The sequence below is a fragment of the Mya arenaria genome, chromosome 7, assembly GCF_026914265.1.
Source record: "Mya arenaria isolate MELC-2E11 chromosome 7, ASM2691426v1".
NCBI classification, from domain to species: domain Eukaryota; kingdom Metazoa; phylum Mollusca; class Bivalvia; order Myida; family Myidae; genus Mya; species Mya arenaria.
In genome coordinates, this window is record NC_069128.1 from 1,681,778 (window position 1) to 1,753,866 (window position 72,089).

A 72,089-nucleotide genomic window follows, 5' to 3' on the forward strand; every position below is an offset into this window, starting at 1 on the left:
CGATGATTTGAATTTAATAAGAAAACCATTCACTATTCTGATTATATATTTATGGTGTTTATTTAGAACACTATTGTTTTTTGTAGCGTTGCATATAGAATCCTTTATTCTGAAAAATGTCAGAATTGATTTATTGCACATAATGATCATTTTAGTAATTGATTTAATTTGTATTTTTATCACTTTTTGGGATTGTGTTTATAACTTTGATTGTTAAGGCATTTTAATTACAATTGCCGTCTTCCATTCGATGAAGATATAATCAAGGCGAATTTTAAACTAGGTCATACACACTTTGCGAGACAATCATTTCACTGTGGCAACATACATGAATAACTTGTTTATTTGCATTTATTGGGATAAAGACATTTGATTTTCTAAGGAGGCAAATAACATGTTTTTCGATAAATATAAATTATTCAGTTGTTGAATGGGGCTAAGGATATCCGAAGTTATCATTGTTATTAACAAGGTCGGTAACCATGGTATATTCCGTAACACGTATATAGCGTGGGACTAATGAGTGTCAAAATTAATAAAAATATATACATGAATATGACACAGGGTAGGCAACTCGTCGGCCGATGAATTATAAGGTAACACTAATTTTCCCTTCAATATCTGAACATTGTCAGGTGTCATGGGCCAGTGGTCTCCGCTCCTGAAAATATTTGATAGGGAATTGGTGGACCGACTGAAAACCCAGTTTTCGCCAAGCAAACATAAGTATGTGTATCTGGGCACATTTTGGCACTGGTACCTTGCAGAACCAATGAAAATGTCTCTTGAATTAGTATTGATTACGAGTTTTCGACGACAAATGACCCACGGTACATATGCTTATGAAACATGGTAGTAGAGAGTCGCGGATATCCGACGATTGGTTATTTTATAAGAGTTAAATTTGGAGTTTCGATACCATGTGTTGGTTTCCCTTTTAAATATAAACCTCACCTTTAACTATCGCTTTAGTTTAAAGAAGGATATCCTTGTTTTAAAGATCCCTATTTTTATACACAAATATTGCTTCTAAGCATTTCTAACTGAAAGGTAAAAAAACTATCTCCGGAGAACAGACGAAAGATAGCTGGTGTTATCGGTAGTGTATCTTCACACGGTAAGCACATATTTGGCTAAACGAAGCACATAAATCAATCTAAAATATTTAAAAACACTCATTTGCACTTGCCATTGTTAATTTTATCTATAATTCCGAATGGTCTACATAAAGGCAGTATATAATTGAAAAAAACAAAACAGGTCTAAAAAAATCATGTACAATTCCATTCATGTATAATGTTGATTCCGAATAGTATTCCATCTTTAATTCAATGAGCATATGGTGCAAAATCATTCAACTTCTCGCTCATGTTTAGAAGATCACTTTCTCTGAACAAATATGACAATATCAGACACCTAAAAATATCAAACTTTTCTTCCAACGAATACACCCAGAATTAAGGTAACAACACTTTAAACCTTACTAAGTCATACAGTCATTTCGAACACTCTACGCAGTCTTTTCACAGATGGTGTAGACAGACGTGGAGCTGCATTCCGTATCGTCAAATAGATAAGAATTTTCAAACCAAATCCACAAGCATTGGGACACTGAAGGATTGTTAGGCCGTCCTGGGAGCCAAAATGTATGCTCGTCCATTGGTATTTGCCAACCGTCTGAGGTCTTCCAGGCATCTGTGAATAAATAACGAATTCGATAAGTAACTAAGCAAACCTAGATAATGAAAAAAATGTTGTTGAGCTCAAGTTCGGTACCTTAGCTCTTCCTTCATTGAGAAATAAATACTGTATTTACGTGTTCCAAATACTCAACTGTAGCAAAATTTGAAATAAGCTTACATGCATGTGTATCGTGAATATTCCCGCTGTATTTATCATTTAGTGAAAGTAGTGCGGAGTATCTTCTAGTTTAAGTCTGTATTGCGCATTTAAGAGAAGCCTTATTATAGCTGATTACCCGTCAATTTCTTTCTTGGAAAATGGAATTACTAATATCCTGTTTGATAGTCGACGAGGATATACGAACGCACAACTTACGAGCTATTAGTAGAACGGGTCCCTTTTACTCACGACTTTGACAATTAGGTCTTTTATTAGAGACAAAATAAATGCACAATATTTTTAAGATCGATAATATCCTAAACATTTACAGTGTATCGTTGTGGAAACAAATGTATTGGGAAGAAGGGGGTTTCTATAGCGCTTACGACAAAGTCATATAAACAAGTTCTGCAACTGATCACTAATTATGTGTCAGTTAATAAAATAAAAACTAACAGCTTGAATTTAACACCTCAACTTCCATTCCTTAAATGAACTGCCTTTCGGCAACTGCGTTCATCAATCGATGAACGTAACATCTTCGGATATGTTCAGATCGCAATTCATTGCATAACAATATAGATGAACGTTATTGATCTTGTTATTGTTTGTTTTGTGTCAGGTCCAGTAAAATATAAATCAACATTTTAGAGAGTGCTTAGTTATTATATTTTAAACGTTTTGTTGCCAAAAGTGTTTCAATATTACGTTTAAAAGTGATTTCAAGTGATTTTGCCGCGTTATTGTGACGTCATTTGAAAAAAAAATGTTTCGGTAACAGTCGGGTCGTCCTATTTACAGAATTGGTAAAAATGATTACTGAAAGGTAATCCGAAATGAAATGAAGTATTTTTTAACGTTTCTTGAATAAAATAATGAACTATTGGTGTAAATATAAGGAATGAATCGCGGGGTTGATGTCATTATCGGGGATATGAACTCCATTGGGCTGGTAAAAGTACGCGTGGATTCCTTCGGACTCCACACACTTAGACCAGCCAAAAATACATCCCAACGTCCGAATTACAGGGATACGGTGTGCCACGATGGAATCACCGTATCCCTGTATATCTAGGAAAAGTTATAAAAATCTTTTAAGTCCGCGTACTGAATACGTAACACTTTAGATATATAACGCTTCGAAGAATACGCTGAATACCACGTATCAATTGGGGAATGAACCAGTCGTAGTTTACAAGATACAATAGTCTTTATTTAAAATCGGGTATACACTAACAAGAAACATTAGCTCAATGAGCTTATTCGGATGTTTGGATGTATTTTATGTAGCATCAACATTTTCGTTTTTCGACAATTTATTGACTCGACATGTAATTTGATTATATCCAGTGTCTTTGTTTTAAATTTGTTTGTAGAATAAGAATTGCCATCTAAATTTATATAATTTAAGTTTAATGGAAAGTTTGTTTCATTAGGTATCCCAAATCCAACAGGAAATGTCCCAAATTAAAGTTAAAAGTAACGCCTTAAACGATGAAGCAGTTGTTCAAACGTTGGTAGGCTGCAAAATTTGTTTTCAATTGTTTTCTTGTCGACCTGATTGTGCTCCTAATATCGTTCCCTTTGATATCGATGTAGCAACAAATGTCCATCATTTCAAAACCATATGCGGCCATTCAATTTAGGAAATGTGTAAGAATACTTTTAAAACACTTTATATAAATGCGGAAACATGTTTTAAGAGGAAAAAACGTTACGAATGTGCACCTGACCCCAATTTCTCGAAACTTCTTCAGTTTAAAAGGCTTAAGTCGCTTATAGTAATTAGTCAAAATACATACTAACAATGGACTTTAATAAAAGCAAAATGGATTATTCTATTAAGCATTCAATTCTTTATTATATAAAAGAAGGAAATATTGCGCATATTATAGAAAACCAAAAATAGTGAGTTTAGCTTAACCCGGTAATAAGGGACTTAAGACGTTTCGAGAAATTTTGGGGCCTGGGCAGGAAACTATACTTTTGACTGTATACGTTGATGTTATACAGTACGAAGATAGGAGGCTATTATTAAGATAAACATGGTTTGTGTTTTACTATAGCAGATTTGTACTACAGTGTATATGTTTTCACCACCGACCCAACGACTGGTGAGCATGACACAAACTATATTTTAGTGATCTTCTACGAACACCTTGTTTATCAGTTATAAATTAACTTGATAATACTGATGATGTATGGATATTACCCGCGGTTTTTTTTTCATTTCCTTTCAGATACCTGTATCCAGGTATAGAGATGATCAGGGTTGATTGAGAAATGCTGGCGGGAGCGGACTATTTATTTCAAAATAACAACTGGGTATATATTACTTTGAGGCCTCGACAACTCAACTGAAGTTTACAGAACATTGGTCAGTAAAGCGCTAGTTGTTTGGATCTTCTCCAGTCAAATCCAGTTGCAAAAACTCTCGTCAAACGTTATTTGGTGAATTGATATATGATAGAGGGTATCTTAAAAGAGCTTTAGAAATATATAATGGATGTGGTGTCATGGTTTATTGCATAAGTGACTCGTTCAAGGTTTATAAGGTCGTATATCAAAAACCTCTTATCTTTGGCCGTAACTGAAACTAATATTCACAATATACGTAGTAACAAAGTATCGTTAACAATGCACAAGTAACGCGCGGCATATATTTCCATTAAAGATCAGGTTTTTCTTCCGATCGAATGAAGAAGGACATGCGACCAGTGTTGACATTCGCATGCTGTTCCTTTTTGCGTTCATATCACAAATACAAAAGGTAATCCAAATAATAATTAAGCGTTGCTAATTCTCCTCAAACACAGCTGTCCATCCGTCGGCATCCGCCACATTGGACCGGAAGATGCAAGCAGCGAGTTTAGAGAGCTCATCTTTCAAACCGGAAATAAACCCTTGCGATTCAACAAAATCCGCGATAACCAACCGGAAGGTTTGTGTTGGGAACAAGTAAGATCCGTGATCAGAGTTGAATATTTAAATTAGAAGTTTGGGCGATCCAAAAACGTTTTTAAACCAGCAGAGCCCTTCGATACCAGACAGCTATATTTGCGTCATGCTTAAGCAGTACCAGCAATATGTGGTTTCATGTGACCCGCACTACCAGACAACACATTTGAATATCCTTAAAAGTATCAAGCAGAAATCGCGTTGCAAGACCGGATGCTTACGCAGCTGCGCAGTAATATGGTGAAACTGGGCTAGATCCACACCCAGAATATTCATGCAATGTAAATATACAAAAACAAATATAATTATGTTCAAACGATGTTTTCTTTCTTTGATAACAAGTAAGAAACCAATATTCTTAAAATAGATCAAGGCTTGGAATAATGACCTGCGGCAAAGGGATCCAAAGCATTTGTGCAGCTACCATCTACCCAAAAACTTTTCCCGTTTACACCTGAAATAAACAAACACATAGTTCCAAACACTTTACCAGTAAAGTAATCGGGTTTCATGAACTCAGAAACATTCAATATTAATTCATAAAATATGTATAGAAAATTCATCGAATACACAAAAACGACTGTCTATTCATACTATACTAAGTTCTGTGCTCTGTTACTTAGGATAAATGTGTGTATATATCATATTCATAAACGAACTTATTCATAAATAAACTTTGACTGATGGTAATGCTCGAGCCATACTTGTCGTGAGTGTCTGTGTTTCATCAATAAGACATGACATGTTAGGAAACATGGTTCATTTGTACACGGTGGAACCCTGCATCGAACGGAATATCATTAAATAAGAGTTCAATACATAGCTAAATGTCTAACACGGCGTATTTAACACACGCGGTAGAAACTGCAGCTGAGTTTATAAAAAACGTTTCGGAAATTTATCTTCAAACTTTTAACCTGTGTACTCTCTGTTAACGAATAAATCAGTGTTCCCGTGCTAGCTTGCATGCAATTATAAGCTAGCATAATGTTAACTTTAAACACAACCTACATTGTGAATATAACCTTCATTTACAGCAAATGAAACTGCAGCAAGGCAATCATTAAGAATTAGACTTCATCATTAAGAATTTTAAACTTTTACAGGTACTTAAAGGTCTACCCACTGCTTTTTATTCCGATACGCTTCGCTCAAACAACCAATTCTTAAGCATAAAGATTGAAATTCATGTCAAATAACTATTACTTTCAGCCAATGAAATAGCAGAAAGGCAATCATTTATTACAAGGCATAATATTAAAGCATGCCCAATGTCACTCATCTGAAACACAATCCCTGTGTCAGACTTTGCATTTACAATGTGTTAGCCAATCAAGCTGTATGCAAAGTCAGTAAGCTAACCTATATTACCATCTTAATAATTAAGGTTTTGAGACTTATTTCAACCAAGAAACCCATAAGTGATGCATTACATCTTACATTAGTTGTTTTATATAAAAGTAAATTTCTATTTCGTTCACGAGCATCCAGCGATGTATAATGGGCTATGTTTACTAAATAAATAATATTATGTTATAGTATATATTTCCGGACATATGTAATTTCTGTATATTTTATTACTTATGACCAGCTGTGTGTCTTTCACAAGTTTGGATTTTTTGTTCTTGCCGACGACATAATTACTCGTATCCATAGTTAGACTTCCCGAAATCTATGGTCACGACTGATTAAGCCTGTGGTCACAACTTTTGTGGCTACGGCTGAATACTGTCTTACCCTCAGCTTTCAGAGTCGTGGGAACAAGCGAAAAAGAAGTGGTCAGAACTTATATCCTTGTTCCTAAATTGAGTCTTGAGATAATAAGTCATGACCACGACATTATAAAGTCTTGGCCACCAGATAAGTAAGTTATTTAATTCGTGGTCATATCTTACTGTCTTAGCATTTTTTGGCTGATGGATAACTAATTCATGTCCAATTGATAACTTTGTCATGGCCACGACTAAGCTCAGTCGTGGTCACCTTTTATTAAGGACAAGACCACTAGATGAGAACCAGACAGTAGATCGTGGCTACGACATACCCAGTCGTTGGAACGAGTAAGAAAGTGGTGATCTACAGATAAAATTAATTATACACCTGTCAGCACTATACAACCGAAGATATGTGTTTGTTTCCTTACTACCTTAGTAATACTCATCATCGATTGTTGTTTTAAATACATGAAATTTATCAGTTACCTTGGCATTGAAAGATGACTGTTTGGAAGTAGACCATCTTTTCTTCTTGACGAATATTTGGCAGCGTCCCTCCGATTGCAACACAAAGAGTTGTAGCGTCATGCTGAGGTATTGTCGCGTTTGTGTTTATCCTGTAAAATATTTATATTTCTTAAAGTATATATGCAAATTAAGATAAATTGTATACAAAATATATCTTGTCCTTTCACAATCAGTATGTTGATCAATTGTAACCACGCCCCCGCCCCCTCCCCCTCCCCAGGTCCGGGGGTATACCGGGGATAGCCGGGGAAATGGGCCATGTTTTTACCTTTAAGGTGTCCCCGCAGTGCCGGATGAATGCGGTGGTTTTGTCTTAGCGCAAAATATAGTGGGGAATGGGCCTTACCTAGGGTTCCAGGGGTGCGTGGGCATTTGGCGGGGATTTTACCATCAGTTCGTCCCCGCAAGGCGGTGATTTTACCCGGTGTTTGCTGGACCGAAAGTCAAAGCCCCTGCTATTCCCCAGAACTGGGGGGGGGCGTGGTTACAATTGACTGGTGCATAATTAGACATTAAAACTCTATAAGCGTTTCACGCATTAGTGAACTGGTTTTAAAGTGGTTATTTAAACATAGATTAGTAGCGATAGTTCGAAATTTTACATAACCGTCATTAATTTTTCGCTATAATAAAAACGTAATGAAAAGTAGGAGCAAACCAAGTTGTTAGCATTTCACGTATAAATCATAGTAAGGTTCCAAAAGTGTACATTGCACAATCGAGTTTTGAACCCAGCTGCAACATTAAGATGCACATGTAGCTTCACGTCTACCTCGTGTTTCATGATATATCTAAGGATTGTATCGGTTAAAACATTTTGGGGCTACCACATTGGAACGATTTGAACAATTTTACAATCAAAGCAATTTCCGTATTCTACTCACCTCTGTCCGACAGTCGTGCAAATTATTGCTTTTTAAAACGAACGACCAAAGTTTATTCAATGAAAGACCTCTAGCCCATCATACATGTTACAATGCAGATCAAATATAACAAAATTCATATATGTAACTAAATAAGAGTTGTGTCTCTTGGTTAACAAAGTTAAGTGTTATCTATAGCTAACATGAGTTTATAAACGTACAGAGCAATGGATTTAATATGGGTAGCATTTTCCGATGCCATCATATGATAGAAATGAACAATGTCAGTATCACAGTGCAGGTCAAAATTCAACATCAATCAAATAAATAATTAAAAGGCAAGTGTTATTCAGTGCTATACACTACCTAATGTATTGTACCATTCAATATTTGCATATATATGTATTTGCATACATCATGTTGGATATTGACAGTATCAAATAGTACATACTTGAAATTAAACTTCAGCTATGATAACACGTTCTATATGTGTAGCTGTATATGAAACCACTTGGTTAATGTCATTGCGATATGTTATCGCTGGGCGTTGTGTGACCAACATTCATGTCATCTTGCCCGATAACGCCTCACCTTAACATCAGATACACGATATCAGCTGGAGTACGAGAAAGCCTGGCACGAGCTGTATAAAACTTTCTATAAATGTGTAAGGTATTTTATTTGTGTACACCAAAATCAATGTTTAAAGAGTAGTATGTTATCGTTTTGTACAAATGTTTGTATTAGTCGTATTTTTGTTGAATGTGATGCCTCATGGGACAATGACCTCCTTGACCGATATTTATAAAACATCTTAAGTCATTTCCTTACATATGTCATTTTCTTAGGTTCAGTATCTCACTTATCATATTATGTAAAACAGATCTTTAACACTTTAGTTTCATTGTGTGATTAAAAACGCATACGTTTATGTCATAAACTTATTTTGTCTTTTATTTTGACTACGGAAATGGTAGGAAATTGACTTAAGTTAAAAAGTAACTTTAGATGTTTTATGCATACGGCACCTGGTAACAAATATTTTTTATCTCCTATTATACAAAAAAATAGCTAACAAATACATTAGAAGTTTGTATGATCACTGCTGGAGGTTACCGCGCAAAAACTTATATTCACAAAAGTTGAAACAGTGGAGTTTGCCTGAAAAATCAGGCATAATCTTTATTATACATCAACGATTGGTTCACTAACTCACGCATACCACACATTCTGCATGATTTTTGGATAACAGTACACATGAACTTTCATAAACGATCTCATTCTTGTATGACACATTATATAAATTTTACATGTGTCCTTAACAAGTGCAATTACTATCTGAATGACTAATAACAAAGATCGCATGTACAACTTGTAACAATACGAGTAGCGATCTATCATTGGTGTTCAGATCATATTGATAAGATTAGTACCTGTCAAGCTTGAAGTTCAGCAGCTATTTCGTAATAACACTATGCCTTTGACCCATTTCTTTTAATACCTGATCATCCCTAAACAAGATGAAACTGACAGTGGTTACCGCAACTCGAATGAAATGATGGAAACTTGAAACACTTACCATACATAGAAACCGCGTCCATCTGACAGCGTTGCTAATGTCCATCCCGTGAAAATATTATCACAGTCAAAGATACTAGAGGATGTTACTGTTGACGTGGTTGTAGTTGAAATTGTTGTTGTTGTTGTAGAAGGCATTGCTGTTGGCGTTGTTGACGACACTGACGTTGACGATGAAGTTGTTGACGGCCTTACTGTTGACGCTGTCGTTGTTGGTGTTTCAGTTGTTGATGAAAGTGTTGAGGACGATGTTGTTGATGGTGCTGTCACAAAACAAAAGTCATGTGTACAAAAGATTAACCAGCATTAACAAAAATGTTTTAAATAGTAACTTATAAATGGAACACATAACATATTATGAAAATACATTACTTTTTCTACGATGCATACACATGTTATACCATTTGAAAGCAACTGGAATATAATCATATCTATAAACATTTTATTACCGTTCACAATGGTAGCATAATATCGTGTTCCTTGCATTTTTTCTAAACTCCCCGTGACGTTTGCATACTGTAAAATATCAGCATGTAGCTGGCAGGAACATACACTCTTTGTGTAAAAGAACGAAGCGCAATCTGCTCTGTTGGCACATCTCTTGGCACATGACAATGGGGTAGCTGCCTCAAATCTGAAAGATATTTCGCGCATACATCATAGAAACAGAACTTTTCTAAGGATATGTTTGACCTCAAGTGTTTAATAACGAATGCTTTGCGAGACTGTATTTTATGTCAAAGATTAAACACATTGAAGCATGGGATAAATGAAAACATAACATTGCAAACTAATTTCCTAGTTATTTCTTTTGTTCGTATTCGTCCGATATCCTTTGATATCGTTTGCATGAAATGTTTATATCCGGGGTGTAACGTTCAATGAACTACTTTCAGTGTTGAACGTCTTGGCCTAACCATCTTATGTCATTTCGAATAAACGCGTGATATAAATAAAATTTTACTGTTCAAGGTTATATTATAACGCACCAATCAATTGTAACCACGGGCCCCAAGGTCCGGGGAATAGCGGGGACTTTGACTTTCGGTCAAGCCAAACACGGGTAAAATCTCCTCCCTGCGGGGACGAACTGTTGGTCAAATCCCCACCAAATGTCCCCGCAAACCAAGGGACCCTAGGTAAGGCCAAATGTCCTGCTATATTCGGCGCATGGACAAAACCACCGCATTCATCCGGGATGCGGGGCAACCGGGAAGATAAAAACAAGGCCCATTTCCCCGGCTATCCCCGGTATACATCCGGACCTGGGGGGGGGGGGGGAGCGTGGTTACCATAGACTGGTGCATAATATAATAAAACAATAGTCGACCCATATATGTTATAAGAGGACAATCAATTAGACCTTGGAATACTTATGCAACTCGTAATGTCGCTGTGCGTTATCACCTTATGTCCGGTCGCTTTTGTTTTGAATGATTAACGTAATTTGCAAAAATGTCTGAGAATTAGTTTGTGATTTCAACAATCGAACTTAATCAATAACCCCGTTCTTTTAAGGTAGTGTCTACAATTCGCTTTGTTAAGTATGTCATAGAGTTTGGTTATAGCAGTTGTTTTTTTTACTCCCATCTACTATGTTACTCTTGGACAATGGAGAATAAACGTTGTCGTAATTACCCATCAATAAACATAAAACACAATTAATGATTAATCTTACCTTCCTAAATATCCGTCAGCTGCTCTTTCCATTGTAAACCCAAATTGCAACCCGAACATGCGACCCTCTGCAACACTTTGTCCCATTACTCCTACATAAATAATCATCACATTATTTTACATTTTCAAAATAAGTTTGATAGCATATAAATGACTTCGTGATGCGGCTGTAAAGGATGTACCGTACTGTGTTCTCGGTGTAGTTATTTATTGTCATGCATGGTAGGCAAAAGGGAACATATTTTGCAACCAACAAAGGTTAGGGTACAACACCCACCTTTTACTCAGAAGTATCAAACCTTATCGTATGGACAAGGGAGATGTATTGCCTCAATATTTCCCATAGTCGCAGTATTCCAGAGATCGCAGGTATGGCGATTCTCAGCCAAACGCAATACATTGGCCTTAAACTTGAGATTAGCTTACTTATTACAAAACAGACTCTCGTCTCCGGACATATTTCGTCAGAATGACTCGTTAAAATCATAAATGATTATAAAGTCGTAATCTAAATTAAAACTATTTACAATAATCATCCATTTTTTCTATACTATAAATTATTTTAACCAACTACAAAATCAAAAAATCAATACACAATTGTTTACACCCCATATCCCAAACAAATGCCATTGATTTCAAATAAGTTACTTCCGACTGAAACAAATGCGTACAATGTTTCATTTCTTGTAATACGCAAGTCGACTGTCGTAGTTTTTTAGCAGAAAATGTTTTTGTCTTTGAAGGCCTCAAGTAAAAAAGTACAATTTAAATTTCTGTTATTTAAAGGGAGCTTAGAATCTAAGAGTGAAGGTTATGTGAAGTTTCTACTATAATTACACATGCTGACAATTCCGGGCTACAGATCAACTACTAGGGCTTACCTTGTGTCAGTGCCATAAAAGAAACAAAACTTAAATAATTGTTTAAAATAGTTCCCATCCTTCCGTATTTTCTCTGTAAAGTAGTTTTCACCCTTAGATACCACATCAAGCAAACATCTTTCAACTTTGAAATAGTGGCAACTATTGATTCCTTGGGAGTTTGTTTTTAATTAATTTTTCATCAAGGTTTATTTTTCATCATGTTCATAACAATGTATAGACTAAATATCGATTATAAAAATGAACATTTTCTCGACTAAAAGCGTTCCGATGTTTCTCATTCTCTCAGATTGTACCCCGTACTAGGAACCCAGATCGTTTTTGATCCGCATGACAAATCTTAAGTGGTTTATTGTCCCATAATAATTGTCACATTTGCAGCATCTTTCGTATAGGCCTCTAAAAGTTATTCTTTTGATCCGCATGAGAAATCTTAAGTGGTATATTGTCCCATAACAATTGTCATGTTTGCAGCATCTTTCGTATAGGAATTGAAAAATATAGTTGTATACATTATTGTACGCGTCATGTTTTGTTATATAATGAATAATACCACAGTGCGTATTCTTCTAGTTAAAGCCTCAGTGCCACTTACGAATAAATAATAAGAGAAAAAGAAAGCGAGTATATAACTATGATAGAGTCTCATATAATGTATGTTAAATTCCCAAGGTCTTCATGATGCTTTTGTTATAAGAAATGATTGGGAAATACCAATGACATTCCAAACTGGATCACTGATTCATTTTATGCTAATAAGGTAGATAAGTGGATAGAGCATAGCGATTTGCAAAACAGTATCTTAGCAGTTGCGGGAATAGACTGGAGAAATATATAGTAAAAATACAAAACATTTTCAAATGAAATTTCACATAAAGAAAATACGCTCCTGTTTCTTAGATAAATGTGATGCAAGTGATTTCGACTGAAAAAAATATCAATGTTGTTCAGTGAAAAATCGGAGGTTGATACTCGCTCATGTCTTTGTAAAATGCAGTTTTTATGTATGACGAAATAAAGTGTGGCAAATCAATTGGAGTGTTAAAACTAAGATGCCAAAAGTTTGGACCCTTCAGCAAATGTTGATATTTGCTCAAATATCGTTTTATATATAAGCATAAACATATTTTTTGTTTCGTTATTGGATGACTAAAATTATTAAGCGATGATATCAATGTATGGTTAACATATTAATGTATCAAATGCTATAAAAGAGTCGCGGTGGTCTATTGGTTCAGGTATTGATTTTCATTGTGTTTTTTTTTTTGCTTTACCGATGTGGGTTCGCACTTCACTAAAACTAAAATACTTGTTTTTACTATATGTATTATTTCTGCAATTTCGATATCACAGATTGAGTGTGGGAAAGGGTGGGTGTTTTTAAAATTGCAGTAAAACACTTATAATTAAATCTTAAACACACCTTGTTTGAACAGGGTCTTGATTAAAAAGACAAGTTGACCGTAAGGGTGAGTTACTTTTACGGAAAGGAAGAATAAGCCAAAAGAAAAACAGAAGAGCGATAAACAACATTTTACCTTAATTTGAACTGGGAAAGCACCACCTAAAAACCAACTTGCCTATAATGTCGGGTGCTCTGAGGAGTAACCGGACGGAAAGATATACCCGATGGATCTACTGTTACTTTTTCAGGATTCGGTGCAGTAATTTGAGTTGCATAGACATTCCCGGCTGCTCTACTGCTTTACTGCTTAAGGCCACTTTACATTATTTTTAATTTATAGATATCACTATATGTTCTTCTATCACTCATTCATGCTACTATACACTATTTTGTTTATTTATAGATATCAGCATACGTATGTTGTACTATGACTCTTTTAGGAAAATTTACATTATTCTGCATTATGCTACCACCATACGTGTATGTTAAACATTTACTATTTAAGTATTCTAAACCGACTTTTGTTTTATTTAAGTATAATCTTTTATAATTATGCTTTAAGGCTCCTGCATAACGTTATGTTTTATTTATAGATACTTACATTGGCGAAAACCTCAAGAAAACGAGTTTTCATCATTCGGAAGTTCTCCCCCCTAACTATGTGTCAACATAGCATAGCGTATTTCCTATGCTCTTTATAAAAGTCGATATATTCAGAAACAGTTTAAATTTATTCCGAGGATGCACGTTATTTGAGCTTTTCGACGTACAATTATGTATAATAACAGTTAGATTCCCAGCTATATAAAAAAATAATCCCATATACCGTAAAACAAAAATCGCTTGTTTGGACTTCGAACAATAAAATATAGGCAATTTCATGCCCAATTTCATTAGAAATACTACACTGTAATTCAAACTTAAGAACTTGGTTAAGCCGTTTAGAGACAAATATGTTACAAATATGTACACAGTATGCAATACACATCGGAATTATTCAAACAAGAGTGCCAAGATGGCATTATATCGCTCACCTGACTTGACAAAGTGTTCTAAAAATATTGATAGGACATACTGGATGCCACAGGTGAAGCTTATTATACGTCCCGTTTTGTTTAAAACTAGCGTATAAAAATGAAAAAAATGTATTTGTTTAAAAAGTGTAAAAGAGCCGTAACTCTTACAGCACATTGTTACTGTGAATAATTTTATGAAGTTTAAAGTTAATATATACAATTATTGTTAAATAAAAAATGGTAATAATACTAATAAAAAAAGATTATATAAGATGCACCTAAAGAACATTCCTTTAAAAAAAATTGAAGTCGGGATATTCTAAGTTTTCCGAATAGACATATAATAAAAAGTAGCCCAGGCCCTGGCGGCCAAGTTTATTACTTATCAGAATGTGGTGAAATATTGGATATATCGTCACCGAAGGAACATTTCTGTGAAATTATTTTAGAATAGGGCCAGAGGATTTTGAGAAGAAGATTTTTAAAGTTGTCCATATAAATATATATTGAAACGAAGCCCCTCCCATGGCGGCCATGTTATATACGAATCATCATTGGGTGAATAAATTTGATATCGGGTCACATAAGGAGCATTTCTGTGAAATTACTTTGGAATCGGGCGAGCAGATTCTGAGGAAAATATTTCAAAGTTTTCCATAAGAACATTAAGTCAAACGTTATCTCGCCCCCTGGCGGTTTCTTGACGAATCAACATGGGATGGAGTTATTGATACAGGGCCACCCTTTCTGTGAAATTTAGTAGAAATTGGGTCAGCGGTTCCGGTTTTCTTCGGTTGTCGCCCGGCGAACGAAGTGCAGCTCTATATATTTACAGTTTGACAGAGGATTCTTATGAATAAAGGGCAATAACAACTACATTTTTATAAATTACTGCAGCCAGAATTATTTTTCCTAATAAGTGTACTTCTTCTCAATAATATGTGAATGTATGTGAAATTTGATGTCAATACCAAAATGATCTTTTAAGGAATGCTTCGTCTAAAAAGTATTAACATGAGATGACAATTGCTCAAAACATATTCTAGCCATTGCTATGTTTCCTTTGTTCTGCACTTCTCGAATATAACGATTTATATATGTGCGTGAAGTTAGCGGCCTAGCGGCCAAGCGGCGTGAAGAAAGCGGCCTAGCGGCGTGAAGTTAGCGGCCTAGCGGCATGAAGTTATATCGGCCGGGCGGCCTAGCGGCCTTAAATTGTTTCCTATTTCAAAGCATTTATACACGCGTTTTTATCTAAAACAATGATACATTTATGGTTTCTTTGCACAAATTATCACAAGGCCGCTAGGCCGCTAAATTGGTTGATCGACCTTTTTAGAAATTTGTTGACAACTGCTTCAGGATGTTTATTTATGAATAAAAAACATGAATTTATCATTGTTTTCCAAGAAAATGCATAAACGATTGCTTTGAAATGGATTTTTTAGGCAGCTTGGTCGAGTTTTGGGGAATGTGCTAATATTCGCTAAAGGATGTTGATTTGTAAATATAAACCAAAAATTTATCATTGTTTTAGAGGAAAACGCATATATAAATACTTTGAAATAGGAAACAACTTTAGGCCGCTAGGCCGTTGGCCGCTAGGCCGCTTATTTCACAGAGCTAGACCGCTAGGCCGCTGGTCGACTTTTTGAAAAAAAAGTTAATAATCGTTTCAGAGTGGTAAAATTTGCATAAAAAACAATAAATTAATCATTGCTTTAGAAGAAAATACATATACTTTATTGAAAACAGCACCAGGCCGCTAACTTCACGCCGTATGGCAGCTAGGAAAATGTTCATCGCATTGATAGTCACTTCAGAGTGATAATTTGTGCATAAGAATAATTAATTTATCATTGTTTTAGAAGAAAACGCATATAAAAATGCTTTGAAATATGAAACTATTTGGCTGCCAGGCCGTTAAGTTCACGCCCCTTGGCCGCTAGGCCGCTGAACTGCTTGATCGACTTTTTGGAAAAAGTGTTGAATATTGATTCAAAGTGATAATTTGTCCATCACAAAAATTCATTTATCATTTTTTTAGAAGAAATCGCATATAAAATTGCTTTGAAGTGACTAGCTCATTTTTTTAATAAAAACAATTTATTTATTTTCATAACAACAATTATTCTTCTTTTCATAAAAACTATTAATATTTCTTTGTTTTGAAAGAGAAATCATATTAAAACGTTTTGAAATTGAAAACAATTTAAGGCCTCTATGTGATGTTTGATTAAAAACATAATTTAATCATTGTTTTTTCATGAAAACGCATGAACAATTGCTTTGAAATCGAGAACAAATTTAGGCCGCTAAGCTGCTAGGCCGTAAACCTCACGCCGCTAGACCGCCAGGCCGCTAGGCCGCTAACTTCACGCTGCTAAGCCGCTAACCACACGCCGCCAGGCCGATAACCTCACGCCGCTAGACCGCTAACCACACGCCGCTAGGCTGCTAACCTCACGCCGCTAGACCGCTAACCACACGCCGCTAGGCCGCTAACCTCACGCCGCTAACCTCACGCCGCTAGGCCGCTAACCTCACGCCGCTAGACCGCTAACCTCACGCCGCTAGGCCGCTTACCTCACGCCACTAGGCCACTGACCTCACGTCGCTAGACCGCTAACCTCACGCCGCTAGACCGCTAACCTCACGCCGCTAGGCCACTAACCTCACGCCGCTAGCCCGCTAACCTCACGCCGCTAGACCCCTAACCACACGCCGCTAGACCGCCAACCTCACGCCGCTAGGCCGCAAACCTCACGCCGCTAGGCCGTTAACCTCACGCCGCTAGGCCGCTAACTTAACGCCACTAGGCCGCTAACTTTACGCCGCTAGGCCGCTAACTTTACGCCGCTAGGCCGCTAACATCACGCCGCTAGGCCGCTAGGCTGCTTACTTCATGTGTATGCTATATATCACTACGTCAAAGTATTTGGGAATAATTTTCAAAAAGGAAAATAAGTCTTCATACCGAATTGATATAAAACGATATGCTGTTCAAATTCATTGAACTAAATATTCAATTCAAGGGTGGTATTGATTCGATTTCGCATTTTATTCTTTTGACATACAGACATTCATTAGTTCTCACTACCAAACAAATATTCAATGTAAATGTAGTTTTTCACAGGTAATTTTGAATGAATATAAAAACGTTATGGCACAAACTATGCATGTTTTCACGTTTAAAAAAATAAGAAATGAATCACTGATTGCAATAGGTCTTTTGAATCTTCTACGAACCTTTTTGTCGTATAGCAAAACATGTCAACAAAAAGGATAATTTTGTTCAATAGTATGTTTATATCATCGACTAAGCATTAACCCTTGAATGTTTAAATATCTAAAGGAAATGCTTAGAAAAAACAAAATTGTTTATAATATGTAGTTTGATTGCTAGGGGTACCAACCACCGCTGCACCAGTGGTATACCTTTATAGGGGCCTCGATTCACCAGCGGAAACTTGGTTCTCAAACGGAACCAATAACGTTTCAGCGAAGTCGAAATTTATCAAAAGCGGTTACAATAAACAGGAATAAGATTAGACACAATGATTAATATTTCCTTGTAGCGCCAATACTGTAAATTACACTCCTACCAATACCGCGTTAGGCTTAAGATGGTGTTTCACGTTTCGGAGTCAACATTAGCTCAATAAGCTTTTTTCCAAAATGAACAGCAAAAATACACAACATAAGAATATATCATAACAGCTTGGTGAACTAGAAATAAAAGCAAAAGTTTAAGATAAGTTACAAATGTGTTTACAAAGCATTTTATATTTATGCAAACAATTACAAAAAATACGATGAATTAGAGCACTGAATACAATGATAGCATCAACTTGGTTCCCGGCTGTACGACCTATCCACTCGCGCATGGTTCCTCTAGTTGACGTACCATAATGGTTAGTTCATTCAAGAATATCGATTAAGGATAAGAGTATACTCTTTAAACAGATAACTTGTTAAAACTTGTGAGAAGCATTATGTACACGCATTGTATAATTAAGTGTAATTGATAGAAAAAACGTGATTATTTAGAAAAACATACTAAAAATTGATAACAAAATCTTTTGCAAGTATTATTTACAGGAGGAACTTATTTCGTAATAATACTTTCAAAAGATTTTGTTATCAATCTTTAGTATGTTTTTCTAAATAATAACGTTTTTTTTTAGCCAACTGACAATATAAGCACCAACCACTGTGTAAAAATGTAAATTAGATATACAAAGTCGTAACACCTTATAAAAAAAATAATGAAAATAACACAGTGGCAAAAACATCATTAGACATTAACATTAAAGCTTTACTATAAATATTCCAGCTGAATTTTGTTTCGTTCTTCGAATAAAATCAGGATAATAAAAAAATCCGATTTTTATCACACACAAAAAGATATTTGCCATCTGCATACTTCTACAAAGCAGCCTTACTGAATAAGTAAAACATGTCATTAAGAATGTTGCTGGAGACTAGAAGACATTTCTATTGAACCTTCTGGCACGCCATTCAAGATGTCTAAGATGAGACCATGCGACAGGAAGTCTTACAATTTTAAGAGGTCCATCAGAACGGCACCTACATATATTCAAACAGTTCTAACGTGTGAAAAATGATAGTATAGAATAAATACAACTATTCTATACAATACGCAGATAAATTTAGACTCGTACACAGCTGGGACTATATTGGAATAGCCGTTAGTCTGTTTACTGGTCCAGATATATCCCGTGTTGTACTAAACAATGTGAAATAGCTTATTAATTATATACCTTCATTATTCCAAATATTTAAATGATTAACACGTTGATATCAGATGTTGAAAACATAATGACGTTTCGTTCGTTAACAAACGAGAATTGAACTTAAGTTATAATTTTAGAGCGTATTTTAATCCCGATTTTCATTCGGAACCTTTTCAGGCGTGTCGATCTTTTTTTTGTTTAACATTGGACCTGTGAAACGTACAAACCCGGAAAATTACATTTCCGTTTGTAAACGCGTGTGTCCCCATCGGGCGTTGTTTGACCAACATTCAAGTCATCTTATTCCTAAACAAGAAATACACGAAATCAGAACAGAACAAAATTTATTTCGTCTTAAACTATGACAAATATACACAAAGAAATAGGTCAAATATTACCATTGATCATTTGTAACCGTTATCTAATGCATAGCGGTCGTTCACAAATTAGTATTTATAAATAAGCTGACATACTGTGAGAAAATGAATACATTTTATTTAGTAGTTAAACAATTCATTTCATTTTTTACTTTTATAAAAATTTAAGATTCATTCTAATTAATTTAATATGTAATGAGTAGAGAATTAAGTTATGCTTATATATTTTTTTATCACATCCACACTTTGTAAAAATAATGTATAGTATACAGATATTATGAAACAATTACTATAACCGGGCTTTTCTATTTTTTAGTTGCCATTCGAAACCCTGGGGTTGATGGGGTTAAACTAGTTTAAGGTTTAAGTTTGCCAGGCAATTATATGATTCTCCCTTTCACAAACACGGACAGAACCACCAGCTTCCGCATAAAATGCCTTTCTCATTACTGTCAGGATGAAAGCATCCATAGCATTTATAAGCCTACTCATTTCTGTATGATAAAATAATGCAAATGTTCATGTGTCCTTATCTCCTTATCACGTGCCAAGAGTATCTGAATGACAAAAATGAGGATCATACGTGCAGCTGTTTCATAGTTATAGTTGGACACCGTATTTTACACACTTATTTTAAACCCTAAAGAAGCTAGAACGACAGTGGCTATCGCGGGTCAAATGATATGATGGGGCCTTAAACACTTACCATACATAGAAACCTCTTCCACACGATATCGATGATAATGTCAAACCCATGAACATGCTACCACAGTCAAAGTCAATGGACGATGCAGTTGATTTAGTTTTTACGGGATTTGCATCTGATGATGCTGTAGGATCTGCATCTGATGGCACAGTTGGATCTGCATCTCAAGGTGCAGTAAGATCTGCATTTAGTGGCGCTGTAAGATCTGCATCTCAAGGTGCAGTAAGATCTGCATTTAGTGGCGCTGTAAGATCTGCATGTGATCGCACTCTAGGATCGGTATCTGATGGCACTGTAAGATCTGCATATGATGGCACTATAAGATCTACATCAGATGGCACTGTACGATCTGCATCTGATGGCACTGTAGCATCTGCATCTGATGGCGCTATAGGATCTGTATCTGATGGCGCCGTTGGATCTACATCTGATGTCGTTGTAGGATCTGCATCTGATGACGTTGTAGCATCTGCATCGGATGGTGCTCTAGGATCTGCATCTGTTGGTGCTGTAGGATCTGCATCAGATGGCGCTGTAGGATTTGCATCTGACGGTTCTGTAGGATCTGCGTCTGATGGCCCTATAGGATCTGCATCAGACGGCGCTGTATGAGATTCATATGCCGTACTTGACGTCTCTGATGTTGAAGACAATGTTGTTAATGGGACACCTGTTGACGGTGTCGGTGTCGTAGCATAATATTTTGTTCCAAGCATTGTCTCTAACGTTCCGGTGAAGTTGGCATACTGTAATATATCCGCGTGTAATTGGCAGGAGCGTACACTCGTTGAAAAAAAGAAGGACGCGCACCATTCTCTACTAGCACAGCTCTTTGCACATGATAAAGGGTTGGTTGTCTCTAGTCTGAAAATATACGCGGAACATCACAGAAACAGGAATAGCCTGTATATGTATTTATTCAAGAGTTCGATTTAAGATAGATGCATGATTTGGACGACTATATTATACACCAGAGAGTTGACACATTTAGATATGGGATAATATGAAATAAGTGCATATGCAAAAAAATTATTCGATATCTGTTGTATGAAATGTTAAAATCGGGCGTGTAATCTTTGAGGGCCTTCTTTCAGTGATGTGGAACGTTACCATCTTATGTCAAATAAATGTGCGAAATAAAGTTGTTTTCATGATGCATCGGAAGTGCACTTCCGTCAGTTTCTGTCCTATACGCTATTTGATAAGGTTATATTTTTTGCTGAAGATATTCGATAAATTAATGCATTCATTGATTTAAAGTGATATTCTATTGTTTAAGGGTTATGCTATTATTTAACAAAAAAGCAATCGAATCATATCATATATAAGGACATGCAACATGTACTTATACTTCTCGTCTTGTCTTTATGCTTTCTCACCAATTGTCCGGTCGACTTTGATACCTTTGTTTTAAACTATGAACGTGATTTCGCGAAATTAATGGAGGATCAAAGATCGTACTTAGGCAATTACCCCTGCTTTTATGTTAATTGCATGCAATTTGCTGTTGTTGCTTTTTCACATAGTTCCCAGCTACTATGATACTCTTGGAAAATGGACACATAGCGTTGTTCCACATCAATACATACATAAAATAATTAATTATTAAACACATCAAGAGACATAGATCGAACTGTTTACCTTGCTAAGTATCCCTCGGCTGCTCTTTCCATTTTAAATCCGTATTGCAGCCCAAACATGCGTCCCTCTGCCTTTACATTTCCCTGGACTCCTTAATAAAAAAGGATCACCTTTTATTACAGTTTCAAATCCAGTCTAATAGTATGTGATACTGATTCCGTGTCGGTCTGTAAAGATCGCACCGTACTTTGTCCACTGTACATGTGTAGTTATTTAAGGATAAAAATTCGACTTTTTGCATTTTATTGGGGTATGGTATGCAATAGGGCTGTTCAAAATGGCTGAAGTCCGAAGTACTCCACCAGCATTTCGATACCATAAACCAATGAAATGCAAAATGTCGAATTTTAGTATTTATGTTTACATTTATTTAAATGTACATTTCTGCTAAAATAAATCGTTTATTCAAGAGCATTTTCTCTTTTTTCTTTCTCTCGTTGTTCTCAACGGTGTGTAAATTCGAACAGCTACAGCAACCTAAATGTAAAAAACAATGGACGCGCAGAAAAAAACAGTTCCTTATTAATGGGTTAAATTTCTATATTTTCAAGGAAAATATTTTTTTAACAACGTATTATAACTGTACTACAGCTAGAAAAATACAACTGGAGTTATGAAAAATTAACAATAGCAAAAAACAACAACAACAATATCGCCACCTACAAAGTTCTCATTATATCTCGCGATAATACGCGATACTAGCGTTTGATAGTCACGAGTTTTTAAATGGAAGAGAAATTCCAGTCAATTTACTTGCTGGGCGTTATGTTGAAGGATCAGTTGGTGTATAAACCATGTTGAAATACGGTGTTGGCTGATTAGCAAGTGCATTGTCATTTCTTCGGAAGTTAACATCGGATGAAACGACAGTGGCGGTGGGTGGGTAACGTGTTTAGCAATGGGAACTTTCGCGGAAAAAAAGCCAGAGGACGCGACAAGACTTAGTATTGAACTGAGCTCTTTCTTCTGGACATTGCTGGGTGCACTACAATATGTTATTGTTTCATTTCCTCAATTACATGTTTTGTCAGATGCTTTATTTTTACCAAATGTGAATTCCAAATTTCAAAATAAGTCGTCATCATTGTCATTTAATATTTCTTTAACTGTTCCATACATCAGGAAATTAAAATATACATTAAAATCAATCAAATTATCGTTGCTTATTTTGTTTTAACTTCTTTACTGCAGATTTTAGTTTTGCAGGTTGCCGATAATATTACTACGAATTCATTAAAAAAATAGTTCCGTAGTAAATATGCCGGGCCCTTTAGTATTCTTGTGCCCAATGACAGGACAGAAGTATCGAACAAATACACGCGATTTCGATGGGAAATGCCATTGCACTTTTAATGGGAAATTGATAAACAACAACAATCGTTAAGGAATGAAGTGTTAATGTTAATATTTATTGTGTGGTCCAAAGCGATCGTTGATGATATCTTTATAACTCTTGGGAAATGCATAATGAATACTATTCTCAATACGAACAAATATATCCAAAGTATTCTTTAATTATTTAATGTTTTATACCAATCTGTCATTCTCAGATCAACACATATGTATTTTTTCTCCTTAGCCCAAACAAATGCGAATCTTACAAAACGCTGAGCATATTCACCAACTTACCCGTTCGTGTTTCGGACCATTTCCAAGGAATTCCACAAAATGAAAACGAAAACATTATAAATAATCCATCAATTTTTTTACCAGACCAAACGCGCATTATGTTTTTTCTCATTATTCCTAACAACGGGAAAATCCTCCTCCTGATAAAGTTGTACCGGTTAAGTTATTAGACAGAATAACTTTGTATTTGAAGCTGACTTGTTAAAGTACCATTATCATATCTGTTTTTAAAGGGAGGTTAATATTGTAGTGCGTAGGTTATATGACCTTTCATTTATGTGTATATATATTTATCAGTGACAGTATTTTCTAATTCGTGGTACAAAACAAATTTTGGGTCTTACCTTGTATAACTGGGATAAAATAAACAAAAAATGAATAACTCTTTAAAATAGTTCCCATCCTTAGATACTTCATATAAAGTAGTTTCAATCCTTAGATAACACAAACACCAAACATCTTTCGAATTTGAAGTACTGGCAAGTAATGAGTCCTTGGGAGTTTTGTATTAATTAAATACATCAATGACCTTCGCATAATGTCTATAGCTTTCTTAACTTAAGTGTATAGACTGAATATAGATTATGCAAATGACCCATATCCTGACTAAAAGCGTTTCTATGTTATTCATTGATACAAGGTAACTTGTACTGGAATATCAAATCGTTTTGATCCGCATGAGCAATGTTGAATGGTTTCTCCCACAATAAATGTTCTGAATGCAGAACATTTCGTTAATGCACTCTTAAAGTTAATTGATGTAATATGTCACGTAATATCAACAGTAATTTAATTGTGTGTATGAAGTTGTTTTGTGTGTTTATAAGATTGAATGCACTTTTACTTTATACAGGTGAACCAAGCGACATCACTTCTTGGCACTTGCTGCTGTAATTATCATGTTAGACAGGCTGTGATATGAGAAACACAACAAATATCGTTTTATTTTAAACCCATAGTTTGAGTACGTTTCACCACAATGCGTGTCCTTACTGATAAAACATGTCTTCACCCGCATAATGTTTAGATAAAAGTGGACGTCAAACAAATAGATCATAATACTTTTGAAAAACCGCAAACAACAATGATATTGCATTTATTTTTTACTTTGTTTTGCTACTTGAATTTTTTTTACAATTTAATTTGAATAACATTATACATTTTGGGCTAGAGAAAGTCGGCTTTTTCAGCACTTGTAACATTACTGGAAATACATGTCCCATATCAAAAAATATCCTATTGAACTCTTATTTGTTATGGATGACGGATAAGCGGGTTCTTGTCTTGAGTCGACAGTGTCAGTTGTACCTTGAACCTTGAGCCTTAAAACAGGAACTTGGTTATATAGGCTACTGTTCAATTGTTCTGCTTTGATTAAAGGTATTAGTGTTTTACTCTACGTATTTGAGGCTATTGTACAGTATTTTGTTTTATTCATAGACATTCCCGTGTGTTCTGCTCTAACTATTTTATGCTGGTGTACATTATTTGTTTTATTTATAGACATTCTCGAGTGTTACACTCTAACTGTGTTATGCTAGTGTACTCTATTTGTTTTATTTATTGACATTCACGTGTGTTATACCCTTAGTATCTTATGCTAGTGCACACTATTTGTTTTATCTATAGACAACTATATTATGATAGTGTACACTATTTGTTTTATTTATAGACATTTCCGAGTGTTATACCCGAACTATCTTATGATAGTGTACACTTTTTGTTTTATTTATAGACATTCCCGTGTGTTCTGCTCTAACTATTTTATGCTGATGTACATTATTTGTTTTATTTATAGACATTCCCGACTGTTATACTCTAACTGTGTTATGCTTGTGTACACTATTTGTTTTATTTATAGACATTTCCTTGTGTTATTCTAACTATATTATGCTATTGCGCATTGTTTGTTTTATCTATAGACATTCACGTGTGTTTTACTCCAACTATCTTATGAAAGTGTACACTATTTGTTTTATTTATAGACATTTCCGTGTGTTATACCCTAACTATGATATGCTATTGTGCATTATTCGTTTTATTTATAGACATTCCCGTGTGTTATACTCTAACTTTTTATGCTAGTGTACATTATTTGTTTTATTTACAGTCATTCCCGTGTGTTATACTCTACCTATTTTATGCTAGGGTACACTCTTGTTTAATGTTTTATAGACATTCCCGAGTGTTATACTCTACCTATTTTATGCTAGGGTACACTCTTGTTTAATGTATTATAGACATTCCTGTGTGTTATACTCTATCTATCCTATGCTAGGGTATATTACTTGTTTTTATAGACATTCCCGTGTGTTCTGCTCTTACTATCTTATGCTAGGGTACACTATTTGTTTTATTCATAGACATGCCCATGTGTTATACTCTAACTATTTCATGCTAGGGTACACAATAACTTTTATTTATATACATTCCCGTATGTTATACGCTAACTTTTTATGCTAGGATACACTATTTGTTTTATATACAGATATACCCGTGTTTACTGCTCTTACTATCTTATGCTAGGGTACACTATTTGTTTTATTCATAGACATACCAGTGTGTAATACTCTAACTATTGTATGCTAGGGTTCACTATTTGTTTTATTTATAGACATTCCCGTGTGTTATTCGCTAACTGTGTTATGCTAGTATACACTATTTGTTTTATTTATAGACATTCACGTGTGTTATACCCGAACTATCTTATGATAGTGTACACTATTGGTTTTATTCATAGACATGCCCGTGTGTTATAGCCTTACTATCTTATGCTAGTTAACATTATTTGTTTCATTTATAGATATTCCCGTGTGGTCTGCTTTTACTATTTTATGCTAGGGTACACTATTTGTTTTATTTTTAGGCGTTCCCGTATGTTATACCCTTACTTTTTATGCTAGTTAACATTATTTGTTTTATTTATAGACATTCCCGTGTGTTCTGCTCTAACTATTTTATGCTAGTGTACACTATGTTTTTATGTGTAGATAATCCCATGGGTTCTACTATGACACTTTCAAGGATACAGAACAATCTGTTTTATGTTAAATATTCCCATGTGTTCTTTTGTAACTGTGTTAGGCAAGTGTGCATTTTTTATTGTATGTATAGATATTCTCGTGTGTTTGACTCTAACACAAATGTTTTACTATAATGTACATGAACTCAAAGAATGAGAGGGCTAGAACTTCAATATAACGAGCTTTTGTCGTTCAAAACTTATCTCCCTTAAGCAGTATACGTGTATACTGGTTGAGTTTGTAAAACCGAACAGTTTTGACAGTTTTTTAACAATATCTTTGCGAGTTTTGGTTCTAGTCACTTCAAACATGGCATTAATAATGTTTGGTTCAAACCTCAGCCTCTGCTGAAGTACACATTCACAAAAAAGTTTGATTCATAAACGCAAAACGTTCATTTGAAGCACAGTAATTCACCATTCAATCGGTAAACAAACGCGTGATTTAACAGGTGTTCGGTATTTATATACTGTTCGGATTTACAAACTCAACCAGTAAACGTCAAATCAAACGAAAACATTTAATACTGATCCAATGATATACGCCATTGAAGTAACAATTATGTCAATTTTGGATGCCTTGTGATCCCATATGCCAACGGACAATACACATAAGCTTGTTTGGCCTTGAAATATAGAGAGATAGGCCATATCGCGCCCCGATTTCATGGGAATTAATGAATTAACTTCAACAGGCAATACATTGATTAATAATATGATCCGGATATGATATTAACGTGTATGTTATAAGTCTGCAATACCCTTTTGAATGATAACAAATAACAGGCATCAACACATCACATTTATACCAATGCTTGGTAAAACGGCAAGCTCATGTGTACAATCGGGTACCTTAATCAGTGTGTGTGTACCACATAAATTACGTCATATTTGTTACGTCGGAAGGCAACATTTTGTTTAAAATAAAGCCATAGCTCAGAGAAAACTTTTCTTTTACTACTTTGTCGAAGTGTTTTAAGAAACTAAAATCTAAATCAAACTCTAGTAAAATCAAACGAAGGCTGGGCTCCGTAAGCGGCGAAGACTGCGCTATGTTTCGATTAAAATGGTGAAGATATAAGAAAGTTATTTTTGTTTAATGTCTTCATTCTAAGCCAAGTGTTGCCTTCCGACGTAGCATTTATGACGTAATGTATCACGTGGTATACACACACTGTTTATGAGGTGTATCAATCTAAACGATGTATCCTCACGTTTGAACGTGGTGTTGTTCTCGCTTACATTTATTTGTGTTACACTGACGTCAGAACTTGTGTCTTCTGTTTCAGTGTTCAGTTCTATTTCATCTTCTTCACTGAATTCAGGGGCCATATTTGTATTGCATCTTAAGTCATTTTCTTACTTAAATTGGTTTCTTAAAACCTGCATAGTCAAATGAAAAGAAATGAATTAGTTTTTAAACATGCAAGTTTGTTTTCCTCAATAAAGTCAATTTCATATGAATGGGGGATACTTATATGAGGAAGGTGAAATAAGTTAATGAATACCGCCCAGATGTTTAGGAGCAGAAAGAAACATAAACTATACAAATGGATGTTTATAGATATTTTGTAAATCAACATAAAATTATATCCAGGCTGTTTAATTAAGAATGTTACGGATATAAATATAACAAATAACAAGCCATGTATAATAATACGTTCTGATATTATTATCATAATGCTGTTTGTGAGTAGAATCAAAGAAGAAGAAATAGTAAGCTTCTTAAGGGATAAGCTTTACATATAATGTGATTTATACGTATCTTTTAACATTCGCTGTTAAAACAATGCAAAATATAATCAACACAATAAAACTCACACAGTTTATAACTGTTTGCCATAGAATGTCTTGAGCAAAGTAGTATGTACCTATAACAGGATACAAACGTTCGTCATGGTGAGGAATGTAACATGTACTTATACAGAAACAAATTTCTTTAATGGCTCATTCTCTAGTTCCATGTTTTTATTTTGTTTATTCCGCTCCCGTCTCCTGTGCATTATGTATCCAACTGCAGCCATGAATATCAAAGCTGATGCTACGGCAGAAGTCACTTTTATTGCTACTGGAATAGAGAGATCCGGCGCATGTCTCCGATGTCTGTCAGTTTCAATTACAGACACTGAAAAATGCAACATGTATTTTGTAAATGCGATGTTTTGTGTCAATTATATGCCTTCCTATGATATTTAAGATGTATCATTTTTTTGTCCGCTCTCACTTCAAATTACATCAGCGCGCACTTAAGTCGTTACCGAAATGACGTTTTTTTGCGAATACAACTTGGAGAACGTTTCTAAAAACTAGAAACACTGTTATTTAATATTCATTTTAAGCATTTTTTAAACAGAAAAAAATGTATGTTTAAGTAAGCCACCAAAAGTACATATTTCAACCGTTGCTTCGCTGCTCGTGAAATACATCTGTTGGTGTTTACTCTGTGAAATATGTTGCACTCTTACACTGGAACCAATAATGATACTCTCTCTCTCTATATATATATCATTTGTTCTGAAAAAAACGAAAAAATATTCGTGTTGTATTCTTATCTTAATAAACCGTTATTTTGAGGCGTATATTGAAATAAAAGGAATAATAATCAGTCAGAAATACAAAATTCGGCTGGCCTAACGATTCGTCAAGGTTATGCAGGTGATTGTTTTTAGTTGATTGGGGGGGGGGGGGGGGCGCATGGACTGGACTTCTTTCATCGATGTCACATACATCTTACCGCAATAAAATTAAGAATATGAATTACGGTTGTCATTTTGGTTGTGATAAGTGGTATTCCAATAATGTTGCGTTTATCGAAATATGAAGGCTAGATTGAAAGAATAGGCGTTTATCTAAGGAAGTGCAAATGTGAGAGTTAATATCCAACGGTTTTCTCATATCATTACTATCAGTCACATCATGCCATAACTCATAACATTGAGTCCGAGCTCAGGAAAGTGTTTTTAACGCATCAAAAGTGCCTTCATATAATTAAAGAAAGGTGTACGCAAAAGTAAACAGAGTTATTTGTGACATATAGATCAACTATTCAATATCATAGATTTACTGGCTTATTAAGGTGTTTATAAACATTTTTACCCATAGGTATCGAGTTTGAAGCTCTATCGTATGTATGTAAATATGTACGGAACCAGACTTGAGAATTATACTCAACAATGGTTTAAACCCCCGACTTAATATAATATCCAGACTGAGACGACTACCCCAGTATTTACCAATGGCGTATTTTGATTGTTGTGTAGTATGTGTAGTATGTGTTGTCACAGTGGCGTATCCTGGAACTTATAACGGGGGTGGGGGGGGGGGTCAGCTGTTAACCCCCTCATAAAACTTATATTTCACTGAGGTATTGAAATGACACGTAATAAATCGTTGATGCATTTCAAACCTTAATGCAAGTTTATTTTAAACATTTTATAATGTGGACATACATATGGGAAAACACCCTTGTACGTTTAAACTTCAGCGGTTTAATTGTTAAGGTATCACTTCAGGTTATATTCAGGTGATTTAAGAGTTCCTTCGCCGGCCAACTGAGGGAGGGGGTGATTACCTACTGTATTTTGTAGCGTTTTGTCTGTTGTTTGGTGTTTGTTAAGCCGTAATATTTATTGTATATACCTCTGCCCACTAGGCCTTTCCATTCTTTAGAAAAAACATATAAAAAAGTACGTGTTACATAACAATCATTATTCAATATTTTGTATCATCGGGAATACCAAAACTGACTCTAAGACTATGCCAATACATACAAGAGATATTGTTCAACATTATCATTACCATTCGAGCCCGTTCCTGTGTCAAGGGTTTTGTTTTCTTCATAGAAACCAGTCTGAGTCCCAAACCATGTTCTGCACTGCTCAATGTCTTCTACCTTGAAAATGAAAACAATATAGATACACGTGCAGTTCAAAGAAGTGTGGGATATCGACCGAGTAAAAGTTGTTTGGCATAAGACCGACTATTTGACACTAAGTAGGCTTACTAAGAGCTGCATATAAGTTTGTTTGGATCTATTAGTGAAATGTTTGTGTGTGTTTTTTGTTTTGTGTCGTATGTTTTTGGCGTTTACCCTGTGCCATTAAACGTGGTTTATGTTTAATCTTTTGGATACTGAGCTTGTTTCTGTAGTTTTTCACTTAAGTACTTACAGTTTCCAAAAGGTGGTCCATTTGACACTAAGTGACTTATTTAGAGCTGCATACAGGTTTGTTTGGATTTATCATTAAATGGACCTAACAGTTTCCAAAAGGGGGTAAATTTGACACTAAATCGGCTTTTACATTCAGTAAGGAATTCGTTTGGTACAAAATAAGCCCTGGGTTGTCGGGCACAGAGTGACCTTATATAAAACACTTTATGGCTTGCTCAACACGTATTAAAATTAGGACGAACTGAATTCGGTTGCTTGTAACTAGAACATCACCACATTAGGTTGGTAAAACACTGGATGGAATTGAAAAGAGATACTTCAGACATGATGTGTTTACATGGGACTCACAAAAACATATACTGTAGCTAGTGACGTTTTTACTTTGACTCACGAATGGATATTTTGTATTTAACTTGACTTTTAATATGAGAAGTTTATGAACTTTGGTGATCTTGGTAATGCTTTGACTTTATTTGAAAATAAATCTAAATTCAACATTAATAAATACAATAAAAACTCAGTCGATATTGAACGTATTTGCGTTTTTACATATGAAATACGTTATAAAATAGTTATCATATATTCATAAATTTAAGGCTTATGGACAAGATTGTTATCTTTTTTTTAAATGAAACAGTCTCGGTGTTATACTATTGATGTTAATCATTTGTTTGGATCTATTTAAGTCAAATAAGTTAAACATGACAATGTATTAAAATAAAAATAATAATATGTTCACATCAACTTAATATATTGTGCGCCCTTAATTATTCAGAAAACTAAAGTGTGTTGCCATTTGTCCTTTATTACACAAGCTTTTATGTATTCATAATTCATACATATTCAAGTGTTTTGAAAGCGGTCATAATAATTAAATATTTTAAACCAACACATAGTAAACTTGCAATTTTAAGTAAATAATGCTATTTCATTGGTCAAAGATCATTTGAACAATTGTTTACCTTTCCGTCAAACTCCTCGATCAGTTGATGAATCCGTTTCATTGGCATCACATAGCCGTCCGTTGAATTCGTTAGTTGAAAAACGTAAATGCCATCTATTATCTGCAATGTTCAATTAAAAGCAAATTGATTAAGATTTTAAAAGTTTTAAGTAATTTTTTCGAGAAGAAGTTGTTATTGATAAATAACTTATTTGATTTAAACAAAATTAATTAATTCATAACGTGTCAATATTATTACAAAATCTATATGCACGATTGGAAAGGTAGAAAATAAACTTATAATGTTCCCCTCCTTTGTACTATGTTACACTTGTCATTATTAAGACAGGTAGTATTTTGAAATAAATTCTATGCACGAGAACAGGCTTGCGATAAAGACAGAAACTAAATGGAATCAAGTTTTTATTTGATGAAATAATGAGACTTTCTGTAGTGGAAACCACTATTAAATTATTATTTGATTGATGTAATTGACATTAATCAGTGATATACAAAAAAGTATTATACCTGAATTGGATTTCGAATTTATTATCAAAGGTATGTATGTTTAAAGGCTGGGCTGGTATTCATCAATTAGCTCAAAGCATTCCCTTACTTAAGTCACATTCCTAATGTAAGTAACTCATCGGTACTATGGTATATTTTGTGAAATACATTATTTGTATTGAACTTATTGGAAAAAAACATACTTAATGTGAAAAATATTGAAACATATGTTTTAATTTTTTAAATCAACTCCTCAATCTGTATATGAAACTCAAAAAAGGTACATGCAGTAAAGAAAGAAGACAAAGGCGTCTTCAAACTGTATATGAAACTCAAGACAGATAAATGCAGTAAAAAGGAAGTCACAGGCGTCCTAGAACCGTTTATCAAACTCACGAAAGATACATGCAGTAACGAAAGAAGCTAAAGGCGTCCTCAAGCTATATATAAAACCAAAGATTAAAAAATGCAGTACAAAATAAAGTCATAGGCGTCCTCAGACCTTTTATCAAACTCAAGGCAGATACATGCAGAAAAAGAACGAAGTCAAAGGCGTGTTTAAGTTGTATATGAAACTTAAGAAGGATACATGTAGTATAAAACAAAGACAAAGGCGTTTTCAAGCTGTATATGTAACTCACGAAAGATAAATGCAGTAAAATGAAGTCATAGGTGAGTAGAGAACGAAGCCAAAGGCGTCCTCAATATGTATATGAAACTCTATAAAGAAACATGTAGTAAAGAACGAAGCCAAAGGCGTCCTTAATCTATATATGAAACCCAAGAAAAAAACATGCAGAAGAGAAGGAAGCCAAAGGCGTCCGCAATCTTTATATGAAACTCAAGAAAGAAACATGTAGTAAAGAACGAAGCAAAATGCGTCCTCAATCTATATATGAAACTCAAGAAAGAAACATGTAGTAAAGAACGAAGCCAAAGGCGTCCTCAATCTATATATGAAACCCAAGAATAATACATGCAGTAGAGAACGAAGCCAAAGGCGTCCGCAATCTGAATATGAAACTCAAGAAAGAAACATGTAGTAAAGAACGAAGCCAAAGGCGTCCTCAATCTGTACATGAAACTCAAGAAAGATAAATGCAGTAAAATGAAAACATAGTCATCCTCAAGTTGTATATGAAACTCAAGAAAGATACATACAGTAAAGAACGAAGCCAAAAGCGTCCTCAATCTATATATGAAACACAAGAAAGATACAAGTAATAAAGAACGAAGCCAAAGGCGTCCTCAATCTGTATATGAAACTCAAGAAAGATACATGGAGTAAATAACGAAGTAAAAGGCGTGCTTAAGTTGTATATGAAACTCAAGAAAGATACAAGTAGTAAATAACGAAGCGAAAGGCGTCCTCAAGCTGTATATGAATCTCGAGAAAGATCAATACAGAACGAATTCAAAGATGTCCTCAAGGTGTATATGAAAAAAATACTCACATTTTATATTAAAATAGAAACTCATATTTTGTATTTCTGATGATTATTTACTCAAATTGAGTTTATTTTGACCTGCTTAATGAACTTGACTGAGAACCATTTGCTGTGAATATATCGTCACGTTAGAGCAAGAACTCATTCTGCTTCTATATCTTAATGCAGTTATTGAGTTATTGCACGAAGTAGGAGACGATATGTCAAGTTTTTTCTGTAACTTGATATGTTTCTTTGTACCGTAATTTTGTGTGATTGTTAATTAACTATCAAAAATTATTTATGTTTGAATTTCGAATTCATAAATTCTTAACTCAATATTGATAAAATATAAATAGAGTGAAATATTTATCAGATTAAATCGAGTGTAGTAAACCTTCTATTAATAACATATCCATGAATAAGCATACCTTATTTTTGAATTCAAACTGGTAGTTAAGTAACTTCGCCCTCACTTCCGGTATGTCATCCGGTTTGATTTTGAAGAAGTATTTGTTTGTATACGGCGATCGACATTGTGAAATAGAAATAAGGCTTAAAATCCAAACAAGCCTGATGTAAACTCTCATTTTTTTACTAATTTAGTCTTATTTTCTCTTATTAATCATTTCTTAAAGGCTTGTTTTAAACGAGCCATTCAACAAGCGACTCCACTTAACCCGTCGCAGGTAGTTGCACTAACAAAACATAATATTGGAAAATACAAACTATGTTTCATACGGTATTGAATATCATGAATATAGCAGTGTATTTATGTATACCCGAGTGATTTGACAATACACCTTATAAAACGTTAAGGTAAAATTGTGGTTTTAAACTTCCCAAAACCGATCAATGAATATTGCCGTCCCAGTATTAATATGGGCAAACGAGTTTGCAGAATTGTGATAGGTTATAGTTAATATAAATATTAATGAAAATCAAACGTTCAAGCCTTGTGATTCATTTATAATTCTAAACAAAACAAGTTTTGTATTTTAAAATATTGTGTAATCTATTAAACACAACCGCCAAATGTCAACTACCCGCGTACTTCTTACGGTCATGTAAAAGAAGGAAGACTTTTATATCATAACACAATCAGGATAGCTAGTTCGTTTCAAATGTAATGTGAGTGGTCAATAATGCGATTAACCAATACGTTCGGCAATTACAATGACGATCAATATGGAATTCAACCACAGTAAACAGTATCATGAAACAATTGTAAACTTGAATATCATTATTAACGGAACAGTCAATACTTGTTCGCATAGTATCATTGAAGTGATACAGCATGGTAACAACTGTATATCCCGCCGTTGGTCGATAACACTTTATATACAGCACTAATGAGTTGATATCCAAACGGTCGTTGGATGAGTGGTCGGCAAGTGTGACCTTGTCACTAATTGCTCTTCAGTATCGCATTCTGAAGTGGCCTTTTGGTTTATCGTCTGTGAACGTTATTTTTGTCGATTACTCTGCTGAATACAATCATAAAAATGGCATTGTGTACATGTCCGGTCGCTGAATGAATGACCTTTAAATACCTCAAACCTTGTCATTGTAATTCGTTAATAATCTACAACTATAAACAAATACGTCCATTATTAATCCTTCATGATCGATACGGTTTGTTTGTATTTGTTCATTACCACCATGATTCAGATTTAATTCTTATATAACAATGTTTAAAATGTGTGAAATTTTATCAAAGTGATACAAAAACATATCCAAGATATCCGATTCTGACTTTAAACAATTACAAAGATTTTATTGTGAAAATGTAAAACGAAAATCAATCTTATCTATCACCTAATAACTATCAAGTCGATTTTATAGCAATGGACATGAAATAAACAAAGACTTTCTTTTTATATGAAAATGTGAACAGTCCCCTATATATAAGGTGACAACAAGTATTTTTGTTTTCAATTTAAACTATGAAACGTGTTGCGTTAAGCAGTAGCAATGTAGTGGAAAAGTTTAACATTGCAGGGGAACAAAAGTCAAGAGTGCTAAAGTAAAGTTGTATCTCATAGTTGTCCCCCTTTCAACCACAAACTCAGATTTCCTCAATACGCCGTCATGTGAATATGAAATATAAAAAGTAAAAAGAAGAGAATGAAACTAATTAAATGTAAATGGAATCGATTAAGATGGCTTAATGAAATAATCACCAAATGTCCCGACATATCGTGAGCGAAACAGCGATAAGTATTATGCTTGCTTAAACTGGATTTTGTCCACATAGTTAATAATGATAATATTTAAAGTAAATTCCTTTAAAAACCTCAAGGTTCTTAAAAATTGACACTAACGCAATTTATTCCCAAATAATTGAGCTTGGTTTATCATTTTAAACGGGACATTAGAGTGTTTAAGATGTTGGTGCTGAAAAAGAAACGTATCCAATCATATGAGGAATTCAGATGAGTCGAAAAGTTACTTTTTATACCAAGAATAGACATTTTATTATATTAAAAAGGTCAAGCAAATTGTAGGCTTTGACAAACAACTATTATAGTGGATAGCAGAAAATGCAAAGTATGAGAAACACCAGAAGACGGGTTTCCTAGGGGAAAATCCTTGCTAATGTGGCCGTTCAAAGTGACATCTAAATCTTCGAAAGTGATGATGTAATTTTATTATAACCCACGAGAGCTGACCATGTTAATATATCATAAACTCATCATGGCCAGTTAGTTTTTTCTGGGCTAATCAACCACCTGAGTTATCGTTCTTCGAAATGTATGATATTTGTACTTTTAATCAAAAAGAAATACAATATCGATTATCGTTTACGTGATTTTGGTACAACCGGTTTAAACTAGTCCATTTACGAAATAGAAAACATGTGTTCTGATGATTATTTTTCAAGTTGCTAAATGTTCAAGTTCAAGTTACGACGAAATTTGATTATAACGAGAAGTAATGTGTCAGCTATATGCAGTTTCATGATATTAAATATGGTTCTTAAAACTTTCTTAATTATTTGGTACAAGACAGGTCAACGTAGAATATTGATGAATCTGAATACCACGTTATGTTATTTTGTCTGCTTTACTGTATATGTTTGAAACACCATTTATTAACTCTAATACTTAGGTCAATATTTTGAAATTGTCAATCTTGCAACGTGTGTACATCTCATTTTATATGTTTCTGTTCATGGCCAAATACTTGTCCATGACGGTAATCCCTTCATTTATTGGAAAAGCTATTTGATGCGTGTGTGGTCAGTTAATCTGTGACTCTGATTCTAATAATATCTGTCATGTGTTTTCGTTCCGGATAGAAAAATCCGACCCGAGGGCTCCTGCGTTGCCAGGTAATGAGACTTGTTATTTTTTCTAGCATACTTTAAATCACATTGTTTTGTGAAGAAAATGCATAAATAGCGCATTTTTTGTTCATTTCACCGAAAAGCGCGTGCGATGAGGTTTACTGACGTCATGACGCGCAGTAATTTGTATTTACTGCAAACGTCAATAAGTTCCTACGATATCACGTCCTTAAAGGGTTATTTTGTTTTGTTTTGAAGATATGTTTTTGTCAAGTTTATGTTTATGGATCTTATCTATTGAAATCGCATAATAATGGTTCACAGTGCATTATACAATAAATAAAAAAGTATAACGTCACAGCGCGTGACTCATCTGGCATGAGGAGGTCCCAGATGGAATTTTCCAGCACGGCTAAATTTATCGAAAATGCCTAACTGGTGTGCTAGAAAGAGTCGTATGGGCCCTTACCTTGTGGCTCTAAACAGGGTATACATTTCAATGTTTAACTACTGTGATAATCCATGCAATTTTCACTGGAGTATTAATTCCCGACATTGCAAAAAAGCTTGGACTATTGAAAACTATATCAATATATTTCACTTTGTCGGTTGCATGATAACTCGATGTTAAAACTGTCTCAATAAAATCTTCATCATTGAGACTGTGAACACTTTTCGGGTAGGTGTACGAATGTACAACTTTTTGTGCTTTGTGTTATCCAGGTATGTGTGCAGTGTACACGTTTAGAATTTCATGTACGTTTTCGGCCCACAACGACATGCTTCCGGGTCGTTGCATCCCTTCAATAATTTCTTAAAACCATTTTTCTCCCCATTTAAGTAGCATTTGCTGATGTGTAAAGTACAAACTTGTATGTATTTTAAAGAATACACATGATTTATATTATATATGAAGACGGTAATGTGTTTTTGAATGATATTTTTTAGGAACCCTTTTTTTGGTGGATGGATTCAGAGGTGATCTCAAAGATGTGGCCATGACTGCGGCACATGGACAGTATAGAACATGACTGTAAAAAACGATGATAGCAGAAAAATGAAACTAACTTCATATGGTTTGGTGGTGTTAAATCAACATACAAAGTGTTCATTGGGAATAGTGTTGAAGCTGATTTTTCTTCTGACAATTCATAATAAAGTGGTGAACTGGAGTAATTTACCATTAAACAAAGAAGGGAGTCTTATTGTGGACCGACTTATTATGATTGCACGAGATAAACGATTGATGAGAGTAACAGCGATTTCAAAATGCAATTTCGCAACCGACTTTGAAACTCACCTCAATATGTCGACGTACACATCTTGTTTAGCACCCTCTCTATCATCTTCTTAATTTCAGCGTATTGTTTATGCAGTTCAATGCACAAAGGAAACAACACATAAAGCAAAAAAGTATAGCCGCTTTAGTTTAAGGATGTAATAAAGACAACAGACCAATGTGTGGCTTCGTTCTATATATATTACGAAATAGTTAATTTTGAAAATAGCAATTGTTGCGTAGCAATATTAAAAGCCGTAAGATACCGTAATAGTATGTAATCTAGACAATCAATCAGTGTGTATTATTACGAATCATTATATGAAATCAGCGAGTGATGTACATGTGTTGCATACTTAAAAATGCATTTTAATTACGGAAGTGTTAATTAGAAAACCGGTGTCATCAGTAATAATACATCAGTAGGTTAAAATACTACAGAAGGTAAAAACGCAATAAGTGTGAACACAAAATGAATCGCTTTGTAATGTTTATATCCATACATTACGATCTATAAAAATGCACATGCATGCATTTGAAGCTGTAAAGAAGATTTCGCAATAATGAATTACACATTTTGTATATTAAATGTTATACAACATAAGCATAATCAGCCTGAACATCAATTGTCATATAAAATATGGTAATTCCTCTTGACGCAACCAGCATTTATTTCAGATAATGATACATAAATCATGAGCATGAAACAGATAAACAGCAAGCAAATAATATCTGGTAAATTAAGTATAATAAAAAGCAATGCTTGCATGAAAAGAATTTTAACAAAATTGAGATATAATAAAAAAGGTATATCCTCAATACATCCTGTTAACTGATTTGAGTAATCGTATTTTTGAAATGTTGAATTTTGCTGTCTACCTAAGATGGTAACCATGTTTGATCATGGGAAGTCTGGATTCCATTATATCCTTGCATAGATAACATATATCTTTTGTTAGTCATGGTAATTAACACAAAAACAAAGAAAACAATTTGTCCGAAATACTCGCAAAAATAAGTGTATCATAACTGATTACAAAGAAGTTATTTACGCATATTTAATTACCAGGATTTCATTAATCAATCACTATTAGAATGAACCACAACGTTATCTTACACTTTATTGGCAAGATGCAGAAATAACAACAAAATCCCCAGACGTTTCTGTGGTTTAGAAAGATGGTATATATACGGTGATCACACAGTGAAAGTGTATCGTTCAGTATCACCTTCTGCAGATTTACATCATTTGTCGTCAAAAGGTGAGAATATGTTCTATATATTGTTGATGTTGTTGTTGATGATGTAAATCTATAACTTAACTAATACTATAATGTTGTAAGACATTTTAACCATTCTTTAAATCAATTAACGAAATAATTGTAAGCCTACTTAAAACAGGAATCAATGTTCATTTCATTTTACAATATTGAACGGTTCTGAAGGGAAAGTATACAATACAATCTTGTATTGGAAGTACATTTACAACGGGCAGATTTGTGTAATCATAGACCGTGAAGCAGTGAAAGAGGATTTTGATTTATTTCTGAAACAGAGGGTATCATATGGGTGTTCATTCAATACGTAATGTATTACACGAGTTTTCTACATATGAAACAAACGAGTTTACATGAGGGCACAGTTCATACATAAGCTTTATATAAACATATGTAAAATAACGTTATTTCATGGTGGTGACGTCATTAATGATCAAACAAACCTATTGTTTTTTTTGTTTTACTTGATTGATTGATTGATTGATTGACTGATAATTCAGGTAAAAACACTTCAGAATACATTTTGTAACACAATAGATTAAATTATAACATAAGAATATTTATCTTTGAAGTACAACATAGCATGCGTACTTCTAAATAATAAGTATGACGTTTAAATAAATACACACCATTCAATGCACTCGTAGACAAAAAACTTGGATACTATTTAAATAGTTGGTAACTCGACTACAGTGTGTTGTATACAAATCTAGGATGGCTCATGAAAGTCCTGAGCTTATGTCCTTGACCTTTTCCAGTTTGTAGTTACTGTAAGGGCAATTACTACCACGCAATGAGATTTTTTGTCTTAACCGATTTGATAGCAATGCTTGACTTGTGTTTTCCATAACATTTATAGTAAATTCCAATACAAGCAATCGTTATAAAGCATACTTTTCAGGCAGCCAATTTAAATAAAAAAAAATGTATCTTTGATAATTATTTGCCTTATTGGACTCTGCATTGCACAGAAATTTGTGGTGTGTTTTTGTTAACATTACATTTTTATGATCATGGTTCATAAAACTAGATTCTTATGCCTAAAAACTGGATTCTGCACAAGAGTTTGTTTTTTGGTTATAGCTTTATTACATTTAAATGACTATTTATCATGAAATTGGAAACAGTTGGCTTATAAGCGGTTTCTGCCTTTCAAAAAAAAGTGCATTTTGGTTAATATGTTAACTCTATATTTTCAGGATCATGGGTCATTTAACAAGATACGCTGGCCTGATTATTGGCCTCTGTCTTTTACAAATTATCCTGGGTCAGAGGAATTCAATTGACTTTGGAGTTGGCCGCGGCAGTGGTGGTGGGATCAGGGGTGATATTGGCTGGACCAGGTAAGAGTATAGCATTGCTTGTTTTTTTATTGTCCCTCATGTGTATCGCCAAACGGTTGAAGAGTATCTATAACAATAGCGAGCTTATAAGGCTGTGCTAAATCAGCTCTGTCGGTGGGCAAGAGAGGTAGGTCTTATGCAATTGATGTCGAGATTTTAATCAATTTCAAACCTTAGAAAGGAATATCCCATTGTTAATCGTGTCCGGAAAAAATGAATACTGACATGTTTTGATTCTTCGTAGCATTTTATGACCAATACAATAAAGGACAATAGATTCAACGCTTAAAAGGTTTGTACTTTTAAGCGTTGAAAGACATAGTGAGATTTTCTTACAACTGACATTTATGCTAGTACTGGTGGGAAGTACCGTTAACAAAATAGTTACTGATGGGGTTTACTTTACCACAATTATCGGGAGAAGGGTAAACTGTACCAAAACCGTAAAATCAAGAGTGTGCCAATTCGAATACGGCTTCCCGTAAATCATAAGTTGTCTGGACGTAGCTATCCGTGAATTTGACAATATCTTCAGATGGGTTCCTAATATAGAACAATACAGAACATTTATTTGGACGTTGTGACTTTACTTTAATTACACAATATACATGTACATACAATGTAAGCGTATATATTTACATAAACTTAAGTGCATTACAAAAGCTATCATATAATATTTCGCAAGTGTATTTGACATTTAGTCATGTGCATGTTAAGCACAATCCTGTTAAAAGTGCAAAGAGTAAAATAAAAATAAATTTGCAACGACCTTTAAACTAAATGTAAACTCTTTAAAACCAAAAGGGGGAGTGGGCGTATAAGGTAGATGTGATTGAATGCTGGTTTATTCCAAGACTTGATATTTAAGCTATACTCTACATTATTGGGTACCTTCAGGCGTGGTCGTCGTGGATCAAGATCAAGAATCGGAGGCAGCTTGGACAGCAATGGAAATTGGGGGATTAGTGCAGGGTTCTCGTGGAGACGCCGGAGGGCTTTGAGGGTAATGCATTCATTTAAATGATCCGCAATAGGCCGCAGAAGTTGTTCGCGGATTTATTTTGACCACAATCTGTCCAAGTATCGATAGCTTCATAATCGATAGTTTGACACAATATCATATTGTGTTTTGTCAGGGCTTTTTCACCATAAATTGGGAAGAGGCCTGACATATTCCATCAGCAAAAACAATGAATTATTGAATTTAAAGAAAAAAAACGCCCAACTCTGTGTTAATATTTGTTGTGAAATAAGTGTCTTTTTTTTCATTTTGGAAATTGCCGAATTTCGACCTCTGCTAAAGAAGATAAAAAAACCCTGAATGTCTTCCAAAAACAATGTCGTCTTAGATGTATCTTTATAAGTTATGCTTTATTTAAATTAGTGTTATACGTTATAAATACTGGAAAACGTAACGAAAGAAATAAAATATGACAGTATTGTGATAATCAGGGTAAATGTAACACTTCCTTAATTGACTGTCTGTTTTATGTTTGAATATTTACACTAAAATGTTGTATTTTGCAAATAAATCATAATTATGATGTAATATTTATAGTTTGATCAGGATACTGAAAGCTTTCATGTAAAGCTTATGGCTGATCCCTGCGAGTTTGACTTCTACGATCAAGATAAAGATGGCAGCATTTCAACCGTTGAGATGTGGTCGGTATTTGGAAATACCACCGAGGCTCACATGCTCTTTTATGCTTTGAACAAAGGAATAGGTAACTTATTACAATGTTTATGACAATATTATTGTATATCAAATGATTATATAATGGTTGTCCTGGTAAAGTCGTGGTTAGCGCACTCCCTTCTCAACCAGGTGTCCCGGGTTCGATTCCTGCCCTTACGTATGTGCGTTGGGCTCGTACATGTGGGTTTCCTCGGGCTGCTGTTTCAAAAACAATATAAAGCCATAATCTCGTTCAACCACGTGCCTGTAAGTTTGTCCTAGCATACTTAGGTGATGTATGTTTTTAACAAACGTTAACTTATTTTGTTAACTTATCCTTTAATGCATATTTGCTTTCAGCGTATACAATAGCTTATGAAGACTGTAAAACATTTTATGTACATTACGCCATTTTATTTTTTTCTGTGCAACGCATACCATAATGTACATACCGAATACTCTTAAATATTAATACACCCTAAATATTGCTTACCGCTAATGAGGGTCAGTCTTACTGACGTATCCCATGGACAATTGAGTGTAATTCTGATCAGGCAAACATATTTACATTTATTGATAATCTTGATGAACACAAAATAAACCTATTTATACATCGTTTTAGATTGTGAGGTTCAGTTTCGCTGACCGTTCCACGGCGGTTACCTCATTATGCAATTATAAAGATAAATTCACTGCATGTGTTGTATTTCTGTCATGTATTGTGACGCTGTGTTTCTCTCATTAAGAGTGTGTTTGCCATTGAGTCTTATGGACTTAAATGCAGTTATTGTGAACATGCTGACTATTTGGCTTGTCCATGGTGTTAACCATTGTATTGTTTATATTTCAGTTGACGATACAATTAGCAAAGACGAGTTTGTTACTCTTGCTCCGATCCTGATCGACGACTGCTTCCAGAATAGGTTTAAAAGTGCAAGGAATGGACAATAATTGGGAATAAATTTCACTCAAATCGATTAAACTCTATTCAATTACAATGATATTTGCTCTTACCACTTAATTCGATTAAAGTTGATCTGTTACAATATTAGTTGTTTTTACCATGAACAGAATATGTTTTATAACAGTTTAGTTTGATCCAAATATCAGATTGTATCGTCATATATATTATGTATGCGTTACATGATAGTCATTCTCATTCATCAGATGTTTGATAATGATTAAACTGTGGAACACGTAGCATCATCACTCTGGTGTACGAGAATGGTAATAATTTGGTTCTAGGTTTCCCAACCTGCCCTGTTCGTTAATACCGACTCTTATCATTATTTGGGAATCATTCTTATTATTTATCTCTCCTTGAGATAACACTTATGAACACTTTCGACCATTCATATACTAGTATGTGGAAGTAAAATTTACTAAAACTTTGAACATCTAATAGTTGTACCATGTTTTATGCTTTGTAAATGTTACCATTAAACATGCACTCCGTCTATATACGCACTCGACGTCGAAGGGTGTCGGGAGGATAAAATAATTTAAGGTAGTTGGCACGGACTGATTATTGTCTAGAGTATATTGTATTTTATCTTCGACGAACGGACATCCATGCATCATATGTAAAACATTGTTTCCAGCTGAATACAACGATCGCGATTTTTTTCTGTAACGCATGTGTACGTACCCTGCTCTTTTTCATTTTGGTCAAAAGGTGTAATATGAAAACAGTGGTTTCATTGGCAACGTTTATGTAATTCATACACGTTTAGTTTACTTGTGATCAATCTTGATTAGAGCAAAGTATATAAATTTTAATAGAAAAAATAAAAACATATTTTTGTTATGTTTATCGAAAAATACATGCGATAAAAATAGTCTGACTCTCGTTAGACCGTTTCATCTTGCAATTAAAATCATTTTAATATTAAACTTCACAGGGAGATAATTATGCAGACTTTCAGCATAATTCTAATGACTTGCATAAAAGTTGGACACCATCCAATCACCACATTATTTTGATCGCACGATGAAATATAAAACATATCATTTGGCGTATCTACTCACGGGTTACTTAAGTTCCTTAGTTAAGATAATGTTAAACGATGGTTTGGAGAATGCTAACTCCAATGACGAAACCACATTCACGGACACAATGGGCATAGTCATCATTGAGCGGAGTCTCCAATCGTAATACTTGAGACAAAAACCCATCCATCTTAATACACATTTTCATAGACTACAGACCAAAAGCAACTTATAGCGGGATAAAGTACTAACAAGTTCATTTAAAAGAGCTGACTTATTCGAAAACGTGCGGGGGAAACGTCGAAACAGAGTACAAAGCAAATATACTGTGGATATACTCCCATTTGAGTTTAAGGTATTATCTTGTGTAACTATGCTATTTCAGTGTCACCTGCTCTAGTTTATTTAGACATAATAGAGGATACCTTCACACAACAGAGCAAAATCAAACCCTTTTGTTCCCATCAAATATCGAAAAATAAGAAACAGCATTTTAATTTTACACAAACAGAGCTGTTTCAACAAAGGAAGGCAGCTACTAGCAAATGCCGAGATGTAGATAAAACGTATGCTAGTGTAAGGCCAGATATTATGTCATTGAGTGAAATATTTGCAACAAACGGTAAAATAAAATTAACTTTCACTCGCTGTTCACTGACCGATCATAGGCGGTTATTCCATCATGTATCGGTGAAGCTAGTTTGATACACGAGGTTTGTTTGTTCTGTTTGTATATGTATATACACGTGGTCCTTGGGTCATTTGTGTCAAACGTTCCATGTCATGCCATTCAACCCGAAGTGACAATTAAATGTTAAATGCTATTAGAAAAATATGATATATAGATAAATAACACGAACTAGCCTAGCAGCCAAACATTATCGCTGTCAACTTGTTTAATGGCACAAGAATTAAATGCCAAGGCCAAATTATATAGAGTTTACCTTCCTCTTCAACAAAAAAACAACGTTTTGTTTCATCGTTTATATCAGGAATTGACGCTAGAGAGTGTGGGGGTTTAGGGTTCCTGGCTACTTTAATATGAAGGTGTGCAGTCTTATGTAAATAATATATATGTTTGGTAACAAACTGACTTAAACACAATGCACTTGAACAATTAAAGGGGAGGACAATCACTCTGGAATGTCCTATATGCCAGCCGACATTTATTGTTTGATTTTCCAATGTCAAACGTTTTAGTTTAAACATATTTTATTTATCAGCGTATACACACATATTATAAAGACAAACAGTAAACACATGTACAATCTAGAAAAGGATTAGAACGAAAGATAAATATATCTTAAAAAGTTCTTCTCCAATCCTTAGCAGAAGTACATATTTAATGACATTTGTACATCTTACAATGTAGATGACATAATGATATTGATATTGTTGGATTAGATAAGGTGGTAATGTTTAATGTGATTTGGCTTCATTTACTTTTATTAAATATTTAAAGATTTTTTACAGACGATGTACACAGACAAGATAGTAGCTAAAAGTTAAACATTTTGTGTGATTAACAATGCTATAATAAGCTTAGTTTATTTTCTGTTTTCGAATACAAAAGTCGTTAATTCTGTTTGAGAACAGAATAAGAAGGTAAAGAGGATAAGAGTGAAGAAAGAGGGTAGGGTACTTGGTTTAAATGAACAACTTCCAGTGCCTTTTCTTCACTGAGCCCTGATTGGTATTGCTGAATATCACATGTATACAGAAAGGAGACACTCCTGAGTTGGATTGATATTTGGTGGTAGGAAGTGACTGTCACTTGCTATCAAATTTTTTTTGTCATTTGAATTAAGATGTGAACTGCATCGAACAGTGTCCTATGTTGTTCTTCTATGAGGGCAGTGTCACCGTATAGTAAATTGCGAAGCGTTACGTCAGTCAAAGCCTCTACAAAGTTAAGAAGAAGTCTCCTTTGTTCAGTATAAAGGGGACAGATAAGAAGATAATAATATGTTGTTTCCTGAACACCACACGCACAAAGGGATGAGGGCACAATATTTTTAACAAACAGGTGATGGTTCAATGAACTGCATTCGTTCCGTAAGCGAGTGTGAATGACCTGTTATCGACGTTTCCCATAATAAGACAGAGTTTTTGGTTTTTTGGAATTTGGCTTTGTGCTTCAGCTGGGAGACTATTCCATGCTGCGATTGATGTAGGAAGGTATGAATTCATATAGAGTGACGTATGTGTACGAAAGCTAGAGATATTGGATGCGTTTCGAAGTGAACTAGTTGATGCTTGACCGACTGTCTGAAGAACCAAACTTGACAGATAATCAGGAGAGAGACCATTTTTCATTTTGTAAAAGGGAAAAGCTTGTGTTTTTCACGTCTTGTATCCAAGCTCTCAAAGTCAGAGTCAATGTGAAGCAGACGCAGAGAAACAAGGCGATTGCAACCAGTAACAATGCATTCGCATTCGTTTTCAATTGTGTCAAGTTCGTTTTTTTTTCATACTGTGTACAATTATTCCAGATGACATCCGCATACTCCATGATTGGCCCAATGAAAGAAAAATAAATAACCTCCAGAGACTTCCTATCCAGTTGATAGCGTAGACGTTTCATGATGTTTACTCTAGAACAAGCTTTTTCTTTAATATAGTTAATGTGAGTATGCCAATTTCCCTCATTAGAAAGAAAAATACCCAGTTGTTTGTGAGATTCAACAAACGGGATATCAGTGTCAAACATGTACACAGGCGTATGAATGGGTTTGTTTCGTTGTCGAGATATGACCATTGATTCAGATTTGTTGGGATTGAACTTTACAAGCCACGCATTTTGTTTATATCTGTCTGTAGTTTTAAAGCTGCAGTCTGGGGGGTGTCCACTATAACAGATAAACTTGTATCATCAGCAAATAGGTTGACATTTGAATCTATCTTGTTTACTATGTCATTTATGTATATAAGAAATAAAAGAGGACCCAAAATTGAGCCCAGGGGAGCTCCATCTTAAAACGTTTTGCCATCACGACATTCTTCTTTTGAATGTCTAATGTCGTATGATAAGCTAACTTCACACAATGTTCAGAGTCCATGTTCGAGTCGCGCAATATAGGTATGCCAGTTTTAATGCATCATTAAAAAATGTAGAAATAAACAAGCATTTAGTAATTTTTTGGAGCTTTTTTAACAGGGGAATTTGAGGCCACATAGCTATTAATTAAAAAAAAAGGCAAATGCCTGAGTGTTTGAAAAAGTTATTTTAATGCATGTGTCCAGTCTGTTTGTACCTATATGTCTCTCGTTAAGTGTCGTTTGGTCGCTTACATTGTGACTCTTAACAAGGTCTATATTTGAATTTTGGCACTTTGCTTGTCCCTGTAGTTTTCATTGTATTGCATCTAGCCGATATTACCATAATCATTAAATACTTAAATATTATAAAAATATATTCAGTTTGTATTTTGCATGATGACCCAGTGTTAATTCACCTCTTGCATTAAAATTGTTACCGGACAGGTTGCGAAACGATACCGGAACGTGTGAGACAGGACTTCTATTTGTGTACTACGTCATCGAGTTATGTGTATATTGTACAAGTTTAGAATGCCATGTACATTTCCACGCTGATCGAGATTGATGCAGTATCAACAAATTCAAACGATATTTCACAAATGATTTATAAAGCTGCAATCATAGCTGACTGAATGTTTTGGCAGCTTGTTTTGTCAGGTAATAAGCCAATGTTTGGGTATATGTTTGAAAACACGTGATATAAGATTGCTGACAACAGATCAGATCGCAGTTTTAAATCTTTAAGTTCGAAATTTGATGTTTCATAGCTAAAAGCGTTACTACCGATTTAAAAAAATGTTTTTTCGGTAGTTTTCCAAACAATAGAGTTATATACTATTGTAGATTGTTTTATTGTTTTATATAACTGAATTAAATGCATTAAATGTTATTTATATGGAAAAAAAAACAGAAGCAAGTACAGTAGTCGAAAGCTCAAACAATTACATAGAACACAAAAACAAACATTTCCAAACTAAAAACATGGAAGAACAGCACAAAACCCCGCAAACAGCACACTACATATATAATATATTGAAATAACTAGGGGTGTTGATCAAGGATTGTTAGATACCGCATAGGAACGGTCAGTAAAATGTAAATTTACTGGGGGTTAACTAGTCTGTTTGCACAACCTCACTCATATCCCAACAATGGCGAATTAAGTAAAAACGTAAATAGTAAACCTGATCAAAGTATTAACTTAAGAAACGTAATAATAAAACAAATTATAATTAAGTAATAGGTAAACCTCAAGGACTTCGATGAAAAGGCAACCCAACTCTATCTGCAGACAAGAAATATAATTCAGTGTACCTAAAGCAACAACTATTCAAAAGATATGATGTTTATTATAGAGATTAATATTAAATTAATCTTCCGTAATTTCGAGTTGCAAATTCAAATAGGATGCTTTTAGATTGGAGATATTAGATTTAGTAAGTTGCAGTTGTGAAGGGTATATCGAGTTAGTATTATCTGTAAATACCGGATTATCCAAACTCAGAATATCGTCAATATATTTAGAAGTATCACTAGAATTCATCAACAAACGCAAGATCTCTTAACTTAGATATTTCAACATATGTTCACTTTCATTGAAGTTTAAAGGGCGATCAGTAAGTAAAGGTACATAATAAACACACATAGGAATGCATATTAATTGTTTATATAAACATGTACCAAATTTTAGAAAAGATTTATTCAATAACATTTGTGCATGTCCAAAAGATATATTTATCTGAGCGATCATTGGTAAAAAAGTTTTTATAATTAACTGCCATAAAAGTAGTTTTCTCCCTAGCAACAAGTTCTTTTTCGATAAGAGAGTTCAATTTTGTTGTAACTCAATACTCTGAAATAGATGTATTAGGCGTTGAAAGGTTATAAATATTAAGCACAGAGACCATGTATCGTCTACTTTCAATATTATAAACTAATTCTAAAGTTGATGGACAAAAATTGTGTTGAAGTCAAATTCCGCCGCTTTTGGGACAAAATTTAAGAATATGTTAAAACTGTCAATCTTTGAGAGTGCAGCTATACACTCTTTTCAAATATAAACGTAGGTGTTGCTACACGTCAAATTACACGTCGTATTTCGCGTTAAACCTTATTTATTATTATTATGTCTAAGGCGTATTGTATAAAGAAAAATCACAAAGTGAAAAAATACAAGTTCAGCAAAAAGCAAAGCCGTCATAGCAAAAGGGTGTAATTTAGATAGATAACCATTGATTGGCTTCACTATATTTAATAAGGGAAATAACCTTTGTTGTGTTTAACGAGTAAAGCCGCTTTCGTAAAAGGATGTAATTTAGATATGAAATCAGTGGTTGGCTTCTTTCTATATGATTTCGAAATATTCAATGAGGAAAAACGCGATTATTGTTGCAAACTTAAAAACACAGTTTCATATATTTCCCCCAGTTTAAGCGATCTCAAATCGTCTTGAATGTTTTTGCAGACACTTCGACACAAAAAGTACGTAAAAAGTAATAACAACGTTCGTATTAAAATAGGACATGTTTACTTTGACATTGAGCAAGTCACGTTCACATTGACGCTTACGTTGCTATTCTGGCTTACTCACAGTGAACAGGATCTATTTATCATTTACTTAGAGAAAGGTCTACACTTTCTTTAACAGACCAGAATAGAGCATTTATTATTAACTTGAACATATTTCAATAAGTCGTTGACCAATTACTAAATAGCATGTTAAATTAAATTAAGCTAGAGCTTATAGATAATTCGAAGCTTTTTATACATCGATGCTCTAGTTGTAAAACTAGCTATTGCACTGTAAGCAGTAAAAGACAAACTTCAGAGAATTCCTTGAATTCTGTTACTGTTGTTGTATTCGTGCATTTACAAATTTCAATTGTTAAGATAATATTATGTCCAATAAAAAGGCAGAAGGTCTTAAGTTAACATTAATGTAAGTACATATATTAGGAGCGATTTTATCAAAGTTGTATATATATACACAATGGATGACCCAGTAAGTGGTTAGTTTACTAAATATTACGCAAACCACTTAAAAGGATAAAGAATTTTAGTATGTACTTACGCAAATATATGTAAAATGGCATCATATCATTTATTCAGGTACATTATAATATGTACATACTAAAATGCAAGAACTAGCATGCAAAACATAACATGTATATACTAAAACAAACATACTAACATGTACATACTAGCCTGTATAAACTAACATGAACATACTAGCCTGTATACACTGACATGAAAATACTAGCCTGTATACACTGACATGTATATACTAACATGAACATACTAGCCTGTATACCCTGACATGAACATACTAACCTGTATACACTGACATGAACATATTAGCCTGTATACACTGACATGAACATACTAGCCTGTTTACACTGACATGAACATACTAGCCTGTATACACTGACATGTACAAACTAACATGTACATATTAGCCTGTATACACTGATATGTACATAATAACATGCACATACTAGCCTGAATACACTGACATGCACATTTAAGCATGAACATACTAGCCTGAATACACAGACATGTACATACTTACATGTACATACCAACTTAAACATACTAACCTGAATACACTGACATGTACATACTAACATGTACATACAAACATGAACATACTAGCCTGAACGCACTGACATGTACATACTAGCATGAACATACTAGCCTGAATACACTGACATGTACATACTTACATGAACACACTAGCCTGTATACGCTGACATGTACATAGTAACATGTACATACTAGCCTGTATACACTGACATGTACATACTAGCATGAACATACTAACATGAACATACTAGCCTGTATACGCTGACATGTACATACTAACATGTACATACTAGCCTGTATACACTGACATGTACATACTAGCATGATCATACTAGCCTGAATACACTGACATGTACATGCTTACTTGAATTACTAGCCTGAATACACTGACATGTACAAATTAACATGTACATACTAACATGAACATACTAGCCTGAATACACTGACATGTACATAGTAACATGTACATACTAGCATGTATACACTGACATGTACATACTAACATATACATACTAGCATGAACATACTAGCCTGAATACACAGACATGTACTTAATAGCATGAACATACTAGCCTGAATACACTGACATGTACATACTTACTTGAATTACTAGCCTGAATACACTGACATGTACATACTAACCTGTACATACTAATATGAACATACTAGCCTGAATACACTGACATGTACATACTAACCTGTACATACTAACATGAACATACTAGCCTGAATACACTGACATGTACATACTAACATGTACATATTAACTTAAACATACTAGTCTGAATACACTGGCATGTACATACTAGCATGTACATATTAACATAACATACTAGCCTGAATACACTGACATGTACATACTAACATGAACATACTAGCCTGAATACACTAACATGTACATACAAGCATGAACATACTAGCCTGATCACATTGACCTGTACATACTAACATGAATATACTAGCCTGAATACACTGACATGTATATGCTAGCATGAACATACTAGCCTGATCACACTGACATGTACATACTAACATGTACATATTAACATAACATACTAGTCTGAATACACTGACATGTACATACTATTATGAACATACTAGCCTTAGTACACTGACATGTACATACTAGCATGAACATACTAGCCTGATCACACTGACATGTACATACTAACATGTACATATTAACATAACATACTAGTCTGAATACACTGACATGTGCATACTATCATGAACATACTAGTCTGAATACACTGACATGAACATACTAACATGAACATACTAGCCTGTATACACTGACATGTACTTACTAACATGTACATACTGAAATAAACATACTAGTATGAATACACTGACATGTACATACTAGCATGAACATACTAGCCTGAATACACTGATAATTACATACTAACATGAACATACTAGCCTGTATACACTGACATGAACATACTATCATGTATATATTAACATAACATACTAGTCTGAATTCACTGACATGTACATACTAACATGAACATACTAGCCTGTAAACACTGACATGTACATACTAACATGTACATATTAACCTGTATACACTGACATGTACATACTATCATGTACATACTAGCCTGTATACACTGACATGTACATACAAATATATACATACTAACAAGACTATACTACGCTGTAAACACTGACATGTACATACTATCATGTACATACTAGCCAGTTTACACTGACATGTACATACTAACATGTACCTACTAGCCTGTATACACTGCCATGTACATGCTATCATGTACATACTAGCCTGAATACACTGACATGTACATATTAACATGTACATACTAACATGTACATACTAGCATGAACATACTAGCCTGATCACACTCACATGTACATACTAGCATGTACATATTAACATAACATACTAGCCTGAATACACTGACATGTACATACTAACATGAACATACTAGCCTGAATACACTGACATGTACATACTAGCCTGATCACACTGACATGTAAATACTAACATGAACATACTAGCCTGAATACACTGACATGGAAATACTAGCATGAACATACTAGCCTGATCACACTAACATGTACATACTAACATGTACATATTAACATAACATACTAGTTTGAATACACTGACATGTACATACTATCATGAACATACAAGCCTGAATGCAATAACATGTACATATTAACATGTACATATTAACATAACATACTAGCCTGAATTCACTGACATGTACATACTAACATGAACATACTAGCCTGAATACACTGACATGTACATACTAACATGTACATATTTACATGAACATACTAGTCTGAATACACTGACATGTACATACTAGCATGTACATACTAGTCAGAATACACTGACATGTACATACTAACATGAACATACTAGCCTAAATACACTGACATTTACATACTAACATGTACATATTTACATGAACATACTAGTCTGAATACACTGACATGTACATACTAACATGTACATACTAACAAGACTATACTTCCCTGTAAACACTGACATGTACATACTGTCATGTACATACTAGCCAGTTTACACGGACATGTACATACTAACATGTACATATTAACATGAACATACTAGTCTGAATACACTGACATGTACATACTAGCATGTACATACTAGTCAGAATACACTGACATGTACATACTAACATGAACATACTAGCCTAAATACACTGACATGTACATACTAACATGTACATATTTACATGAACATACTAGCCTGAATACACTAACATGTACATACTAAGATGTACATATCAACATGAACATATTAGCCTGAATACACTGACATGTACATACTATCATGAACATACTAGCTGAATACACTGACATGTACATACTAGCATGTACATACTAACATGAACATACTAGCCTGTATACACTGACATGTACATACTAACATGAACATACTTGCCTGAATACACTGACATGTACATACTAACATGTACATACTAGCATGAACATACTAGCCTGAATACACTGACATGTACATACTAGCATGAACGTACTAGCCTGAATACACTGACATGTACATACTAGCATTAACATACTAGCCTGAACACACTGCCATGTACATACCAACATGTACATACTACAATGAACATACTAGCCTGTATACACTGACATGTACATACTATCATGTACATACTAGCATATACATACAAACATGTATACACTAACATGTACATACTAACATGTACATACTTACATGAACATACTAGCATGTATACACTTATATGTACATACTCGCATATGCATACTAACATGTACATACTAGCACGTATACACTAACGTGTATATATAAACTTATATATACTAACATGTACATACTTACAATTTTTGACATTTGCTTACTAGTATTCGCATCTAAGACTAACAAATAGTTTTTTTAGTTAATTTAAATTCAAATATTCAGCATATCATATCACTGTTTGATTTATTTGTGATATCTTACTAACCACATCTGTTGTCAAGGTTATTGAAACAAAATGAAATGAGACCCAATTTGTCCAATTAAATATAAGCGTTTCATAACTGATTGCAGAAGATTTCAACACACGGATTTAACCATTACCAGGAATTCCATAATCAATCACTATTAAAGAGGACGTAAACTTCATAGCACACTTGTTGTTACAATGCAGAAATAACAATAAAATCCCCAGACGTGTATGTGGTTTGTAATAATGGTATATATACAGCGAACACACAGTGCAAATGTATCGTTGAGAATCAGCTTGTTGCATATATACATCACTTGTCGCCCATAGGTGAGGATATTTCATGTTTGTTATTGTCGTTGTTGTTGTTGTTTTAGGTGGATTTATAAACTAAAATTATACTATAATGTTTCATTTAAAACATTTTTTCACCATTCTATTCATCAATAACCGAAATTATTATAAATTCACCAAAAACGGGAATCAATGTTCACTTCTTTCTATATTGATTCATTTTACAATTGAACGGTTCGCAAGGGAAAGTATACTCTATAATCATATATTGGAAGTACATTTACAAACGGGCTTATGTGTGTAATCATAGACCGTTTAGCAGTAAAAAGAATATTTTAATTTATTTTTTAAACAGAGGATATTATATGAGTGGTCATTCAATACGAAATGTATTTACCGAGAATTCTACAATTGAATCAAACGAGTTTACGTGGGGGCATAGTTATTACACTTGTAATATATAAAAATATAAAAAGACGTTATTTCATGGTGGGGATGGATTTTATGATATAAACAAACTAATTGTTTCTTTCGTTTTTTCTATAATTGTTTGATTGATTGGTGTTTATTCAGGTTAAAACTCACTAGTTGTGTAATACAATAGAGTAAGTGTTAACATTAGAATATAGCTTTAAAGTACAGCAAAACTATTACATCATGCTTCCTTGGCTTATAGTTTTGACATTTCAAATTAGTAGTTACTGTAAGCGCAAATTCACGTAATATGTGTGTTTTATAGCAATACTTGTCTTGTACTGTTCATGATATTATAGAAGGTTTCAATACTAGCAATCGCTATACAAATGTAATATCCCTGAGACAGTAGCAATCCCTTGGTCAAAATAATGTATTTTTGATAAACATTTGCCTGATAATTGGACTCTGCATTACACCGGAATTAGTGTGTTTTTTTGGTTAAATTTCATTACATTTCTATGACCATGGGTCATGAAATACATTCATTTGCCTCATAATTGGATTCTGCATAACACAATTGTTTTTGTGTTGTTTTTTTTTCTTTCTTTTGGTTAGACCTCCATTACATTTGAATTACCATTTATCATTATAGTAGACACAGTTGCCTGATAACTGATCTCTGCCTTACACAAGAAACTTTATTTGGTTTATATTTCACCATTATATTTTCAGGACCATGGTTCATTTAACAAGATCCGCAGGTCTGATTATTGGCCTCTGCCTTTTACAAATTATCCTGGGTCAGAGGAATTCAATTGACTTTGGAGTGGGTCGCGGCAGAGGTGGTGGGATCAGGGGTGATATTGGCTGGACCAGGTAAGAGTATAGCATTGCTTGTTTTTTTATTGTCCCTCATGTGTATCGCCAAACGGTTGAAGAGTATCTATAACAATAGCGAGCTTATAAGGCTGTGCTAAATCAGCTCTGTCGGTGGGCAAGAGAGGTAGGTCTTATGCAAATGATGTCCAGATGTTTATCAATTTCAAACCTTAGAAAGGAACATCCCATTGTTAATCGTGTCCGGAAAAAATGAATAATGACATGTTTTGATTCTTCGTAGCATTTTATGACCAATACAATAAAGGACAATAGATTCAACGTTTAAAAGTACAAACCAAAAGACATAGTGAGATGTTATTACAACTGACCTTTATGCTAGTGCTGGTGGGAAGTACTGTAAACAAAATAGTTACTGATGGGGTTTACTTTACCACAATTTTCGGGAGAAGGGTAAACTGTACCAAAACCGTAAAATCCAGAGAATGTCATGTCGAATACGGCTTCTGGTAAATCATAAGATGTCTGGACGTAGCTTTCCGTCAATTTGACAATATCTTCAGAACAATACAGAACATTTATTTGGACGTTGTGACCTTACTTTAATTACACAATATACATGTACATACAATGTAAGCGTATATATTTGCATAAACTTAAGTGCATTACAAAATCTATCATATAATATTTCGCAAGTGTATTTGACATTTAGTCAGTTGCATGTTTAGCACAATTCTGTTAAAAGTGCAAAGAGTAAAATAAAAATAAATTTGCAACGATAACTAAATGTAAACTCTTTAAAACCAAAAGGGGGAGTGGGCGTATAATGTAGAGGTTATTGAATGCTGGTTTATTCCATGGCTTGATATTTAAGCTATACACGATATTATTGGTACCTTCAGGCGTGGTCGTCGTGGATCAAGATCAAGAATCGGAGGCAGCTTGGACAGCAATGGAAATTGGGGGATAAGTGCAGGGTTCTCGTGGAGACGCCGGAGGGCTTTGAGGGTACATTCTTCTTAATGAGTAGAGATGTAACGATGATTATGCATTCATTAAATTTAGCCGCAACAGGCCGCAGAATTTGTTCGCGGATTTATATTGACCACAATCTCTCAAAGTATCGATAGCTTCATAATCGATAGCATGACACAATGTCATATGGTGTTTTGTCAGGGCTTTTTCACCATAAATTGGGAAGAGGCCTGAAATATTCCATCAGCAAAAACAATGAATTATTGAATTTAAAGAAAAAAAAAACGCCCAACTCTGTGTTAATATTAGTTGTGAAATAAGTGTCTTTTTTCATTTTGGAAATTGCCGAATTTCAACCTCTGCTAAAGAAGATGAAAAAACCCTGAATGTCTTTCAATAACCATGTCGTTTTAGATGGATCTTTATAAGTTATGCTTTATTTAAATTAGTGTTATACGCTATAAATACTGGAAAACGTAACGAAAGAAATGAAATATGACAGTATTGTGATAATCAGAGTAAATGTAACACTTCCCTAATTGACTGTCTGTTTTATGTTTGAATATTTACACTAAAATGTTGTATTTTGCAAATAAATCATAATTATGATGTAATATTTATAGTTTGATCAGGATACTGAAAGCTTTCATGTAAAGCTTATGGCTGATCCCTGCGAGTTTGACTTCTACGACCAAGATAAAGATGGCAGCATTTCAACCGTTGAGATGTGGTCGGTATTTGGAAATACCACCGAGGCTAACATGCTATTTTATGCTTTGAACAAAGGAATAGGTAACTTATTACAATGTTTAAGACACTATTCTTGTATATCAAATAATAATACAATGATTGTCCAGGTAATGTCGTGGTTAGAGCACTCCCTTCTCAACCAGGTGTTCCGGGTTCGATTCCTGCCCTTACGTATGTGCGTTGGGCTCGTACACTGCTGTTTCAAAAACAATATAAAGCCATAATCCCGTTAAACCACGTGCCTGTGTGTTTGACCTAGCATACTTGGATGATGTATGTTTTCACAAACGTAAACTTATATTATTAACTAATCCTTTTATCTGCTTTCAGCGTATATAATAGCTTATGACGACTGTAAAACAGTTTATGTACATTACGCCATTTTTTTTCTGCGCAACATATACCATTATGTACATACCAAATACTCTTAAATATTAATACACCCTAAATATTGCTTACCTCTAATGAGGGTCAGTCTTAATGACGTATCCCATGTACAATTGAGTGAAATTCTGATCAGGCAAACATATTTATTGATAATTTTGATGAACACAAAATAAACCTATTTATACATCGGTATAAATTGTGAGGTTTTGTTTCACTGACCGTTCCACGGCGGTTACCTCATTATGCAATTATAAAGTTAAATTCACTGCATGTGTTGTATTTCTGTCTTGTATTGTGACTCTGTGTTTCTCTCAATAAGAATGTGTTTGTCATGGAGTCTTATGGACTTAAATGCAGTTATTATTGTGAACATGCTGACTATTTTGCTTGTCCATGGTATTAACCATTGTATTGTTTATATTTCAGTTGACGATACAATTAGCAAAGACGAGTTTGTTACTCTTGCTCCGATCCTGATCGACGACTGCTTCCAGAATAGGTTTAACAGTGCAAGGAATGGACAATAATTGGAAATAAATTTCACTCAAATCGATTAAACTCTATTCAATTACAATGATATTTGCTCTTACCACTTAATTCGATTAAAGTTGATCTGTTACAATATTAGTTTTTTTTACCATGAACAGAATATGTTTTATAACAGTTAAGTTTGATCCTTATATCAGATGGTGTCGTCATATATATTATCTATGCGTTACATTATAGTCATTCTCATTCATCAGATGTTTGATAATGATTAAACTGTGGAACACGTAGCATCATCACTCTGGTGTACGAGAATGGTAATAGTTTGGTCCTAGGTTTCCCAACCTGCCCTGTTCGTTAATACCAACTCTTATCATTATTGGGGAATCATTCTTATTATCTATCTCTCATTGAGATAACACTTATGAACACTTTCGACCATTTAACCATAATCGAGTTTGTTAGTAAAATGAACTCATTTTGGTAGATAAAACATAGGTTATTGGAAATAACTATTTACCGTCATATTTTAGTATGTGGAAGTAAATTTTACTAAAACATGTAACATCTAATAGTTGTTCCAAGTTTTATGCTTTGTTAGTGTTACCATTAATTATGTTTTCTATTTCATTATATTCCATGCCAAACATAAATAATTTATTATTTACCTTGAGGATAATAAAATAAAATGAACACATGTGTAGGTGTGCTACAGACGGGATACTTTATTCAAAGATACACTCACATACAAAGCAAATGGTTCCAAAAAAAACCAAAAACTTCCAGTAAATTGTTACTACTGGCTTCACAGTTCTTATACATATTTCATAATGAAAAACACGCTGATAAAAGCAGTCGTAAAGTGTCCGGAACCACTGCTGCACCCACTCTCAGACTCAACAATACTCGCATTGCCATGGTAACAGAAAAATACCAATCTGAAAATATAAATATATTTTAAACAAGGTTCAAAATAATGTTTAACATATATTATTATATGTATCTGAATACATTCATAGATAATGAAAATTTGACAATTTTGCAATGTTTTCTCTATCCCGTCTGAGCGTCGAATAACCAATTCAGTTCAGTAAATGCACGAGGAAAACTCCTGATTTACGCACGAGTAACCATACCTATACCTAATAGTACTTTAATAATCCTATACCGCAATAAAAATAAATACATACATGCACTCCGTCTATATAGGTACTCGACGTCGAGGGGTGTCCGGAGGATAAAAACAATTTAAGATAGTTGGCACGGACTTATTATTGTCTAGAGTATATTGTATTTTATCTTCGACGAACGGACATCCATGCATCATATATAAAACATTGTTTACAGCTGAATACAACGACCACGATTTTTTTCTGTAACGCATGTGTACGTACCTGCTCCTTTTTATTTTGGTCAAAAAGTGTAATATGAAAACATAGTGGTTTCATTGACAATGTTTATGTAATTCATACACGCTTAGTTTACTTTTGATCAGTCTTATTAGAGCAAAGTATATAAATTTTAATAACATATTTTCGTTATTTTTATCGAAAAATGCATGCGATAAAAATAGTCTGACTCTCGTTAGACCGTTTCATCTTGCAATCTAAAATCATTTTAATATTAAACTTCACAGGGAGATAATTTTGCAGACTTTCAGCATAATTCTTATGACTCGCATAAAATTTGGCCACCATCCAATCACCACATTATTTTGATCGCACGATGAAATATAAAACATATCATTTGGCGTATCTACTCACGATTTACTTAAGTTCCTTAGCTAAGATAATGTTAAACGATGGTTTGGAGAATGTAAACTCTAATGACGAAACTACATTCACGGACACAATGGGTATAGTCATCATTGAGCGGAGTCTCCAATCGTAATACTTGATACAAAAACCCATCCATCTTAATACACATTTTCATAGACTACAGACCAAAAGCAACATATAGCAAGATAAAGTACTAACTAGTTCATTTTAAAGAGCTGACTTATTCGAAAACGTGCGGGGGAAACTTCGAAACAGAGTAAAAAGGAAAAATACTATGGATATACTCCCATTGAATAAGAAGGTAAAGAGGATAAGAGTGAAGAAAGAGGGTAGGGTGGTTGGTTTAAATGAGCAAATTCCAGTGCATTTTCTTCACTGGGCCCTGATTGGTAGTGCTGAATATCACATGTATACAGAAAGGAGACACTCCTGAGTTGGATAGATATTTGGTAGTAGGAAGTGACTGTCACTGGCTATCGAATCTTTTTGTCATTTGAATAAAGAGGTGAACTGCATCGAACAGTGTCTTATGTTGTTCTTCTATGAGGGCAGTGTCACCGTATAGTAAATTGCGAAGCGTTACGTCAGTCAAAGCCTCTACAGAATTAAGAAGAAGTCTCCTTTGTTCAGTATAAAGGGGACAGATAAGAAGATAATGATATGTTGTTTCCTGAACTCCACACGCACAAAGGGATGAGGGCACAATATTTTTAACAAACAGGTGGTGGTTCAATGAACTGCATTCGTTCCGTAAGCGAGTGTGAATGACCTGTAATCGACGTTTCTCATAATAAAACAGAGTATTTGGTTTGGAATTATCCGACTTAAGGTACGCTTTAAAGCCAGAGACACTGTCAATGCTTTGTGCTTCAGCTGGGAGATTATTCCATGCTGCGATTGATGTAGGAAGGAATGAATTCATATAGAGTGACGTATGTGTACGAAAGCTAGAGATATTGGATGCGTTTCGAAGTGAACTAGTTGATGCTTAACCGACTGTCTGAAGAACCAAACTTGACAGATAATCAGGAGAGAGACCATTTTTCATGTGTAAAAGAGAAAAGCTTGTGTTTTTCACGTCTTTGTTTCCAAGCTCTCAAAGTCAAAGTCAATGTGAAGCAGACGCAGAGAAACAAGGCGAGTTCAACCAGTAACAATGCGTTCGCATTCGTTTTGAATTTTGTCAAGTTCGTTTTTTTCATACTGTGTTCAATTATTCCAGATGACATCCGCATACTCCATGATTGGCCTAATGAAAGAAAAATAAATAACCTCCAGAGACCTCCTATCCAGTTGATAGCGTAGACGTTTCATGATGTTAACTCTAGACCAAGCTTTTCTCTAATATAGTTAATGTGAGTATGCCAATTTCCCTCATTAGAAAGAAAAATACCCAGTTGTTTGTGAGATTCAACAAACGGGATATCAGTGTCAAACATGTAAACAGGCGTATGAATGGGTTTGTTTCGTTTTCGAGATATGACCATTGATTCTCTAGATATGTTGGGATTGAACTTTACAAGCCACTCATCAGCCCAAATATATATTTTGTTTATATCTGTCTGTAGTTTTAAAGCTGCAGTTTGGGGGGCGTCCACTATAACAGATAGACTTGTATCATCAGCAAATGGTTGACATTTGAATCTGTCTCGTTTACTATGTCATTAATGTATATAAGAAATAAAAGAGGACCCAAAATTGAGCCCAGGGGAGCTCCATCTTCAAACGTTTTGCCATCACGACATTCTTCTTTCGAATGTCTAATGTCGTATGTTAAGCTAACTTCACACAATGTTCAGAGTCTATGTTCGAGTCGCGCAATATAGGTATGCCAATTTTAATGCATCGTTAAAAATGTAGAAATAAACAAACATTTAGTGATATTTTGGAGCTTTTTTATCAGGGGAATTTGAGGCCACGTAGCTATTAATTAAAAAAGGCAAATGCCTTTTTTGTTTTGAAAATTTAAGTCAATTGGGTAAATATTATAATGCATTAAGATTAAAAAGTAAATGCATCACCTATCTATATGTCTCTCGTTAAGTGTCGTTTGGTCGCTTACATTGTGTCTCTTAACAGGGTTTATATTTGAATTTTGGCACTTTGCTTGTCCCTGTAGTTTTCATTCTATTGCATCTAGCCGATATTACCATAATACTTAAACATTATAAAAATATATTCAGTTTGTCATTTTCATGATGACCCAGTGTAAATTCAACACTTTGCATTAAAATCGTTACCGGACAGGTTGCGAAACGATACCGGAACGTGTGATACAGGACTTCTATTTGTGTACTGCGTCATCGAGTTGTGTGTATATTGTACAAGTTTAAAATGCAATGTATGTTTGCACGCTGAACGAGATTGATGCAGTATCAACAAGCATACTAGTCCAAAATCAAAATGATATTTCACAAATGATTTATTACGCTGCATTATCAGCTGACTGGCTGTTTTGGCAACTTGTTTGTTGGCGTATATGTCTGAACAGAAGAGATATAAGATCGCTGACAAAATATCAGATCGCAGTTTTAAATCTTTAAATTATGTTTTTTTGGTAGTTTTCCAAACAGTTGAGATATGTAAATATAATATTGCTCATTGTTTTTATATGACTGAACTGAAGGCATTGAATATTTATATGCAAAACCACAGAAACAAGTAGAGTAGTTGAAAGTTTAAACATTAACCCCGTTTTATGACACAGGGTCAACGCAAAAGACATAGAACACAAAAACAAACAATTACACACCAGAAACATGGTACAACAGCACAAAACTCCACAAACAGCACAAACACATATATGATATATAAAAACTAGGGGTGTTGATCAAGGATTGTTAGGTACCGCCTTTGAACGGATAGTAAATTGTATATTTACTAGCCAGGGTTTAAACTAGTTTGAATGCATAATCTCACTCTTATCCAAACTATCCCGAATAAAGTAAAATCGTAAATGGTAAATCTTATCAAAGAATACATTCACTTGAGAAAACTTAATAATAAAACAAATAATGATACAGTAATAGGTATATCCAAAGTACTTCTATGATAAGGAATCACTACTCTATCTACAGACGGAGGAATACAATTCAGAGTACATAATGCAGTGACTTTTCAAAGATATGATATAGTTATTGTTTGAGACTTTAAATTTCCACACAGTCTGGCTTAGCAATTATAAGGTTTAAAACTGTGTGATCAAAGAGTTTCATAATAAAAAGCATCATTGTACTAAATCTAGGAACAAACAATAAATACAATATATATATTTGTTAAAATCTTCTTCCAAATAATTACCCTAAGAAAGGTTTTGAAAAATTAAATCAAGGACTGAAAGATTAGTTATGTAAAGACGCCAAATGCAACTTCATATTTTTTGTAATGAATTCATCCAAAAAAACACGCAAGGCAAGTTCTCTTTAAAGTATTGCCATTATATCTACGGCTTAAACAAGATTCCAGCAATTCATTGAGTCTATCTGCCCAACTAGTTGCTGGAAACATTTTAATTTTACGATTTTTCTATACAAAATCAGCATAAAATTCGGGATGAGCAATACTGTTAGAAATCAGTGATTTTAGACTATTATTGTACTTAGATATGATATTTTAATGATCAGTAACATATTTTGAGAAAGTCTTTTTCTTAATTTATGGTAATTATCTGTAAGGGTTTTTTTTATTATCGAAACAGAATAAACGTACTAAAATTTGTTGAATTAATGCAATCCGAAAATGTTAAAGTGAATAGAAATTTAGCCATCCATGATAATTATGCATTTTGTTTAAGAAACAAGTATCATTATTATTATGACTAGTGATATCCTATATAAACGTTATTTCACACGGATCTCTCGCAGTCATATTGTCATGTATTGATTTTAATCTACATGTAGTACGTTTAGTCTGTTTCGATAATACTTGTGTTGATATATGACTTTCGTAATTCGTTTTACAGAGGGCATTCAAGAACAAAAAAATGAAATTCATCTTCCAATACATCACACAAAATACATTTTCTATTTTAAGATATTGGTTCGGGTCTGTGCCATCTTTCTGCTTCTATTTCTAATCAATGAGATGATACTCTTAATTTACATAGGTCTTTTCTAAATTTATATTTATTAACATTTGTCAAATAAGGTTGCAACATAAATTTACAAAACATTGTATTAGTTCTTGCACGTGACGATTATGAAGTTCTGACCTCCAGTTTTGGATAAATGTATCATGAAGTCTAGACTTCAACAAAGACATCAATATATTTTCATCACCAACACCTTGATTCAACCAAGCATAATGGAATCAAAGAGATTGTAACAAAGTACATACAGATTTCGCACAAGACTTACAATTTGGCTTTGTTTCTATGTAACTACACATTTGAATGTAAACACCTTTATTGTATTTATGATCTTCTAATTTAACAACTTATTTCATTAACAGCAATCTGCTAAAGAATGAAGTTCTACCAAGCTCTCCATAGATGAAATTATTCTGAGTTTGAATTTTAACACCTAAGACTTTTATACAACAATTTAAATGAACTCTTTCTAAAACAAGATAATTATTTAGACCCCAAATTTCTGATCCATAATTGACACTTGGAAGAATTAATTTATCAGACAGATTTATTTATTTTGCATGGAGATTGAAGCAATTTTTATTGAATATTAATTTAATTTAAAAAACAACAACCTTAAATGCTTGTCCTGCTAGTGTATCAAATGTTGTTGTAAAAGAGCCTCCACAAGTAAAAAACATACCCAAGTATGTTACATTTTTGACTATATATAAATATTTACCCTTATATAAGAAACGAATATTATTCCTTAACTTTTTGCCACTTTAGTCTTGGTAGAATTTTTACTTAGCTTCCATCTATCACAATACTCTTCTAATAACAATAAACCTTTCTTTAATTCATTCTCAGAATCAGCCATGATTACAATATTATCAGGATATAACAACAAAAATAATTTTAACATACCCATATCAATACCATTGAACTCATTCAACATGTAATGTTCTTCAATGTTATTTAAATACATTGAGAATAAAAATGGAGATAAACTTTCTCCCCGCCGCACACCTAAGAAACATGTAAAATCTTTATTACTTACTGTATTATTAAGTTTAATTCTTGACTTAACATTTGAATACATATATTGTATAACATTAAACATTGTTCCTCTCATCCTAATTTTAAAAGCTAATACCATATGATATCTCTATCGGTAAGTCCACAAAAACTGCATGCAATCTCTTTTTATTCTCTAACAAATAATTAATGATACCTTGTAGAAAAAAGATATTATCAACAGACCAATATTCTGTCTACATCCTGCTTGAGCCTCAATAAACGCATGATATTTTTCAGTCCAAAAATTCAACCTATTATTTATCACTTAAGTAAATAATTTCTCAAAAGTACTTAAAAATGTAATTCCCCTATAGTTGCTAGCATTATCCGCATTACCTTTCTTATGTAATGGAACTATAAAGCTCTCTGGCCATGCCTCTGGAAAATATCCCCTATAAAACAACTTATTAAACAAAGTACAAACCGACTTCGAAAAACAATCACTATTAATACCAATAATATTTAAAAAAACTCATTTAACAAATAATCAGGCCCTGCTGCCTTACCATTATTCAATTGCTTGCATGCCATAACAATTTCAGCATGAGTAAAAGATCCACTCAGTTCCTCAAACATATTATTCAATTATCCTATCATGGAAATGTATAATATCTTCATCAGGTTGAAAAAAAATTCTCCAGGAAATCTTTATTTGACAAATTCTGTTTGTCTGTTTTTACAAAAGACCCTTTAAACATATTCCAATAAAGTTAAGCATTTGATAATCTAGCATTTTCTAGCTTTTGTGTTTGTTGTCTATCATAAATAAAATAAAATTCTAATACATCATCAGATTTATTATTTCTAGAGATATTATCAGTAGTACAACTTTTTTGATACATTGGTGAACACACATCTTCTATAATATTGCAAAAAAGAATTCAATTCTTCATCTTTATCAGAATTATTCTGTTAATTTTCAATATTTTCACAAAGTGTTCCAAGCGTATTTTTAACATAATCATCATTTAATGCATTAACATAATCACTTTTTTTCTCATCACTCCATTTGTATCCTTATGGTAGGCCACTACCATTGTGCGCAATATTCACCGCCTCATTACAAGTTACTTCATTTTCACTCATATATTTTGTTGAACAACTTAAGCTTAAACTCAGAATGCAATGATCAAATAATATATTGGGATCCAATACCTCAAAGCTATTCACATATGAAAACATATTATTTTGACATAAAACTAGATCAATGGTGCTACATCCAAGAGAAACTGCCATTCAACTTTCTCAATCCAGACATCTTACAAAAAATCTAACAGATTCCCATTTTTATTTACAGTCTTATCGAAGTTGCTTCTTGGTAAAAAATCATCTGGTAAAATATCTTCAAGACAAGAGTGAGCATTGTCATTTAAGATAAAATCAGGCCTTTCACCAGCTCTGGCATTAAAATGCCCACATATGAAAAAAATACATCCATTGTTAAACATAGTGTTGATACTTAACATATCATCTAATAACAATTCAAATACATTGTTATCAATCAAATATTCCCTACAATTACCTTGTGGAACATTATAAGTAAGACACAACAGAATATTAATATTAAATGATTTTCCATCTAATGTTACCCATTGGATACAATTACTAGTGTTCTTTACAAAAGTAACAAACATTTTTAATGTATTATGAATATAAATCATTACACCACCACTACTTCTTTTAGAATTTTAACGTGATCTTTTCTATGAAGAATATATGCATTAAAATTAACAACACCATAATTAAATAAATCATTTGATCATGTTTCGGTAAATGGAAGTATTAAACAATAATTTCATTTTTTCACAGTAAAGTTTATTGTATTGTTTACCTATGAAGCCTTGCACGTTAAGTAAACACACATTGACCTCTTTCTTGGCCTCATCGCTGTCCTACTTCTCCATGGCTGGCTTCAGATTGGTCGTTTCTGTACTCTTGCCCTGTTTCTCGTTCCCCATTGTGTTGCGCGCAGTCTTTGTTTGGGATCATCTGGACAGTTTCTCGATTCCCATACTAGTTTTGGCACCGCTAACACTCTTCTGTCTATTTTAATCGATGGCTACACTTGGCTTACCACCGCTCGTTTGGGGTTTCGTCGTTCTAGTTGAAGGCGTTCGGGGTACATGTGTTGTGTTGTTATCCTTATCGGCAATAACTGATTTTGCAGGCGATTTGATAGATTTGTCATTATTCGTAATGGATTTATTTGATTACTGTCATTTTCTCTACAGGTAAATCATTGTTTACTTCTTGTCCATCATTCGCTATGTTGTTTACATGTACATTTCTTGACCCACTTTCGTTGTTTACATCTGAGTGGGCGTGTCTATTTTGATTTTCAAGGATCTCCGTTTCCGCGAAAACGACATTTTCTTCACCGTCCACAACTGTTTAAATGGAATTAATCCTTGATCTGCTCTCTAAACTTGATACTTTCGTGTTACACTCCTCAATCCGATTTGTGCCCATTACTTCGAACCCGTCTGGAAATTCGTTTTTCACACATTGTCCGTCTATGAATAGCCTTGCTGGATAGCGAATTTGATTTGTAATGTTCTCCGGTTATACATTGCTTCCACTGCTTCTGCTGACTTGCCGATGGTGCGTTTGATATCTCCTTCGGATATTGTCTATCTAAACCACACATGCTGTTCTTCAGAAGGTAGGCTCTTCTCATAATGATTTCGGTGTCCTCATAGTCTCCAAACCGTGCTATCAGGGGTCGTTTCATATCACCACCTACCCGATTTCTGTTCGCTGATGTCCTGCCCAGTCTGTGTGCTATATCTATACAAATATTTGCACAGTCTAAGTCCAATTCATTCTCCAAAAAAAACAAGTAAAAGGCTTTTATCGTCTTACTGATATGACAGTTTTCCTGTATTGCCGTAGAAAATCAGGTTGTTTCTGATGTTTCTGGCTTCACTGTCAATAGACCTATAACTGAGGGCTTTTGTTAATGACATTTGCTTATCGCACATCTGCTCAAGGTATTCAATACGTGATTGGAGCTCACTCATACAGTTCCAATTCAAATGTTCAAATTTGCTATTTAATTTCTCAACAATAGACAAATGGGTAAAGCTATCAATGCTGCTATTACTACTTGTTTTTTTTTTTTACTTTTCTTTGTCACCTGGGTGAATTTCCCGCCATTTCCACCATTGTCCAAATCCGTGAAACGATTTCTCACTGGTATTTTCTCATTTAATTTCATTTCTTTATAATCATCACCACTCGCACAATATCAATCCTCACCACCACTAGCCATGTTTTGGAAAAACAGTCCTAGAAATCACTTTTATTAGTATTTTTTTTAAAATGTTTAGTCTCCACTTTGTTTACACGCCTTAACCATTGACCACTCAACCGTCATAAATAATATAATATTTTTTGTAAATACCGGATTATCCATACTTCGAATATCGTCAATATATCTGAAAGTATTATTAAATTCATCAACAAGGGCAAGATCTCCAAACAAGGATAATTTCAACATATATTAATTTTCAAAGCAGTTTAAAAGGAGGTCAGGAAGTAAAGGTGCATAATTAGCAACCATTGGAATGCCTATTGATTGTTTATAGAAACATGTACCATTTGAAAAAAAATATTCAGAACAAAAGTTAATTATTCAAAAAGATTATTTGAGCATGTCCAAAAGACAAACTTATCTGAGCGATCATTGGTAAAAAAGCTTTTTTATCTTTAACTGCCATAAAAGTAGTTATATCCCTAGCAAATGTTTTTTTTCGATAAAAGGAGTCAATTTGGTTGACCGTGGAATAGTGGAATAGATGTATAAGGCGTTGATAAGTCATAAGTATTAAACACAGCGTCATTATATCGTCTACTTTCAATATTATTAACTAGTTCTAAAGATTTGTTGAATGATTAAAATTGTGTTGAAGTCAAATTCCGCGGCTTTTTGGACAAAATTTAAAAACGTCAAAACTGTCAATCTGTGAGAGTGCATCTATAAACCTTTTGTAATTTTAAGCGTACGTGATACTACACGTTAAATGACACGTCGTGTAACAACAAGTTAAGCAAAAATTTAAAGCCGTTATTGCACAAGGATTTAATTAAGATACGTAGATAATGATTGGATTCGTTCTATATTATTTCGAAATATTTAATAAGGGAAATGGCAATTGTTGCGTTTAAGTAGTAAAGCCGCTCTCGTTTATGGATGTAATTTAGATATTAAATCAGTGGTCGGCATCTATTTATATTATTTCGAAATATTCAATGAGGAAATACGCGATTATTGATGCAAATTAAAAAACACATTTTGATTAAAGTAATGTCAAAAGAACAACAGGTGTCTTTTATTATAATCCATCAAAACGTTTGTGCATGTAAGTATATTAAGCTATTCACGAATAAGTTGTGATCATAAGATGAAACTACTTGTGATGTTTATATTAGTAAATTAAAATGTTTAATAGTGCACATTCATGTATTTCAAGCGGTTTCAGAGAATTCGCAGTATTGTACTGCCTATTGTGTACATTACTTGTATTGAAACATGAAAGTAATCAGTCTCAACATCGTCTGCCATTTATGGTTTAACTATTAATAATTTCAGATCATAAAACATAAACCATTAGCATTAAAAAATAAAATGAAAATGAAAACAATTTTTTGTACAAATATGATGAAGAGCTATACTTACATTGACAATAATTTTACAAAATTGAGAAATAAACAAGAGATTTTTTGTGCTTTGTATCTAATTTGTTCAATGTTGGGTTGTACAGTCTTTCTGAAATGGAAACCTATTTTGAATAAGGCAAATCAAGTTTCCATTATTCACTCATTGCAATCTTTGCATTTATTACATTCATCCATTATTAATGTTATTCACTTATTCAATGTCATTATGATATTGACTTTATGTTTTTGAATGGGAGTGTTTCGGACTAAACAATAACACAGTTAAGAGTCCGAGTCAAAATGAAAGAGTCAAACGCTTAAAACAAATCAATGTAAAAAAATGTGAATTATGAAATATTAAAACTTTTTGAATCCTAATCAGCATTTATTATCATAGTTTTGGTTTAAAATGAAAATTCCTGAAACGGACAATAATGCTAAAAAATCCATAATAACGTAAGAAGATAATTTCAAATGGTTTAGTCATGTGATACATAACTCTTCAGATTATGTCATTTCAAATTCAAATATGCGTATTTGTTTTAAAAAAAACCCTATCAATTGTTGAAATTGCCCTTTAAAATGTTACGGATTTTATCCTAAATACCTCAATTCAAAACCTCGAAATTAAACTTAAATTCATAATAAAACAACATATTTTTTGCTTATTGGACTGTATATTTATTACAATTGTCTATATATTAGCGCCAAAAATAGTATTTTATTGCCCTATAGATCCCAAACAGCATTCATTGTTACTGCCACCCTTTGCATGAACGAGAAGTCTGAACAACACTTTTGAGCATGGACCAATTAAAGGAATCTTGGCTTCCTCGACTGCCATTATTAGTGTCAACACCTGTAAATTATGTAATATCAAATGATAAAGATGGCGAACTTGGGAAATGTATACCTATGAAGATTTCTTGCATTACAAAATTGTTCTATAAAATTATATTTCATAGATTGTAATTTGTTAGAATACATTTCTGGTTACATACTTGACACATGTACATCTATTGATAGTCAATAAAATGCAATTTCAGTTAAACATCCTCTCAATTGTTCATTGATTATACAGTGTAAATACAGGTTTAAAGCATTTTTATTTTTCTATAGGGACTTGATGATGTCTCATAAATGTTTTACATAATTGAATTGTAGAAATATAACGCGCATGAACACAGATACAAAGCAGTTTGAGTCAAATTTTTGAGCAAAATATGGCTATATAAATATTTAATCATTTTTATAAGTTATTTGTAGATGAACGATTGTTCCTTATGGACAGATATCACGACTCATACTTATGTACTCCCACACGACCTCTTATATACATTAAGCATTGCGAATTGACACATAGGTGTACTTCACTAGTCCAAAACAAATGGGAGCAGTGTTCTAAGTGCGCGCGCTTGAAAAATGACAGTATAAAACAGGAACCACTTATCAAAGACTCAGACAACAAGATTCTGCATGGTGTCGAGATCAAATCATCTTATTTGAGTAAATAATCAGCGATTACTTTAACAAACATTATTTTTAATGCGGAGAGCCTACCGAGTGATCAGTATATTTCCTCCTGTGTATGCGTTCTCAAAATCGTCTTGCAAGTTTTTTGGAGACACTTCGACACAAAAATTATGTAAAAAGTAATCACTGATTTCGTACTAAAATAGGACACGTTTACTTTGACAGCGAGCAAGACACGTTCACTTTGACGCGTACGTTGCTATTCTTGTTCATTCACATGGAACAGGATCTATTGATC

The 72,089-nt window shown here is 33.9% G+C and overlaps 4 protein-coding genes across 4 annotated transcripts; 2 read left to right on the forward strand and 2 right to left on the reverse strand.

The window, feature by feature from the left end:
* Window positions 1–20,467: 20,467 nt before the first annotated feature.
* LOC128239947 (serine-aspartate repeat-containing protein I-like) lies at window positions 20,468–24,054 on the reverse strand. Its single transcript, XM_052956407.1, has 3 exons — window positions 23,918–24,054; window positions 21,945–22,035; window positions 20,468–21,167 (listed from the first exon to the last, which is right to left on the reverse strand). The coding sequence occupies exons 1-3, from the start codon at window positions 23,988–23,990 to the stop codon at window positions 20,516–20,518; spliced, it is 816 nt and encodes a 271-aa protein (XP_052812367.1). The 5' UTR covers window positions 23,991–24,054; the 3' UTR covers window positions 20,468–20,515.
* Window positions 24,055–28,138: 4,084 nt separating this feature from the next.
* LOC128241463 (uncharacterized) lies at window positions 28,139–34,359 on the reverse strand. The gene is made up of 4 exons (XM_052958393.1): window positions 34,075–34,359; window positions 31,729–31,830; window positions 30,394–30,487; window positions 28,139–28,720 (listed from the first exon to the last, which is right to left on the reverse strand). The coding sequence occupies exons 1-4, from the start codon at window positions 34,231–34,233 to the stop codon at window positions 28,515–28,517; spliced, it is 561 nt and encodes a 186-aa protein (XP_052814353.1). The 5' UTR covers window positions 34,234–34,359; the 3' UTR covers window positions 28,139–28,514.
* Window positions 34,360–39,383: 5,024 nt separating this feature from the next.
* Window positions 39,384–43,556, forward strand: LOC128241725 (uncharacterized). Its single transcript, XM_052958779.1, has 5 exons — window positions 39,384–39,473; window positions 40,688–40,831; window positions 41,729–41,834; window positions 42,390–42,558; window positions 43,360–43,556. The coding sequence occupies exons 2-5, from the start codon at window positions 40,692–40,694 to the stop codon at window positions 43,458–43,460; spliced, it is 516 nt and encodes a 171-aa protein (XP_052814739.1). The 5' UTR covers window positions 39,384–39,473; window positions 40,688–40,691; the 3' UTR covers window positions 43,461–43,556.
* An 11,312-nt stretch (window positions 43,557–54,868) lies between these two features.
* LOC128241861 (uncharacterized) lies at window positions 54,869–58,887 on the forward strand. Its single transcript, XM_052958970.1, has 5 exons — window positions 54,869–54,919; window positions 56,033–56,176; window positions 57,040–57,145; window positions 57,736–57,904; window positions 58,676–58,887. The coding sequence occupies exons 2-5, from the start codon at window positions 56,037–56,039 to the stop codon at window positions 58,774–58,776; spliced, it is 516 nt and encodes a 171-aa protein (XP_052814930.1). The 5' UTR covers window positions 54,869–54,919; window positions 56,033–56,036; the 3' UTR covers window positions 58,777–58,887.
* Window positions 58,888–72,089: the final 13,202 nt, after the last annotated feature.

Excerpts from the sequence above, each read along its gene's own strand:
- LOC128239947 (XM_052956407.1), bottom strand. The coding sequence starts at position 23,990 with ATGAAGTATCTAAGGATGGGAACTATTTTAAAGAGTTATTCATTTTTT. Across the intron at positions 22,036-23,917 it reads TTTTATCCCAGTTATACAAG|GAGTCCAGGGAAATGTAAAG; the intron begins GTAAGACCCAAA and ends TTTTTTATTAAG. Across the intron at positions 21,168-21,944 it reads GCCGAGGGATACTTAGCAAG|ACTAGAGACAACCAACCCTT; the intron begins GTAAACAGTTCG and ends GTATATTTTCAG.
- LOC128241463 (XM_052958393.1), bottom strand. The coding sequence starts at position 34,233 with ATGAGAGTTTACATCAGGCTTGTTTGGATTTTAAGCCTTATTTCTATT. Across the intron at positions 31,831-34,074 it reads AGTTTGAATTCAAAAATAAG|ATAATAGATGGCATTTACGT; the intron begins GTATGCTTATTC and ends TGAACATTGCAG. Across the intron at positions 30,488-31,728 it reads TCGAGGAGTTTGACGGAAAG|GTAGAAGACATTGAGCAGTG; the intron begins GTAAACAATTGT and ends TTCATTTTCAAG.
- LOC128241725 (XM_052958779.1), top strand. The coding sequence starts at position 40,692 with ATGGGTCATTTAACAAGATACGCTGGCCTGATTATTGGCCTCTGTCTT. Across the intron at positions 40,832-41,728 it reads GGTGATATTGGCTGGACCAG|GCGTGGTCGTCGTGGATCAA; the intron begins GTAAGAGTATAG and ends GGGTACCTTCAG. Across the intron at positions 42,559-43,359 it reads TGCTTTGAACAAAGGAATAG|TTGACGATACAATTAGCAAA; the intron begins GTAACTTATTAC and ends TTTATATTTCAG.
- LOC128241861 (XM_052958970.1), top strand. The coding sequence starts at position 56,037 with ATGGTTCATTTAACAAGATCCGCAGGTCTGATTATTGGCCTCTGCCTT. Across the intron at positions 57,146-57,735 it reads GACGCCGGAGGGCTTTGAGG|TTTGATCAGGATACTGAAAG; the intron begins GTACATTCTTCT and ends TAATATTTATAG. Across the intron at positions 57,905-58,675 it reads TGCTTTGAACAAAGGAATAG|TTGACGATACAATTAGCAAA; the intron begins GTAACTTATTAC and ends TTTATATTTCAG.